The sequence below is a fragment of the Lagopus leucura genome, unplaced genomic scaffold (genome assembly GCF_019238085.1).
Source record: "Lagopus leucura isolate 7727_CA_CO unplaced genomic scaffold, USGS_WTPT01 Super-Scaffold_100002, whole genome shotgun sequence".
NCBI lineage: Eukaryota > Metazoa > Chordata > Aves > Galliformes > Phasianidae > Lagopus > Lagopus leucura.
In genome coordinates, this window is record NW_024962263.1 from 11,183,498 (window position 1) to 11,254,410 (window position 70,913).

The window sequence follows — 70,913 nt, forward strand, 5'->3', positions numbered from 1 at the left end:
GGCTGAAACCTGCCTGGAAGCAGCTTGACATTCAGCTGTCACAAGCTTTGCCCCTCCTGTAGTGCTGCCATCAAACATGTTACCTTCCCTTAAAACTAAGCATCTGTGGTGATGACATGGCTGTGCGAAGGCAAGATTCTAGATCTCCAGGCAGGTGTCCCAGTTTACTAAATGATGGCTAAACTAAAGTGTGTCACTGCTGGAACAGTGGAACAGCACCAGCTTTTGAAGATGCAATTGAATGACAAGCCAGTGCTGGTTCCACTGTCCTACATCTCTGAGATAGGTCTCCACTGGTCAGAGAAGTGCTGGGGGCTGCTTCAGAGGCACTCATGTTGCTGAGGGTAGCATGGAGGATGTGTGGCCGTCAGCTCGGAAATCGATTAGATGCAGCTGGAGACTGTAACACCATTCCCTGAGAGCACTGGCAACCTCTGCCCCTATGTTTGTGTTCCCATCACTTTCTGTCCCTCATTCCAGAGCTCATCCATCAGTTACAGGCATTGGTGCCTCTTAGCACCACCATTCTTCATCCTTCCACCATCTGGCCTCGAGGAAGCATGCCCTGCAGACAGGTGGTATTATGGCATCGGAGAGCATCTCTGAGGAACAGGTAACAGGAGGAGAGATCCAGGGAGACCATACTGCTGTCTTCCAGTACCTGAAAGTAGCTTATAAGCAGGAAGGAGGGTGTGTTTTACATGCTCTGTAAGTGACAGGACAAAGGGGGATGGCTTTAAACTAAAAGAGGGGAGATTGAGGAAGAAATCTTTTCCTCAGAGAGTGGTGAGGTGCTGGAACAGGTTCCCCAGAGAGGTGGTGGACACCCCATCAATGGAGGTGGTCAAGGCCAGGTTGGACGGGGCTCTGGGCAGCCTGAGCCTTCCAACCCGAGTCATTCTGTGATTCTGTGATCCACGTAGTTCTGCTACTGCACATATTTTGTTTTAGTATAATACTTATGTAAGAACAACGGTTGCAAGTAACAGTGCAAATGCCTACAGTGCGACGTTTTAAACATTCACATAAAACATTACCCACATGTCACACCGATGCTTGCAGAAACGCACAGCACAGCAGCGCGCTTCCTCTCACAACCGCGCACCTGTGCCACCCAGCTTTTCACAGCCACGGCCGTACCGCTCACCCACGCCCGCAGCGGCGTGGCGCAGCCGCCGGGCGCTACAGGTGGGGCGGCGCTGCGGGGAAGGCCGGGAGCTGTAGTTCTGGCGGCGAGGCGGCCCGACTACAAGCCCCAAGGCGGCCCGCGCGCCGCGGCTGTACCGCACGTGGGGAGGGGGGGCTTGGCGGCGGCGGCGGCGTCGGGAGGCAGTTCCCGGCGGCCCGGCCCCGCGGCTCGCCGCTCCCGGGGGCGGCCGAGCGGAAGCCCGCCCGGCGGGGCGGGGGTGATGCGCCGCGCCTCGCCCCGCCGCCCTCCTCGTTAACAGTCCGCTCGTGCCCGGCCGCCGCCGGCCGGCCCTGCCCTATGCGCTCCGCCCCGCCGCCCGCCGCTCGCTAACCGGCAGCCGCCGAGGGTCCCGCGCGCCGCTGGCGGGCGGCTGGGGTAGCCATGGGGAATGGCATGAACAAGGTAAAGCCGCTCGTCGGCCTCGGACCCGCGGGGCGAGTGCGTGTGCGCGGGGGCGGCCGCCTCCCCGCCTTTGTCTGCTGGCGGCACCTGGCCGCGGAACAAAGGCGGCGGGCGGGAGGGCTTCCCCTCGGCTCTCGGGGTTTTCTCGGTTTCCTTCTCGTTGTTTTTCCCTCCCCTGCGGGGCGGGGGGAAGGGACGCGGTCGCGCGTCTCCCGGGCGCGCTTCCTGCGCGGCCGCGGCCCCGGCGGGGCGGTGGTGGGGGAGGGAGGGCCGGTTTCGGCCGTGCCCGCCCGGGGGTTCCCCGCACGGTGCCCCGCGAGCGGCCCGCGTGGCCCCGAGTCCCGGCTGTCACCCGCCCGCGGGGCAGGACAGCCTCGTGGAGCTCACGGTGAGGCAGGAGGGTGGATCTGCGCCGCTCGGGGTGTTGGCCTCTGGGCTACAGGGGCTCGTTGTCAGCGCTCGCCCCACTAGCGCCTTGTGCGGTTGTCGAAGGGCAGCTGTGATTCCTGTCAGCATCTCCGCCTCTGTTTTGAGGCAGGTTTGGAGGTGCGGTAACCGGTCCGCTACAAGGAAGAGAAGTTGAGTCATCTCCTCTGTCGAACATCCTGCTCCGAGCGCTTTGGGAGTAGCCTCGCGCTGAGCGTGGCCTCGCCAGTAGCAGAGCTGGAGATGGGCACCTGAGCGGCTGTGGCGGCTCCATCCTGCCGTCGGTCAGGCTGGTGAACATCCCGGTGCTTGATGCTCCTCTTGCCTGGGGTGCCCCTCATCCTGTGGGCAGACACCTTGGGATAAGAGAATCTAGGCGGGGAGAAGGCCTGGCTGGTTAATCCAACTGACTGATAGGAGTAACGCCTCCCCTGGTCCTTCTCTTCAACTCTTGGTTTTAAAGTGTGGGGGTAGAATCATAGAATCGTTTGAGTTGGAAGGAGTACTTAAAGGCTATCTAGTCCAACTCCCCCACAACGAACAGGGATACCTATAGTGAGATCAGGTTGCTCAGAGCCCTGTCCAGCCTGACCTTGAGTGTCCCCAGGGATGGGGTATCCACCACCTCTCTGTAGCTGCCCTCTACAAGTGACCAGTGAGCAGTAAATACAGCTGGTACGTTGGGAGTATTTTTCCAGGAATGTTTGAAGTTATCCTGCCACTCTCAGTGTTTTGATGTGGGATGCTACCGTTGCAATCCAGGGGAAGAAAGAGGATTCTCAGCCCCTTCAACCTGAGCATTCTTTGCTCAGCACTCCGTGAGCAGACAGTCCATGACTCAGGGAAATTTGGTCACTCTGCATCTGTTATGTGTTGTCCTGGTATGTTGCAACCAGAGTGCTCAGATCAAGCAGAGCACCACGTTAGTTTTTCTCTTCTCTCTTTCCTCTGTAATCATGAGGATGAAACTTCCATTGATCTGGAGGAGCTGACTCCTTTAAGGAGGCCACGGTCATGCTGGGTACAGGTTTATTTTTGCAGGGGTCCAGTGTGCAGGTCTGGTACAGGCCACCTTCAGAATGTACGCCTAGATCATCTGTTCCTTTTGATCTTGTGAGTCAGCGAAAGCCGGAGAGGTGAAGAGAGGTGTGGACTCATCAGCTGTTGGGTTTGCTCCGCTTGGAGTAATCTGTCAACACAAATTACCTTAGTTTCCAGCTAAAGTGGTTTTTTGTGTGTATGTGGCAGTTGTATTTTGCAATAAAAGGAAACAAGCAGTTTATCCAATGCTGGATTATTTCATTTAGAGAATTTCTGTACTGAAGCCAAGGAAAGAGGATTAATGGTGATACCAGTAATGGGGTATGGAAAGGAAAACTCTGCAGACTGCTACAGCTGCTGTTGCTGCTCTTGGATGCTGAGCCTTTCTCAGTGGCATGGTCCCCTCCTCTTTTTCTGTCACACGATACTGATGTATATAATACCAAGTGATAATTGCAGCTGACTTTATGTGGCCATTAGTGTTGATTGGAAGGCTTGAGGCCTGGCATTTTTATTTATTAATTTATCTTTAATTATTACTTTCCTCTGTAAAATTATCCATGTTTATTTTTGCATAAGCCTGTCCAAATGTTCTTATTTTTCCCAAGCTAAACCTAAAGCATTGGTTTTTAATGCTATTCTTACTCTGTTTAGAGAAAAGCCGTGGTTTACTGACTGCACTGACTTTAAACTCATCTCCTGGCTGCTATTACTTTTCATATACGTATATATATGTATTTTTTTGTTTTTTTAAGTACAGAATGAGTAATGAGATTGGACTTAGGAAAGGTGGCCTTATTTGTCTTTGCAATTAATGCCTAACTTTGACACGTATTCAAAGGTCAACTGAAGTCTGCGGTTGAAAATGACAAAGATGTTTTCCAGGAGCTGAAGTCTAGTGACTGAAACAGTGGTAGAGGTCATGGTACTTAGATTTGGCCGTCTGTGAGCACGGCATACTTAGTGGAGAGTTTTTCCTGGGTTGGTCCTTTGTCCTGTTACAGTTAAACGCCCGCTATTCACACAGACCCTGCTGAAGGGGCGAGTTGAGTGTTAGTGCTACAAAAAGAGCAGGTAAGCTGCGTTCGTTGTAGGAGCTGATTCATGAGAAATGCAAATCAGTGTGGACAGTTGCACCTCGTTCTGTGGAAGTCAGCTGAGCTGTGCCACTTAATGTCAGCAGCAGCAAATCCCGCTCCCTTGCTGGCTGATAAGGTAGGCTGACCCCGTTCCCCCCCTGCAGCCTTTTGCAGCCTGATGAAACTTCTCCAGAGCACCCATTTTTACCAACGCATTTAGAAGTAGCGTTGGGCAAGGAATTGGATGGCTCTATCCTGGGTGCCTGTCCGAGCAGAAGACAGTGGCAAAATAACACTTCAAGCCATTTTTTAGAGAAGGGTATTTTTCCAAGAGGACTCATAAGAAGTCTTAGCAATCCGTGGTAGGGCTCTGTGGTCATGCACGGTGAAGAACATGAGCCATTCTCATGGGAGATACGACCAAAGGCAGGCGTTGCTCTCCTTGTTGGTTATGCAGTCTTCTGTTATTTAGTCCATGGTCATTTTGTCGATGTTTCGGATGATAGAAAGAGGCTACTGTTTTTATTCAGAAAGCAGTGGTTGAAAAGTTCACAAAAACAACCACCTTATGTTTTTCTCCTGTGACTCCCACCCCTTCTCTCGCACGTTCCTGGCAGCCATCGGCCTTCGTTGTGCACAGCCTGGAGTTGCAGTTGCTGAAGGCAGTGTGAGATGACACAGCTGAAAGTTCCCAGCCATAGTCTAGTGCTGAAGTATTAGTCAGCACAGTATGAAGATTCACTTCTTTCCAGGTAGCTTTCACCCATAGTCATGTTTCTTGCTTCTAGAATGACTAGGACAACAGGGGCAACATCTGTCCTTGGTTGCAAAGTGTCCTAATTTTCTACCTTGCATACAGCATTGCTTCATAATGCACCAGTGCAAATGCAAACTTCTGGATTTTTCTGCTTTTGCTGGCAACAATCTAAAAAGCCTCCATTTTAAATCACTCTGGTGTTTCTTGATATCTCTTTAATTTGCAATGTCTAGCCTTAATGGTTGGAGTTTAAGCTTTCATGTTCTCTTGAGAGCACACTTTTGATGCAGAAATAATGTCCTGAAGCCTAAAATGCTGTAGTGTACTGTAGCAGGGATGTGATTTGAGACTTGTGCTGCAGATAGCCTAAGATAGCAAGGCTATTTAGAATAGAAAGGTGATTTTGTTTATTCATATTTTAAACATCAGCTAAGAGGGTTGGCTGGGGTGGCCTGGTTGGTGAAATTGGTTCCTAACTAGACTCACTTTTGCTGTAGAGCATGCAAGGACCCCAGAGCAACCATCTTTTAATGGTGATTGCAGACTTGAGCTCCCTGCTTTAGAGCTAGTGTGCCATGCTGTGATCACCCAGTGGAGCACGGAGGGAAGAATGCTTGCACAAAGCTACAAGGGAGCATGCACATCACTGGAGCTTTGCTGGTTTTTGTGAGGCTAGGTAATAATAGTGAACACAACGCTTTTATATCTGGGGAAAGCCACGGCTTTAGGATGTACTTGAAGGTATTTCACGGGTCCTGCTGGCCTAGGTGTGGTGCACTGGGTTGCCTTTCAGCAGGCAGGCTGCTGCAAGGGGAAGGCTTGAGTGATAATCCTCCATGAGAACCTGCCATGGCTTTTGGAACTTGGCGACTGCTGGACGAAGCAAAACGGGTGGAGTTTTACCTTTAAATAGCTGCACTCAAGAAGCTGTTGCTGCTGTTGTGATGACACATGGGTGTTGCTAAGGCTTTCAGAAGCCAGTGCTGACATATCTGTATTGGTGGTATGCTTTGCATGCACCGAAGAAAAGTGGATCATGTGCTGTCACTGCCACAGTTCTGCTCCCTTCAAAGGATGCGGGTGTGGGTCAGATTTTTCAGGTGTCAGAAAAAGAAATTTTTGGCCAGAAAGCATGTGCTTGGTCTGCTTGTTTTATTTTTATGCCCTTGGTGCCGTTCCCAAGCTGGGAGGGGTAGCACTGCGGTGTTTACCCGTGTGTATGCACAGGGCCAGCCCTCGGCTTGACCTTGGTGCTCATGAGTTAATGAAAATCCTCTAACTCAGACCTGTGCAGGCTGCTAGGTGCAGTGGTGTGAGTGGGCAGATCTGGGAGAGGAAAATGCAACTCGCAGACTTTAATTGATTCTCACTCTGTAAATGCGCAACTAGCTGGGTGCAGTGATTTCCTCCAGCTAAGAGCCTGGCAGTGCTGTATCCCCCACTTGCATGGCTTTGCGCTTCGAAGGTCCCTCAGGATTTTGTGTTGCAGTGCTTTATCCAGCTCGCTTAGCAACTTTAGGCAAATTGCCTTCTCTTTTTGAAGTTTCGTCATTACTTAACTGAGTGTGCTCTTATCGTGCCTTGGGGGGACGTGTTGTGAGGCCCGCTCCATGTTTGTACAGGGCTTCTGATACCCTTGGAGAGCGCCCATTATGTGAGAGTCCACATGATTAACAGCCCTGGCTGTCAGTGAGAGCTTTTGGAGAGCTGTGCATCGAGAGTAATGCAGCTTGAGAAGGTTGCAAAGAGGCACAAAATGCTGCCAGCAGTCTGTAGATTGCATTTGACAATGGTCTGCTGAAGTAGTATGTTCCATCCTGTATGCAAATTGAACTTTGTCAAATTGTGTTACCACAAGATATCTATATTTGATACTATATTTCTTTCTCACAGATTCTGCCTGGCTTGTTCATTGGCAACTTTAAAGGTAAGATTAGTTTTATCATTTCTTCTAGGATTGCTTAACAGGGGTCTTTAGCTGTTGTTTCGCAGGCCGGAGGAGTTCTCTGATGTCTGTGCAGCTGCTTTAACCTCATGTTGCTTCATTCTTGGATTCACCTGACAGCATTTAAAGAAGAACCTCTTTGCCCTCTCATCCATGTGCTGCACTGCAAGTACTTTTATGAAAAGAAAAATGAATGCCATCTCCTCAGTTCATGTTTCAGCTGGAATTCCTAAACATTGGCCTGCCTTAAATGATTCCTGTGCTAGGCGGACAAGCATGTGACCCAGGCAGATTCTTTGTAAGGCTTATAGCAAGCCCTCCTTATAAGTAAAGCTTAGAGTGCCTCCTGCACATTGCTTTCTTTATTTTGGTTATTTGTAACAGCTGTCAAAGAGTTCTGTTATCACTGCATGCGAGACTGGTAGGTCTGCAGATTGCTGTCTGACCACCGATACTTGCACTGCCTGTGCTGCAGATGTACAATCCTCTGATTGTTTACCCTTTTGCATGAGGTTTACCTTTTGTTCACAGAACCATATTTAGAAAAAATAGGAGACTTTATGTAGGCATCCAAATAAATGACCTGTTCTCAAAGTCCCCTGTTAGCAGCAGTTGCAGCTGACCGTCCTTACTCTGAAATAAAGGAGTTGTGTCTGTACAGTCTTTTTGAGGTTGAGGTGCTATACTTGCTGTGTTTCATTCTGCTAACAAGGCAGGACTCTGCAGTATCATACCCTTCTCAATCCGTCCGATATTGTAGCTGACCTGCTAAGATTGGACAAAATTTGCACTGGATTTAGATACTGCTATATGTCTTCTCTGTTCCCCTCTTCCTTGCCTCCCCTGCACTAAAACCTGCAACTTCACTATTTTCTGTCTGAACTGCTATCTCATTTACCTGACTCTGAACCTGAATGCTCTAGAAGGGAGCCTTGCTGCCCAGGTCCAGTGCTTGCTGCTGCTGTGTAGCAGAGCTGAATGCCCTGAGAAGTAGCCCAGGGAACATGTGAATCTGAGAGCTGTCTTTCGCCACGCTGGGATGCCAACACAAGTACAATGGCTGCTTGTGTGTGAGAGTCATGCCACAGTAAGGGAAGTGAGAGGACGAAGACCAGTTGATAGTGATCTAAGAGGGTAATAAAAGGAGGAGAAACAGAAAAGAAGGGGAAAAGAGGGAATATAAGAGAGAAAGGCTAGGTTTGAAGACCAACTGCTGCATGAGCTAGTGACAGAACTAAATCAGAGCTGTGTTCTTTCCTTTTCTTTGTCCAGTAATGTGGGAAAGGGGCAGGATGCGGGATGGAAGGTGGGCAATAGAGTCACTGGCTTTAAAGTTTCTGGCAGGGTGGGCAAGATAGGCCTGGGGATGGCTCTCTGTCACTCTTGCTGCTGCAGCCCTGCTGGTAAATCCTTGACAGTACGCCCAAGGGAGTGAAACTCAGCCGGAGCATCTTTTTCTCTTTGCAGTTTTGTTTTCAGCCAGTGAACAATATCACCAGCTGAGGGGAGTTGACTAGGGTTGCAGAGTGTCAGCACTGCCTGTGCTGGGGTTGTGATCCTTGTGCTTGCTCTGCTTTGCTGGTTCAGCCATGCTTGCCATTGATGCTACGTCAGTCACTTCTGCACAGGGAGCAGAGGTGTGCATGGGGATGGGTAGTATTCCTGGAAGCATCTCTTGGAAAAAAACGGAGACTGGAATGCTTCATTTACCCACATAAGAGGAAAAGGATGGGCTTGAATATCAATATCTGCGTTTTGGAGTCTGTTTCTAAATTGATTAAAAACCCAAGAAAAGTGTTCACTTATTTATTGTTATGACTCTTGGTCATGTTGCATATAATTCTTAACCCTCATGAGTGTATCTCTCTATAGGTATACACAAACAGGAAGAGAGAATATTGATGTTGTGGTACTTCATTAACACAAAAGTGAAGTTTTATTGTATTAGCATCTTCGGCACCTCTTGCCCCCCTCCCTCCCCCTTCCCAACTGCTTCAGAACAATTGCAATTGCTTTCCATGCAGTGAAGTCATCCCATTTAGGAACAGGCATTGAGTTTATTATCACCAGTGTACTTTTCCGGAGGAGTTCGATTACCATGTTCCCAAGGCATGCTCTGATTTGTGGCACTCTTTCAAAAAGTGACTAATGAATTTTGAGACTGCCATAAAGGGGATTGTTGCTGAGAAATGCTCAGCAGCATGCACTTGGGCTTGGTTAGAATGTCCCAATTTGGGCGGCTGGAACATCTAGCTACTTCTACAGACAGGGGTTTTAGCAAATTATTTGCTGTAATGCTTCTCTCCCTGAGTAGCCAGGCTGCTCAGAATTGAATGAAGTTCCATCTGGTCAGCCAGAATAGCACCAAATCCTTGGCACTGTGTATCTCAACTGGAGGCAGAGTCGAGGTGCTCTGGCGCGTTCTGTGTCTGTGTGCAGGGGGGTGAGAAGTTGGCAGAAATCTCTGAAGTGCTCTGATCCGCCCTCTGGAGGATAGTCTGTCCTTTCTCCAGTGACTAAACAGGGAGTCCAGGGAGGCAGAGTTTCCATAGCTGGTTCCTAAAATCACCATCCTCCTCAAGTTTGTCTCCCCGCTGTATGAGAAACCTCTGGGGAAGCTGGCAGTCTGAGGGCAGAGGGAGAATGTTTTGCAGTTCCTGCTAAATGAAAGCAGGATGTGAAAGGATGTTAAATGCTGTAGTCGTGGAGGTGCATTGTCTGCAGAAGGCATTCAGCAGTTGTTCCCTGGAATTACTATTCAATATACAGCAATATTTCTGCTTTATGTATTGTTGTTTCTCCTGTCTTTTTAGGCGTAATTAACACAGAACCAGTCTATGTCTGAGAAAGTGCGAGCTCTCCCACCTTTAACTGGGAAATAAACTAAGACCAAAGAGAAACCTGTAGTCTACATCTGGCAGAAATGGAAGTAGAGCTTTCCCATTGTGGTTTGAGTGCTGCTGCTGTGCAAGCTTCTAGCTGCATCAGAATGAGAGAGGTTTCTGCAACCACCTTAGGGTGTGAAGGATAGAGGGCATGTAATCCTGACTATGGAAAGCACTGAAATAAATATGTGCTGAAATCCCACCAAGCCCATAGCACTTGAGTATGTCTCTCCTTGTTATCTTTGAAGATCTGTGGGTGTTACTGTGCTCACCAGAAGAAAATAGAAATTGTAGCGTACTTTTTTGTGTGTGTGTATTTGAGATTGCACAGCTAGAGGGCAGAAAAATTCAAGAAGAACCACAGGTGTCCATACAGTACAGTTTAGACTGAGTTTGGTCTGAAAGCCCAGGGGGAATTGGAACTCCTGGGCTTCTTCAGTGAAAATTAATGAGGAGTTATAAATTGAAATAAAGGGGAGGGGCACAATTAGGAAAGGGAAAGTAGTGGTAAACTCTTCTACCTGGCTCTAGTTTTGGGGGAAATTTAGTTTGTTGCAGTTGCTCCTTTGCTCGTTTCAGATGAAATTCAATTCTGCAACTCTCCAAAGACAAATAATTTATTGCATGCCTTTGTATCTTCTGCACTGGGAATTTGATTTCCCCTGAAAGTCACCTGAGTGGCTGACAGAAAAAAGATGCTTTGTTTCTTCACAGACTGATAGGGCAGGGAGCTTTTTCTGCACAAATAGAACAAATTATTTTTTCCAAGATGGGATTCCAAGTGTATGCTTGATTGCTTCCAAACTGAAAGCTGTAGCAGTAGTGAGCCCCAGACATTCATGAGTGTTTCTACCTTGAATATTTGAAGAGCTTTTGTCCTTCCTTGCTTGTACTCAGTTGGAAGACTCAAGTTTTTTCCAATGGAATATTTGGGGGCTTTTTGATTCGAAGGGGAAAGCCGCAATATGAGGTTTAATTCCCCCAAAGAGTCCGGTTTTGCTGTGAGTGAGCTGGAGAGTCTAGGGAAAGTTTATATCCTTCCCATTGCTGAGTGCAAAAAGGTGGTATCCACCAAGTGGTTCTGCTGTGTTTCTAGATCCATTCTGTTATCAGCTTTGTAGTTCTTTTGAGAAAAGGTTGGTTTTTTTTTTTTTTTTTTTTTTCTGAGGCTTTATTTCAGATAGTGAAAGCAGGAGAGGATACTGTTCCCTATTTTTAGGGAAGGAAGATCTTTTTTCAAGGGTCGTCAAGATGATTAAGCCTTTTTTCCTCAGCTTCCTCATGCACTGGAAAAGTCCTCCTGAAGAGGCTGAGACAAATCACTTAATAGAATGTAATCTGATGTGGCAACAGGAGATGGGGAATTTTTGTTCATATGTTTAGTTTTTGTGCCTGTAACTATGGGTCACTGGAGTTTGCTTTGACATCAGGAGAACTTTGTTCTGTGCATTCTCAGTAACAGTTCTTAGTGTCCTGAGCCACTGGAGGGTAAGTTCTCCAAAGAGTAGTAGAATCATTTCATTTACAGAGAGATCATTTACAGACAGAGTGGTGAGGTGCTGGAACAGGCTGCCCAGAGAGGTTGTGGATGCCCCGTCCCTGGAGGTGTTCAAGGCCAGATTGGATGGGGCCCTGGGCAGCCTGGTCTAGTATTGAATGGGGAGGTTGGTGGCCCTGCATGAGGCAGGGGGGTTGGAGATTCGTGATCCTTGAGGTCCCTTCCAACCCTGGCCATTCTGTGATTTCAGTTGGGAAACACCTGCAACATCATCAAGTCCAACCATCACCTAGCACTACCAGATCCTCCACTAAACTGTGTCACACAGGGCTGTGTCTGCATGTCCCTTAAATACTGTCAGGGATAGGAAACATCACCACTTCCCTGAGCAGACCCTTCATTTGCTTAACCACCCTCCATGAAGAAGCTCTTGTAGTATCCTATCTCAACCTCCCTATAGCTCTGTCTGGTTCTATCCAAAGTAGAAGAAGAGGTGTTTGTTTTAAAACAAACAGGAAATTAACCCAAGCCCCAGTAATGATTAAAACAATGACAAAATCCACCATTGCCCCCAAATCAGAAAACACTAGTGATGATGAAACTGTCTGTAATCTCTATACATCTGCAGGTTGAGACCTGACAGTGTTGTACTTTGGGGCCTCACTTGCCTTGTTTTTGCATACATAAATTTTGATTCTGAAAACTTAATTGCAACTAGCTTACTGCATTATGAGAGTGCATGTTTCTTTTCACACTAACAACAAAGCTAGCTGTGGGCTTCTAAGGAGGAAGGAAGGATGCCTTTTGTAAAGGATAGCTAGAGAAGAAAGGTGACGAAATACAAAGGAACATGTCATTGTGTGGAGCCGTTTAACAGGTGAGTTGCAGTTAAATGTTGTGGATCCAGACGTATTTCACAGAATACTTTTTTTTTTTTCCTGGCACAATTGGTAATTTTATACTTTGTTGTTTGCAGTAGAGATGGGAAAGGCTCTACACCTTAAATGGAGGAAAGGGAAGCTAACCATGGGCACAGGATGGGGAGAAGAAGAGTTCTACAACATGAACTGCACCGTACACAAGAAGAGAGCTTTCTGAAGGCTTTACTCAGAAGTCTCCATTAGTTTAGAGATGTTTCACTGTCTGCTGTAAGGAGTCCTGCATTTGAGAGACCATTCAGGGATGCACAGGATGGACTCTGATAGGTTTCTTCCAGAAGTGGGGTGATTTTTGATGTGGTTTCAAAATATGAGCCTGTGTGTGGTTGTACAACACTATGCTACAGTAAAAAAAGCTAGAATTACTGTGCTGTGTAGGTGATTCTTCTGTCTTTTAATGGTCCCTTACATAATCCCTTTAATTTTTGTAAGTTTATGGTACAAGACCACGAATATCTCATTGTACTATTGTTTAAGTCAGCTTTGTCTGTAGTATCTGTAGACTTACGGCAGGGGCTGCAAGGGGAATTATCCTTTTATAATCTGTGCCAGGTTTAGATCCAGATCATACAGTCACTGGCTGAGAATTTTTCTCCTCTATTTTATAGAGGTGACTTTTTGGGTGACTATTTCCTAGTACACCAAGGACTTGACATCACGCTGGGATGCAGCTCTAAGATAAAGCCATTTCCAGCTCACTTCTAGCAATATCATTTATTGCATGATTTTAATTTGTTTCGGTGAACTTACTTAGCTGAAGAACTAATATCTTTCAGTCCTTTTGAGTTACAGTGTCCATTAGGCTTTTCAATCTGCCTTGAAGCAGTCAGTGTTCACTGTGGGTCATGTTTGCCTTATGTGGCAAACCACTTCTTAGCTTGTGGGTCATACTTACCTTAGGGAATGGAGTCTAACTGTGCCCTTTTGCATTCACACCAGGAATTGGAGCCTGCAGGCTCTGAAGTCTGTCTCTAGCCTTTTGGGAACTGAAAGCACTTTCTTTTAGGAATGTTTAGCCTGTCATCTAGGGCGTTCAGAACCTTAGATGTTCTCTGAGAAATCAGGACTGTTCTATATACTTCTAATAAACCCAAAGCATTAGAAGACCTCTCCTGGCAAACATTAGTGTTTCTTCTTTGAAATGCCTACTGTGGGACTCTTAGGAAATTCCAGTTGTTCTATAAAGCTGGACCTTAATTCTGTTCCAGATAGAATTTGGGTTAATTCTCTCCTGAAGGGATAAGTAACTGTGTTGGTCATACAAGCTCAAACAGCAATTATTGGAAATTGACTCAGTTCTGACTTTTCATTGTATTAGCCCTGAATAAGCTTTCACAATAGGATTAACTTTAAATATTCTTGCCTGTTGCTGTGTTCATGTGGATTTGTCTGCAGGGAAGTATAATTAAATGCCCAGTTCCACTTTGAGATGTAGAAAAGGCATTGAAACTTTATAGTAGAGTGGAGAAAGATGAAGCAAGAGGTGCTGATAGAGCTCTTGCACATACATAAAAAAAAAAAAAGTGTACAGGTGATGCTATTGTTATTTTTGTACCTAGAGAGAGCCGGTTTGAAACCTTTGTGGTCAATGCTCTCTTTTTGTGTGCAGCCAGGCTAATGTGAACAGATTGTATGGGCTAATTTGGAAGGCAGGTGTTCTCATCATAAAACCACTGGTGTAATAGGCGTGATGTGTCATGTCATGCTCATGGGAAAAGGTCAAGAGCAATTGGACACAAACTGACTTTTACCTGTATTTGTGATTCTTCAAGGTCATTTTCTGACATGCAGGTCATTCAGTGGAGGGAAAGTTGCTCACTGATGACTAATGATCTATTTTACCTTCTTTCTCATAGAAACAAAACTATATTTTCACAATATCTAGCATCAGAATCTCTTGCCCCAGTTTGCTTTCCAGTTTTGAATGTTTGAAACACCTCAGTTATAGGTCTAGGAATCACTTTTTCACAGTTGTGCTTCCTCATTACAGCGTTTTTCTTCATGCATTCAGAATCTTCTCAGTCTCTCCTTGTATTTAAAATAATGCTGTGTATTGGGTAAATGCACCATTTTCTCTACTGGTCCTCAGAAAATAAGAATCTAGTTCTGGTGTTGACTGGCCCATTATTACCTTAATTTGAGTCATTCAAGCCGTGGTTTGCTTCACTACTCAGCCTGGGTATGGCAAGGTCGGTACCTCAAGTTAAATTATATCTCTTGAAGTGGGATTTGTGGGTGAGAAGATTTCTTGTACAGCTCTGACTGCTTGTTCAGATGGCCATCACCTGCACATAGACTGCACAGATTTACATTTCAGATGCAAAATATGTGAAACTTTTGACTTAAGAACACATTCCTGAGTCACTTAAGTTTGTTCTTTATATAGTATTTAATTTGTTTTGGAGTTAAAGTTCTTTTCCCCATCCCCCTCTGATGATGGTGTTCTAGAACAGATGCATTTGAGGTTTTGCTGTACTTCTTGAAGCTTCAAAAAGTATTGTAGCAATGGCAGTGTTTTTTAACATGCACAAGGGAAAAAGGAATGGGGTGTTGTTTCAAGAGATTAAAAAATGTCTTCCTTCTATTCCCTTTACTGCAGATGCCCGAGATGTAGAGCAGTTGAGCAAGAATAACATTACGCACATTCTTTCAATTCATGACAGTGCCCGTCCTATGCTGGAGGTAAGAGGGATACTCCATAATAAACTTACTTTGACACCGAGAGTCACAGCTACCTTGGGTTTTATGTCGTGTTCTGTATGACAGGTGTTTTGTAATGGAATTTGGAAATGTTTGACAGCTGTAGTCTTGGGATTCAGTCACAAATTTTGCTGTTGCTGCTGTTATAACAACAAGTAATCTAGCTGACAAAGAAAGAAACAATTATAGTGTCAGTCAGTATAACACAACAATGGGATTGTTATCAATCTAGTAGTAAAGGCAGATTTTCTTGTGTGTGGAGTTCATGCATCACATCAACATTCCTTCTCCCTTTTTCGCACTGCCAACTCTCCTCTGTGCTGGGCCACTTTCTTGAATCTTTAAATCGAATTGTTGTCTGACTAGTTTGCAGTCCTCCTTAAGTCTTGGGGCCTCGGAGAAACAAGAGCTCTCTTGTGTAATGTATCTAAGACAACGGAGTGTCTGTAGGTCTCCAACTCTTTAACACAAAATATTATTCCTTGTTTTATGAAAGGGGAACTTATCTCAAGAGTTGAAATGACTTGACTTGCTGTGTTGTCCTAAAGCAGTGAAAGAGTTGGAACCGATCTGTTACTCTGACTGTGCTTTCTTCTTTATGCCATGTTGCCTTAAAGGGAGAGAAGTGTGTCAAGGCTTTGCTACACCCTAGAATCCTGCTGTTGATTTATATTGAACTATTTGTCCTCTTAAATTCACTAGCTCATTCCGTGCATTTCATTTTTTGTGAAATATGGCAAAGTGGAAGGTAAGACAGTTGGTGGTTTCACCTCTGGGATCTCTCCTTTTCACTCTTGTCACATGAAGTCTCTAGTGGATTCAGTCCTAAAACTGAAAACTACAAACTTACTACAAAACTTCCACTTCTCCCAGGCAAATCAGTAGTCAAGCTGAACAAAAGATATCCCTAATATGTTGCGATTAAAACAAAAATGAAGTTCATGGGGAATTCAAGGTTTTCTTTTAGCTCAGAAGTGGATTTAAGCAGAGTTTACGTAAGCTGTTAACTTTGAAGTGTCCATCTGACTTACGTTGAGCCTGATGCCGGTTAGTTCTGAATCACTGAACTTCAAACTGCTCTTAGTTGAGGAGAGATGAAGTTGCTTCCTCTGGGGTGCTGCTCTCTAAAATGAGTAGAGGTTTGATTTGTTTTATTATCATTATTAGAAAGGTAGGAATGCTAATTATGGCACGTTCCAGCTGCAACCTCAGGTCAATGTTTCTTGTGGTGGTGGTGGTAGTTCTGACAGCCCACACGCCTTCCTGACATGGCGTTGCATCTGTTTGTGGGTCTGTGTGGTGAACAGATCTGGGAGCTTGTGTGAACCAAATATAATCAAGTCACCATTTCTTCCTCTAGCTACTTCCACAAAAGACACTGAGTATTAAATTTACCCAGCTCAGTTCCCAATCTGGTTCATGATGCAGTCTTAAAACTTACAGTGGTTGAGGAGCAGTGGCTGGTCAGTGGCTGGTTCTTTGTTCACCCTTGCCTCTGAAATAAATGTTTCTCTAACTGTGCCTTCTGTTTTTGCAATGTGCAATGTATTCTTCTCCTTGCAGGTGCTGTGGAAAGCAACAGTTAAACTTCTGTAAATAGAGCAAGGATTTCAAGGTCCATTTGTTCGGGAGCTGAACTGATTATTATTGCTTTATCATTCATAGTCTTACTGTGAGCTTACTTTATCTGCATCTGAATGTTTCTCTTTTGGAACAAAGACCTAGAAAACATTGTGTTACTTCCTTTATTATTTGCATCTTCCCATGTCTGTAGGTAGGTTTGTTTATAGCTGATGTATCCATGTAGTGATTGAGGCTTGTTCTCAAGTCCACTGAAGTCAAACGGGAATGTTTTTCTGATGCATTTCCCTTCCTTTTATGCTAGACATCACTGTTTGCAAGTGAGAGCCTTCGTTGGTATTCAGAAATCCATTTAATTTTATTTGGATCTTTGAACATGGAATTGCTGTGAATTGAGAAGCTTTTTTTCCTGAGGCTCCCTGTTTTGTGTGTGTGGGCATTGATCGTTTCTAAAATGCTGCATTGTCATGAGCAGCAGTAGATGCATTTGTCTCTTGCTAACAAAATTTCAAGGATTTCCTAATTATCCTATAGGGAATGTTACAAATATTCCATAAAGCAAAGTTTTCTCTGCAAGCCATGAAAGGGTAAGTGTTTTTAGGAACAGAAAACTCACTGTTGTTGTCAAAGAGGATTTGGTCCTCTTTAGCTGTCTATAGAACAAACAAATATGGGTGCATACTCTCAGAGAGGTGCCAGATTACTCACATATTGCTTGTCATGTTTTGAAATTATGGTAGTGACTGTTATGATGCAAAAGTTCTTCTGATAAAGCACCTGAAGCAGCAAACCTTGGGTAGAGGATGAAAATGAGCACTCTGGTTTCAATGTCCGCGCTGGGTTGGAAGAATACTCAAGAGAAAAAAGTAAATGTCCAGTACATGTGGAGAGCACTGACTTGTTGGATTATAAAATTACTTTCCCTTTTAGAAGCTTAGGACATTGCCACTCTCCTGACAGATTGTTCTCACCTAATTGTGTTTGAAGTATTCACAGTAGCTTATAAAATGTGTGCTTCTTTCTGTGTTTTATATGTACTGCAGTATTTGGAAGTATTTTCTAGTAGCTTACCAGCTTGCTAGAAAATGACTGAAGAGTTTCAGAAAAAACATTTGTTATATTGGTTTAGGTTTCGTAGTGTTTTTCTGTTGAAGAGATGATTAAAAGGAAGCTTTTCTCACTGAGATTTGGTTTCAGAAGTTATTTTGATGATTATTTACAAATCCTCATGGACTTCTAAGTTGTGTGCGGCTCATAATTGAAGTTCAGCCTTGGAAAGCTGCGGTGTGCTTTCAAGTTGGAATAATGAGAAAAAGTAGGTTGGTAAATCAGCTGGAATATAACATTTTTCATACATTCAGATATGGTCAGCCTACATTAAGTACAAGACATAAAATTGTTTTGTAAGGCTTTCAGATGTTTTAGACTGAAAGGAATCTGCCAAAATCTGGACTAAGCTATCTTGCAGTATTGCCCCTTGCTTCTTGTTAATTAAATTATTTCAAGAAAATATAAAACCAAGCCTAAAATTAATTCATATTTAAAAAGCATCCTGAGGCTGCTGTTCCGATGAAGCACACCGCTGCTAAATGGGATCTTAACCTGTTAAGTAAACATTTTATATTTTAAAGATGCATGTTTATAACTCCATCAGAAAAACTGTAGGTAACTGGTGGCATGTCCCAGTGAAAGGGCTGTGTGCCACACACAGCAAGGTTGTTACTTCAGCTGCGCAGAAGGAGCCCTCTGAATTAGAATGATGTCCAACAGTGCTGCATGTTCCCACACAGACATGGAAGCAGGTTGGCTCCTCCAGAGCACTCTGGACAGCTGCTGTTGGAACACTCACAGAGGTTTTATATCCACACAAAAGCCATATGCAGAGAAGAACAATTAGGTTTCTTACCACCTGCTTTCTGATCTCTTTCCGAGCTAGTTCAGATTTGAAAACCTCTGGTCAGAATGTAAGAGAGAGTGAAAGGCAGATGGGAAATCAGATACCTGTGTGCTTTAAGTGGTTGTGTAGCTTGCAATGACCTGTTGTATCTCTTAGTTGAACTCCTTTTTTGTTTTAAGGCCAAGACAAATAGCTGTTGGGCTTCAGAGACCAAAATGCTTAAAGATCTGACTGCTGTGATATCTAGGCATCCTAACCAAGCAGTCAGTCAGAATATAAAGAGAAAATGGACACTTAATTCCTCCTAGGCACTTGTTCCCTTTCTTTACAGACAAGCTGTTGCTTCAGAGAAATCTAACAGCCAATTAGAGCCCTTGCTTTTGGCAAGCAGTGTTCTTTTGGGATGCTCTGGGAAATGGCCCCCAGGAGACATTCCTATCAAGCTCAAATGCTACTTTACTTACTAGAGCTTTTCAGTATGTTAGAGGATACAAAACCTAACACGTTACAGCCTACTTTGCTACTACTATTGAGAAAGGCATGCAGCAAAGTCATGTTGGTGATGTTTACCTTTACTCTACTCCTTTAAATCCAGGCGTTTGACCCTGTTTGGAGGGATGGCACTTGGAGGTGGATGCTGGCCCAAACTAAGTAGGATGCTGGTGTAGACTATGCAGCTGTTTCAACAGAGCTGTGTCCCACTGTGGGAAGTGTGTACTGTTGTGTGTAGTCATCTGTCAGCAGCTGAATTTGCAGCATCCTTAACAGTTACGCTTGCCCTTTCCCTGTCCTTCACATTGCACACACACACACACACATTTAAATAATGGTGAAAACAAAAATGTTTCCCCTCTGCATCGTGCAGTAGTTGTTGTGTGTAATGTGGGAAGGCCTGTGGCATGACTCCTAGAAGCAGAAGGGGTGCTAGGAATTATTCTGTTTTTGTGGCTGTTCAAGCTCAGTCCCAGAGACTGATAACCACAGAAGAAGGCAGGAAATTACCTGATTACAGTCTTCAGGTCCCCATGCAGAGAAACCATATTGGTATAAGAAATGAAGGTACATGTGTTCAGGTTGAAAGTAAGCAAGGTTTTTAATCAGGAGGATAAGTAATTGCTGAAAAATACTGCCAAGGCAGTGGTGAATTTTCTTGTGCTCCACTTTTGTGTGAAGTCGATTCATGTAAAATGTAAAGGTCTTTGAACTTTGTACTTCCATGTTGAGCGCTTCTCAGTCCTTGGTCTGTCCGAGATGCTTTGAGGTGCCAGCTGTGGAGACTGCTGAGTATATTGCAGGCACCTGCCCATCAATCCAGAAATGGACTGAAACTACCAGCTTCTTTCACATGGTACACCACACATTTGTCAGTTATTAATAATTTTGTTTTTTTTCTCTTAACTAACACCAGAAGTTTGACTTAGTAAATGTTTAACATGTATTACTGGTTGCCTGTGTTTGTAGAGTCCTTCAGGATTAATTTGTTTACAGCGTTCTCATTGTCAGATGACCTGTGCTGCACTGCAGGCAGCTAAATGCTGCACTCATCTTGGAGGCATCGCAGTAACAACGTAGATCTTAACAAGAGTTTACCTGGGCATCCCTGTGCTGTCCTCAGTCACAAAAGCTTTCCATGTTTACAGCAGCTCTGTTTGCAACATACTGCATTAGGAGTAGGCTTTTGCATGTGTGCTGCTTCTATATGCCCGTGAGTTTTTTGTTCTGTCTTTTTGGTTGCTAGAGAACTTGTTTTGCTTTTATTTTTATTTTTAGTGTCCTTTTTTGGATGGAGTGTATCAGTACATGAGTGTAGTCATTTGATTGAAGTGTAAGTAAAATCCTGACAGAATATGCCTGATTTTCTGGAAGTTCGGAATGTTATTTTTCTTTGCCCAGTACCAAAAGTTCTTGTAAGTTTTAGACATTCCTATTTCATGTAAATAACCAGCCCGTATCCTGGTGATAATCAGGTACTCAGATGCTGTTGTTTCAAGTCTTGTGGCTTGCTAGATTTATTCTCTAAATGAGTGATCTTAAGGCACTTCATTTTTGAATGCTGCAATGTCTTCTTTCTCAATTTCTTGCTAAGAAAATATTTTAATACCCATGAGACATCTACTCTTTTTTCCTCTTACTCAATATAGTATCTTACAGATTGTTTTAATCCTCACTCTGCAGTTAACCAAAGCACCATCAGGTTAGAGTCATTTAATTTTCTTTCCTTGAGCATTCTGATGTCATTAACAGTATCATCTTTATCTGGTATGTGCTGTCTCCAGAGCTGCAGCTTTTCTCCTTGTTTTCCTGACCTGATGACTGGGAAAGGTTGCAGGGGGAGTTAGGCAAGAGCAAATTGCTAAGCATCTTGCTCGTTCTGCTTGCTCATGCAGCCAGCACAACAGAGCTGTATATTTGAGAATAAACGGGATGGTCCAGTAGAAATAGGATGGAAAATATTCTATCCTTGAGAAACTTAGTCAAAAGAGAGAAGCACAGTTAAAACTCTGTGCTGTTATTTAAGAACAATCTTTCTTGCTCCTTGAGTAAACAGCAAATAGATAAAATCATAGAATCATAGAAGTATCTTCTGAGATCATTAAGTCAAACCGTCAGCCAGTCACCACTGTGCCCACTGGACCATGTCTCTAAGTGCCACATCTGCACGTTTCTTGAATAGTCATAGCCTGCAGGCCTAGTATAGATAATGCATTTATATTAGGCTGCATCAAGATCTGGGTCTCATTTCATTTTTCAAAGCCTGGTTGGATGTTGTAAATCTTAATGCATTTCCAATTGGACGTGACAGTCGTGCAAATGTGTGAAGATCATCTTTAAAAAACCCACATAAATATAATTAAGAAAAACAAAGTAAATTGTTCTGCCACAATTCAAATAATCTGCCTCAATATAGAAGTTTTTTTGTTGGATTTTTTTTTTTTTTTTAATGTATGTGTATGTGTTGGGGACTTTGTGCTGAAACAAGGGGAATAAAGATCCTGTCATGCCTCTTGACAGCTCTGGAAGTGCTGAAAGCCACTTCAGTTCTTTCTTCTCTGTCTCTGTAATGCGAAGGAATATCCCCACACAGCATTTGTCTGGGCTCAGGAGCATACCAGTTCACAAAGTGAAATAACTGAAAAAGGGAAAAATAGGAAAACTAAGCAGCTGACATCTGCTAGTTCTGGACAGATGTGGTTTAATGAGGAATACTAGTTTATTAAAACTGCATTATAGTGTTGGATGACATACAGAAGCCTTGAATTGGAAGAACCTTTTCATATACGAAAATTGCATGTCAGTGGCACGAGGAAAGAAATCCCCGCTTCATATGACTGGCAGCACGTTGTGTGCATAGACTCTGCTGTCCAGAGACTTAGGGGAACTATTAAAGGGTGAAACGGAAAAGAAGTCTTCAAAATCAGAGTTGCTAATATATCGCAAGGTCGTTGCTGTTTTATAAAGATTAGCTCAGCAAATTATTTAGTCAAGTCAAGCTATTGCTTCTGTCTACAGCAATAAGCTCTCATATGACCAGCGTTGCCACCAGTGGAAGCGATCAATTTTCAGCCTTTATGAACATCAAGGGGAAGTATAGAAACTGCCTCTTCTAATAAAAATACTTAACTTTCTTTTATGGTATTTCAGTGCTTTTGGGGTAAGGTTTTCCCCTTACGTGTCAAAAGACCATGCTGAGCAAAATAGGTACCATCTTTCTCTCAGGTGTAGTGGCACCAGAAGATTTTCTCCTGTTTAAAGTAATGCCTTTTCTGGCTTTGGCTCTGTTTGTGAAGTTAGTAGCTCTGACTAATTTTTCAGAAATAACTTTGATGTCCCACTAAGAAGCCTCTAAGTAACTTCTACAGAGCAACGTTTAAAGTTTGTTAGGCTGGGATCATCAGGATTTACCCTTGGTAGAGGCTGCTGTAATGGCGATGCAGTCAAATCAGTTCATTGTTTGAATTGCTCAATAGCCACTGGCTGTGTCAGGGGAAGCGTGTTCCTTAGTGGCAAATGGTAGGGAAGAAAGGATGAAGAATGTTTGAAGCTTGCAGTCGTTTTTACAAGGGCTTTTTTTGGCCAGCAGATGCCAAGGCTGATTGGGTACTGAGTTGACTGGAGCAGACCAAATGCTCTGTCTTACGCTGTGCCAAAGAGGTTGTGTTGGGGGACGTAATCCAGATGTGTAAATGTGAATGTGCTCCTGAGGTGCAGTAATTGTGTTCCAGAGTTCCCTGAGACAAAGACCGAGGTGGGACATATTGCTTTAATGTAGTACTTGGAGCTCCCTTAGGGATCAGGGACGAGCGTGATGGATGCGTGTGCGGCGCTGAGTAAGCCATGCCTTAACAAGGTCCTTACTCTCAGCTGAAGTATGCAGTCCTGAAGGAGGTGAGAAGTGTAAAGTCATTGGTGTTTTCTCCTTCTAATTCTTTCAAGATAAGCCAGATCCAAGATAGAATTAGAAATGATATACAAAGCTCTTTGTAAGCCAAGTCAAAGCCATAACTTTTCAGTGTTTCAGCATTATGTTAGCAAGGTGGATTGAGTTGAGATTAGGTTTGACTGGACTTAATGATAGGGACTTTTCAAAAAGTGTTACTAAGAAAACAAACTTTGCAAAAACAAACACAAAAAGAAACACCCCAAAACCGACACCTCCTCTCAAAAAAAAAAAAAAGAAAAAAAGAAAAAACAGCAACAAACCATGACTTACTTATAGTAAAATAGTTCTTTACACGACAGCCCATACTAAGTGTGTAAATTCTATTGCAGGAGCTTTCTGTGGTTCATATTGTTCATCTAATTTCTATGTCATTTATAGTTTTTCAAAATCAAACCTGAGTGTGTTGTTCACTAAAGTCAATTAGCAATTGTGGGTTTTTTGTTTTTTTTTTTTTGGTTTTTTTGTTTTTGGTTTTTTTTTTTTTTTTTTTTTTTTTTTTTTTTTTTTTTTTTGCTGAAGCACAAATGTATTTTCTATGAGTCATTAATCGGCACCAATGGTGATCGCTACAGAAAGCAACTGAAAGGACAAGCAAACGGTTGAATGGTTTTCAGTTCAGCATGTTCGGTTTGGTGTATTACTGAACAAAACTCTTCGTCAGCTCTTGTTGGTTTGGCTTGAGGAAGCTTTGTGCTGGCTGTTTCCCACTTTAGCTTTTTTGCTGAAATGCCCCTAAACAAAAATAAGTCCTGTCCTCATCTGTTGATGTGACGACTCAAATTAACACATGGTTTTTGACTAACCTGAAAGAACTTGCCAGGTGCTAGAGGTTTCCTATTTGCATCTGGCTTTACAAATTTAAGTTCAGGGTTTTAGGTTTAAAAAAAAATTCTTGGAAGTCGTTGATGGCATCTTTACATAAATTTAAATATAGAGTGATCTATTGCCAAAAATACAGCCTTGCCTTTTTTAACCCTTTTTTTTTTTTTTTAATAAAACCTCTTCCCCCACCCCTCCTGGGGGAGCAGAAATTTTGTAATTGATGTTATTTTTTTCTTTTTTCACCCCTGTCTTTTAACATCCTAAATTGTAGATTCAGATTTCCAGTGCTAATCACAACGTGAAAAATAAAAAGGTTGTGCATGCAATAAGAGAAGGGGCAGCGTTCTGAAGAGCATCTGCTAAACGTGCTGAGTTTTGTGTAAAAATCCCTGGAGTGTTTTATTTCTCAGATAGGTTAGTATGATTTCGTTGAACTGTGCCTCATTCTACATCACCTCATAGTGTGTTTTCTCATATAGAAAACAAAACGTCCATGGAGGTGCTGCGCTTCTCTCACAGTACTGCTTTTTGCAGCTTCTCCTGTTTGGATGTGAAGTTTTTCTTGGTATTGAGGCTAAATTCGTGTGTTCTTTAGAGATCTTATTTTCAGTCACTGACCAATTATCAGACACGTAGTACTTGTGGATGTGTCATTTTGCTACTGCAAAATTCTACACGTTCTTCTACGAAAACCTGAATGCCAGTTTGTACAACGTTAAAATGAAGCAGGAGTACTTTTTAAGCTAAAAAGTAGGTAAATAGGTTACAAATTGAGTACTCATTAAGCAATTGGGCTGTTTTCTTTCCTGAGCAGTCTGTGGAGTGCTGGATTTAACAACAAAGATGTAATGTTTTTTTTTTTTTTTGCAGCTAAAGAATTAGAAAGTTCTTATTTTAGTCTTACTGACTTCTGAGTGTGCAATTCCTATTCCATTTCTAGTCTTAGTTGACTGACCTCGAAAATAAGCACAAATTTGGAAATGCCTGCAGTTCCAGTAGTATCTTCAGTGCAAAATCTCTGTGCATGCTCACATATACATGTGTGCCTAAACCTTTTTACTCTTAATACCTCAGTGCTCATTGTCACAGAGCTGCTTTGGTTCTAGAATCACTGAAATTGTGCCAGTGTTGTTGTTGCTCAAATACCAGTGAATTTTAGAAATTTTACTTAACTCTCGCTTGTTTCAGCTTTGACAATCTGGAAATCAGAATACTTGCTCTAGTTTTGTTAGCTCTCACTGTATCGGTTTAACTGTAGCCTTTAGTTTCAGGGCCTAAGAGACAGAAATCTAGTTTTGGTGGTTACTCTGTCTGCTGGAACAGAAAGCAGAAAAGTAAATAATGTTTTATTAATTTCTTTTTTTGTAATCTTAGCACTTTAAAAGAGATGTTTTTAATGGTTTAGGGCATCAGTTAGGATCATCACATGAATGATAGTGAAAAGATTTAGAAAAACGTGTGTGTGTTGGAAGGTTTGTTGTCAGATGTGATTGCTCACTTTCTTTTCTCCATCGGTGATTTAAAAGCAACAACTGGAGAGCAGTAGTGAATGAAGAGATGGGCAGAAGAAAGCTGTGTTCAGCGACTCATTGATCTGGAAGCTTAGATGTGAACTGACAAGTATTCACTGGAGAGCATGGTTTTCTTTTGTGTTGGCATACGGATGGAATATCTTGTCTGAAAACATTCATGTCTTCAGTTTAGTGAAAAAATTGGGTTGATTTTCTGATAATCTGAGAAACTTCAGAGATAAGACACAGTTGACAGAAATGTTTGAATAATTACGTATTAGCACCAGTACTCAATGAAGTCATTCAGTTGCTTCATGTACAACTTAAAATAATATTACTGTTCACCAGTTCTTGCAACAGCAAGCTTTTCTCTGTGGTTTGAAAAATGCCATAATTTTGCAGCAAGTAGTTGTGTTGTGACACCTGGTTTATTGTGTGTAGTTGGTGTGATACAATACCTGTTCTGAGGTGTTCTGCCCTTCCTTCACCAAACAGTTTTAGGGAACTGTCACTACTAAAGAGCAAGGTGATTCATTTAAAATTAATAAATAAAACCAGGACTTGAAGACAGTGTGACATTTAACTTGTGCTGTGTCTTAATTAACGTGGGATTTGGGACCAGCTCTGGTTACTGCATATACAACCAGATTAAAGCTTCTTGAATGAAATTGCTGACAAGATGATGGTCTGGAGGTTGTTGAAATTTTCACTTGGAGCTGGTCTGCTTGACTGTTAACTATCTTTTGATTTTAGTTTGCTCTGTTTTAGTTGCTGTGTTTCACTAATTGTTGCCTGCCTACATCTTACACTTCGTGGTTTCAGAATGGCGAGTGAACTCTGCTAGGTAACAAGCAGTGTCTGTATCTTTCTTGTGTGCTAATACCCTTTCTAAAATTTGTTCCTATTTACTTGTTCCCTTGACATAAGCTGTTCTGCTGTGAGGGTTCCCTTTCAGACAGTTTGTAGATGTTATCTATCTAAGGATAGCAATGTCTTGGGGCACAAAAACCTAGGATCATGATAGTAGTTGTGTAGATTGTTGGTTTTTTTTTTTGTTTTTTAAACAACAGCAACAAGCAGTTCAGTAATTAAGCATTCTTTCTACTGCCAGTGTGTTTTTTTATGTGTATCCAGAATGTAAAGCAAAGCTAATCCCTGAAGTCAAACTACAGCTGTCTACACGAAAGCCCTTGGGGCTCATCTGTCAATACCTGCCCCCATACAATCTTTTATAGTTGCAGAATTTCAGGTATACCATTAGGATGAATGATATTTTATTCTATTATTGTTTAAACAGTGAGAACCAAAACTTGATGGTAGGGTAGGACCCAACTGCTTGGGTCAAAGTCAGAGTTTAATGCTTTTTTTTTCCCCCTTTTGGTGAGAGTTGGGTTAAGTAACTGTACAGTACTTCTGAAATGCCACCTCTATTTCTGAGTTGAGTGCGATCATTTGCTCACAGAGAGGAGTCCATCACCACAGCCTTCCAAAAGCCACCATATATGTGAAGTATATTGGTCAAAATACCAAATTCTGGTAACTTTAAACATCTCCTCTTTGAGAAGCTATGTTACTCAGACTTGCTGGCTGATGCTGAGCGTTGGTGAGCACAGTAATGAAATGCGTGCCGGTGCTACTTCACTGGAAGCTGTGCTGAAGACCTCCAAGAAGAGGCTCTGGATGAGCCATTCAGTACCATATGTGGTCTGTCATAGGCTAGTTTCATGCCTGCTTGTGGTAGTGGGAACTAGCCAGCCATGACAAATAAAAAAAAAAAAGAACATTGTGGCTCTTCAACTTGTGCTGGTACTACTTCTGTTATTAAAGTGAACACGATCTGAAAGCCCCTCTGCACTCAATGTGTGAACAGTGCTCAGCGTGTGCCATAGCTTCTAAATCAGCCTGTGCTATCTACGGGAGCAAACCTATACCAGAGGTGTGTGATGTGTGCCAGTGTTAACCTATCTCCTACCTTTAGTTTCCTCCTGTTTTTTGCTCTGAGTGGTAAAGAATTAAAGGCATGAAGTTGCACAGAGATGTGGTGGAAAGAACAACATGTAAACTTACTTTCAGGTCACAGGCCCCGATTTACTGCAATGACTCACTTAAAGATGTCTGAGATGAACCTCTCAGATGTATCGTTCAAGATGATTGTCCGAATTTCCTGTCAAAATATAATTGTTAGCCTTAGCTCAGCAGCCTATTGATGGATACATTACTACTGCTACTACATGTTTCTGAGTGAATGTGTCTATGCAAACTGTTGTGCGTTGCCTCACGATTGTGAAGCCATCCTGGTGTCCCACAGCAGGCATCCCTCATCCTGATGTGGAGCAGTATAAACTGTCACTTGTTGATGCAGTTCCCTTTGGCAGTGAGCTACTTTGGGTTGTGAACTGCCTTCCTTTCCAGTCTCTCTCCCTTCAACTGTCTTCTGCCATGCAGCTATCCCACAAAGTGCCACATACTGTCACTGTATTGGCACTGTCATTATGGTTCCTTCTCCCTCATCCAGCAGTGCCACATCTCTGTGCTCAGCACCTGTCAGCAAATTCTTCCCTGCTCTGACTCTCTTTCCCAAACCAGAAAGCCTGGACAGAAATGGCCTCACTCTGGCTTGCGGCATGCACCTGGTGGACAGTGAAGGCAGGGATATCTGGTAAAGTATGGAAATGAAAGGTCAGGCTCTCAAAACATTGTGGCTGTGAAGCTAGCTGAAGAAGTTCTGGTACCTGAGAAAATAGCTGGTGCTTTATGGAAGTGATGGTGAAGAGGTGGAGGTGAGGAATCACCACATCATATCAGACGTGATGGTGGAGTTCATGCATCTTGTACAGGATTAGCAGAATGGTGTGTCATGGTGCCAGAGGTCAGGACCACTTTAAAAAGTGATTGTGCTTTTATATGAGATGGCAGGAGAAGCTTTATCAGAGCAGGATTCGGAGTCAGCTGAGTAAAGGTGGCATTAGAGAAGATGCTGCCTCAGGTAGCCATCGCATTTGAGCAGCAAGCTTTTCACACACTGCCCTCCATGTAGGAAATGAAGTGCCTGATAGATGTATTATGTTCTACCTTGTTGGCAAGTGTTACTAGAAGGATCTCTTGTAAATAAGTATTTGATTTTTTTTTTTTCTGTTTTTTTTAATGATTGAGAGTACAAGATTATTAAAGGGTTTTGCACTGTTACAGAAGGATAAACAAAGGTGCATTTTCTGGTGGACTCTTGTTGTGAGTCCTTGTCTTTACAAGTACGTCTGAATAATTCTCACAACCCTACTTATCTCGGATACTGAAAGACTTGCAGTGAATGGGCTGAAATCTGTGTTCTTGGAAGTTTTGAAACCGTATTTAGCTGACTTCTTAATTGGAAGTGTTCTTTTTCTTAACGGTCATAGGGGCAAAATGAGCTTTGAAAATAGAATGAGTTAAAATGAACGTTGACAATGCAAAGCAGTAGTGTATGATTATAGTATTGTTTTAAGTATACCCTGTAACACATAGAATGCATCAGAAGTGCTTGCCTAACTTTCCTAGTTGATCTTGTAACTTACTAACATACCTGACTAAGAGAGGCTAATTTTGTGGAAGAAAAGTATACATTTTATGAGTGTCCTTCTTGAAATTTCCAAAATAATACAAAATAAATAAAAATGCCCCACAAACATTTTCTTCTTTCAAACGCATTACATTTTGCTTTGTTTGCCAGGTAGGAAAAGAAAAACAATTGTGTGGAATCAAAAGAAATTTCCTATCAGAATTTTAGATTGTAGGCTTTGTTCAGAGAGAGGGAAGGGTGGCCACTTAGTTTTACTAGAAATATATGAAAAATGACATTTTTTGAAGAAAAAAAAGTGTATGCCTTTTTAGAAAAAATGCTTCTATTTGAAATGTCTTGCTACTGGACCTTGGAATAAGCCTGGCTAAGTTATGCGCTGGTGTCTTGGCAACAAGGCAGTTTTAAAACCTGGGTGCATAGAGATGGTCTCTGCTTGTCTAAGCAATGATAAACCTTTTCCGAAAGTCAGCAAGACTGTACCAGCCTACATCATGACTTCAGTAGTGGTAAATGAGTGTATTTAACTTGGATGGTTTTGTCTCATTTCTTCTTGCTTCTTTACACAGGGAGTGAAGTACCTCTGCATTCCTGCTGCTGACTCACCCTCACAGAACTTGTAAGTTTTCTTTAAAAATAAAACACAAAGCCCCAGAAGTCCTTCTGTGCTGTGCTGCCTGTTTTACAGTGATTTAGGAGATCTAATTCTGCTCTCTCCCAAATATTACACTAATGTGTTTTTAAACTGCTAAGAAAATACAGTAATGTTTTCTTGCAGCCACTTTGGTTCTGACCCTGCTTTTTGTGTGTAAGGGTTGATAGGAGAGTCAGTATATAAATAAGTATATAACACTCTTTATTAATTTTGGTGTTTCTGAGTGAGTCTGTTCCTAATACATTCCCAGTTTATTCCAGCCACTGTTTTTGTAAACCTTTTTTCCTTGCCTCTTCTTTCTTACTAAAGCGGTATGTCTAGCCGTTGAAGAAAGGGAACCTATTTGAAAGAGCTGTGAAGTTTGGTGCTTCAGGGGTTTAATTGAATTCCTCACACAGTGCCTTAGAGATGAAGTATCAATATGCAAACTGCTCCTGTGACTGTGTGCTCTGGATGACTCGCACTGCCTCTGAAGGCCCCACTGCTCTTATTAGCAGACCGGCGTGGCAGGGAATTTGTCTGCACTGGGGTGATTCTTGCCTTGGAGATATGTGTACAGAAACTATTGTGTGCCAGCCTCAGTTTTTTTTACCACTGCTCACATTCATGCAGTGCTGGTTAACTTGACCTTGGTTTTAATGTTTTCAACCATTGAATTGAAGATGCCTAGCAAATCTCGATTCCAAAGAGAAATCAAAACAGATTTTTCTAAGAGAACTTGGATGGTGACCAACTTTTTCCTCTAGAGCTCAGTGTTTATGTTGGGGAGACATGAGGGGGGTTTCAGCCACATCCTGCCAGAAAGTTTGGTAGAGAAATAAGTACTTGAAAGAGGCCTGGTACGTACGGAAGGAAATGCAGCACTGCTTTTCTCTCATGTCACAGCAGTATTCCGGCTGATGCTTTCGGTGAATATTTTTAGAGTGTATGTTTCTCATACCCTAGAAAGATTCCAGTGTGACACTTGGTATCTATTGGTTTGCCTTCTCATTCTGATGTGTTTCTGTCGAAATTGTAAATAAATAAAATTCCTGTTCCAGAACTCTAATTTTCAACACAGGTCTGTAATGAGCAGTCAGATAGTTAATTGCCTTTGTCGAGCAGCCACGTTTGTGGCCTTGATATTTCAACATAAATTTTAAAATTCAATCCTTTTGTATAGGAGAAAAAATGAGATTAGAGAAGAATAGTCACATCTCATATTGTTTGTTGGTATTCTGAGATTTGTCGCATTTCAGAAAATATTTTCCAGGTCTGTTTCATTTGTAGAGATCAAGATCATTTCAGGAATGGAAGTAAAGGGACCAGCATTTCTGATGATGTTGATCATTGTCCTGCTTAGTCCTTCCCTCACTGTTGAGTATCAAGGAGTTGCATTGAAAAACCACCCCCAGCACTTCAACTGTCTGGCATGGTGCCAAAGCTGTTAAAGCTTCAGTAAGAAGATACAATATTTGCATGAGTATTGTTTCTGTTGTGCTGAAGGCATCTGCAATTCTTGCTTTGGTGTCAGGTGGTTGCAGGCAAACGTCATTACTTCTAATACTGAGACATTTTATCACTTAAAATAAAACTTGATGAGTAACTGATTTTTCTTTTTTCGCTTTATAGAGTGCAGAAATTGAAGTAAAGTCAAATCATGATGCCCACAAGCAGTATTTTTGCTTGCTGTGCACAGGGAGTCCTCTGAAAGCAAGAGGAAATGGTTTTTCTTCAGACTTAGAGGCTATGACAGTCTTATCTAGGAGAGAGTAGCTGCACTATGTGCACCCTCTGTTTAGAGAATGCAGCTGAGGAACAGGAAAGGGAGTATGTCTCTCTGCAACATCCTTACATATTTACTTAGTTCTCTGGAAAGACACTATGGAGGTCTCAGGAAAAAAATACAGCACCATTTTGTGTTGCAGGTGCTTGTGTTTTCTTAACAATTAGAGTAGTGCAACTGCCTGGATGCGTGCTTCTGTCTAACCTGTCTGGCCCAATGACAGGTTTGTTAGAAGTTTCTGAAACTTGGTTGCTATTTTCCAGTTGCTGGCAGATTGAAAGTGTCCACCTGAAGGCCGTTACTCATTACTCATGAGCGTGTCCAGAGAAGGGCAACGAAACTGGTGAGGGGTCTGGAGCACAAGTCTTATGAGGAGCAGCTGAGGGAGCTGGGATTGTTCAGTCTGGAGAAGAGGAGGCTCAGGGAAGACATCACTGCACTCTACAACTTCCTGAAGGGAGGCTGGGTGAAGAGGGGTTTGGCCTCTTCTTCCAGGCCCTGGAAGAAGACCCAGGACCTGGGGAAATGGCCGCAAGTTGCATCAGAGGAGGTTTAGGTTAGACGTGAGGAAAAACTCTTTCTCTCAGCGAGTGGTCAGGCACTGCAATGGCTGCCCAGGGAGGTGGTGGAGTCGCCGTCCCTGGCAGCGTTCAGGAGGCATCTGGATGAGGAGCTGTGAGATATGGGTTAGTGCTTGTGGTAGCTGTGGTAATGGGAGGAGGGTTGGACTAGATGATCTTGTAGGTTCTTTCCACCCTTGTGATTCTATGATTCATTGAATTTTGGATCTGTAAGCTCCCAGTTCACTTCAGCTGAGTTTTTGTGAGGTGAACTTTGGTTTCTTGTGTGTAATACACATTTACTTGTTGTAAGCTTGTTTAGTGGATATCTTCCTTAAAGGGATGAATTGCCAGTGAAATACAATAGGGGTTCCCCTGTTAATGTGCTAATGCTCACCAGAGCTGCTCAAAAGCTTCTCTCTGCTCCTGTGTTTTTCCCCTACCTAGTATAGGAATGAAGCAGTTGCTTTTGAGATCTGAGGTGCTTCCTCAGAGTCAAATGCATATTTTCCTGGACAATGAGAATTTTGTCTTGGGCCACTGACTTCCTCAGAAATGTCATGTCCTACAGAACCTGTTACTAAAAATGTATTCTCTAGAAATCTAATCTTCTGTTTCTGAGTTGTTCTAGCTAATTGTCTTAGGCTATGTGTTTCTAAGGAGCTAACATCCAACTGTCAGGCCATTAATGGTGACAATACAGAAGCCTCTTAAGAAAACAAATTTAGGTGGATCTTTGCATTTAAGCTGCCAAAGGAAAGAGACATCAAGATACTTCTTTTTATCTGTTTTTGCATGCATTCCATGCATCTTTATAGTTATTTGCAGAAGGCTGACTAGCAATTGTGATATTTAGAGCTGGTATCATAACTCAGCCCTCTGGCAAGTTTTGGATTATCTGGTTAGCCAGTGCGTAAGCTTAGACAACTTTCACATCCTGTTGGTGGGGGCACTGTGCTCGTTCTTCTCCCTGTGGTGTTTTTCATCCCGAAGATGATGTAGTTCATTACCCAGGTTTAAGCTTACCCAGGCATAAGCTTGGAGATGTAAAAGTCGAGATATCACCTAATGAATTGTCTTGAAGTAGCTGATTATTCTAACAAACAGGTTAACATTCAATGCATGTGTCAAGTGCTTTCCTGTTACAGATGATAATCAGTGATTTTGCAATTAATGTAAGATTTGCCAAATTTCTGTTTGAGGCACTTTCCACTTGTTCCTTATCTTGTTTTCTGTATTAAAAAAAAAAAAAAAGTTTATCATAACTTTGATATCAAACCGTGTTTACTGGAACCAGCAAAGACCATGTACTGCTGGAAAAGTACATTTTTCCTTTTCTGTGACTCCAGGTGAGGAGGGATTGTCATCCTACAGAGCAGCTCTAGCTCTAAGCTTGGTTATTTCTCTTCTCATTTTCATAAATGCCTGTTGATAGTTAACAGTGAATCAGCAGACTGAGTGTCAGCAATAAGGAAGGACAAATTAAACTGAGTACATGGACCTCACAGATAGCTATATTTAGTACCTTATAAAGATGCTGTGCTCATTCACAGATACTTTTCAAACCAAAGCATTGAAGTATTTAACCAAAACTTGTGCCTAGACCATTGAAGTGAATTCAGTGATGCTTGGAGCTTCTGTTAGCCCTGTTCTCTAGAGAAGACGGAAGATGGCTGTATGAGGTAGGGATGTTGTCAGTCCAGCCCTAACCAAGTTTTGTCTGATCAAAACCAATTACTCTTGGACATGCACTCCTTCACTATATAGTAGCAGTGCCTCTTGCACACACAGTGCAAACTCTCATTTGTCCTCTTGAGTTGCCTATGTGAAGCTGCCTGTGCTCCACAGGCAGGCCTGAATGTCGTGATGTGTTGCAGCTCAGCCAGTGGAAATGTCTTGGAACAGCGGTCTGAGCATAGAATGGCTTCCTCACTCTTCTTCATTCATCTCGCGTTCTTGATCAGTTTATTGAGAAATAAAGAATCCCAAGTTTACATGCTGCCCTAAAACTTAAGGCTACGTCATGCCTTCAAGTTTTTAAGTCACTCAGGTTTCTTCTGGCAGTCTTCCACTGTGTATCCAGTGAAACAAGACTTGCCTTGAAGAAAGAGTCACGGGCTTTATGATTCCTCTTTTTGGGTATGTCAGTTTAGACTTCATCACCTCTGTAATTTCCACAGGCACCCTTGCATACTGTTGCCCTCCTCCAGCTCTTAGTGTCTGTAATATCTGCAGCTGCTCTGTTGGGCAGGAAGGGAAGTTTCCTCTTATGTGGGCATTCCTGATTTTTTTGTGGCTGCTGGTGCTGGGTTGAGGTTTTTTCTACTCACCCTTGTGGTATAATATATGTGTAGAGTGGGGAAACATCTTGAGTATAGGACGTTGTGTTTCACGGGTGTTAAGTGCAGTGTTCATCTTTGCCAGTAAGCCTGGTATTAAGTACCTCTTAAGAAGCAGTCTCTGTGCTGCGCACACTGCTGCTGCTTGCAAGCCTAAAGTGCAGGAGCACTCAGAGGCTACAGAAAAATCTAGCTGAGTTGAGCCAAGAGGTGCTGCTGGCTTCTGTGGTAGGTTGTAGGCAACCCATGAGCTTTGCAGCCTGAAAGGCAGAGGCAGGGTGAGCACCCTGGGGCTGAGATGCAAAGAGGTGCAGTTGCAGGCTTGCTGTGAGATGACTGCGGTCGGCTGCTCAGCTGTTGGAAGCTGTCAGTTCCTTTCCTTCAGGCTTGCATCACTTAAGATGAGGGGGCACAGAGAATTTTTTCTTACCAGGGCTAAAAGGGGAGGATTTCACGTTGCAAAGACTTACAACGTTTATGTGTGTACTAGTGAATGGTTTGGTGTAGGATGATGTAAAGTCAAAGTTAAGCTGCAGTTTGGGTAGCAGGATGATGCTTTGTGAGGGGCTGTGTACTTCGAGTATTGCTCATATAGCTGCAGTCTGTTTCACCTAACATGTAAGTCACTCAAGGAGATGTGAGGCCAAGTTACCAGAGGAATAAAACACAAACTGAAACACAGACTCACTGTTCATCAGAATGAAGTGTTTGCCAATGTTTATCACACCGTAGTGCCTAAGATACCTGTTCCTCCTTCGGGTAGCACGGTGAATAACTATGCCAAGTGAATTTTGGGTTTCACTGGTAGATGCTAAGTTTTACACTGCAAGTCCTCTGTTCTCTTTGAAACTCTAGAAACAGGATTAAGTGAGCTTTCAGATGCATTTCTTTCTAAGTAGCGATTTTACTAAACACAGCACTTTCTTCACTCTCTTTCTGCTTCTGTTTTCAGGGCAAGGCATTTCAGAGAGAGCATCAAATTTATTCATGAGTGCCGACTTACAGGTGAAGGCTGCCTAGTTCATTGGTATGTATAACACTGGCTAAAGAAACTAATTAAGGGTTTCTATGCCATCTTCACTCAAGTTAGGCAGTACAGGGTTGGACAAGAAAACCACATTGCTTTATTAAAATGATGTTTCTATCTGTTATGCTGATAGCATGCTACTGGCTTTCTTTTTCTGATCTGCATGGCCAGAAAAACAGTATTTTGGGCTAAGTGGGAGTCATCTTTTCTGGAGATATTCAGGGCTCACATGGAGGCTTTCCTGCTCTGTGAGGAATCTGCTTTAGCAAGGTGTTGGACTCCATGATCTCCAGAGATCCATTCCAGCCCCTACAACTCTGTGATTCATCAGCTTTATGATAAGTTAGCACTTGTCTCATTTGCTGCAAAATCCACCTGAACTGAAGTATTGTCATCATTTGAAGAGTCTCAGAAGACACACAAATGTTACTAAAGCCTGATGTAGCTAAGGCTTTCGAGCTGCTTGGCTGGGCAGCTGCCTGGAGGAGGAGCTCCTCAAGGAGCTTGAGAAATTCTTGGCCTTCTCTCCAAATCAAGCCTTTTTACAGGTCTTTCCTAACAAAATAATAATAAAATCTTTGACTAGAGCTTTTATTTATTTGTGGTTGTTAATCATTGTTTTTCTAAAGATTTCCATAATCCTAATAATCAATTTCTATAAACAGCTATTTTGATGACTTCAGTGATTTGTTATTAAAAAAATAAAAAGCCCTCTGAAAATAAATTGATATATTTATTTATTTTGACTGCTGAAGCATTCAAAAGTTGCATTTCTTAATAGCGAGTCTCTGATTGGAGAGATGCTGCTGGGACTATAAAGAGTAAAAAAAGGATTTTCCACCCTGGGTTTTTTCTTGCTCCCTGCTATTGGTTGTAGTCTGTGCTGCACGTTCAAGTGGCATATCTGAGTGTGTGTCTGGAATCTGTCATCTCATGATCTGAGCACTTATATATGGGGTCTGAGCATAAATCTTCAATTTGTTATTGACTCGTGGCAGGGTGTGGACGAGTCATTTGGTCAGTCTCTGTATGTAAAATGCATAATTTGTCTGGATCCTGGTGGTGATAAAAAGTGTGTATTTAAATTTGTGGCATCCTTCAAGAACATTGAGATGGTTTGGAAATGTCTGGTGAAAGAATTTGATATAAATGCAGCACTAGCTCATTATACATACTTGTGATTATACATACTTGTGATAAGAGTTAGGAGTTTTTCCAGAGCAGGGAAACCAGTACTAGGGAATGATTCTTACTTTATCCCAGTGTCTCAGGAAACTGGAGTCCTGAGAACCTAAGTTATGCAGTGCATGGAGAACAGAAAGAGGAAAAGAGCTCAAACAATCGAACCTGTGCATTTTAACAGTTCAGTTAATTGCAGAACCTGTAAAATGGAGCTTTTATTCATGATGAGGAGGAGGGAGCAGTCTTATTTTAGTGCTTTCATCTGTATAGGCAAAAGACTGGGTGACTTATTTAGCTCATTCAAAATCAAATTTAACTTAGAAGTGTACGCTCTCCTCCCCTTTTGTGAACACTTTATGTTTATTCCTTCCTTTCTAATCTCATATGAATTATCATTCAGAACCCGCTTTTTCAAACTTGTTACAGATTTGTTCTGATTCATTTGAAAAAGCAGTACCAAAACCCCCTTAGCTCCAATGCAGTAGTATTTATTGTGGCAGTTAACACAGCAAGCCTGCTGTGGCGTTGGTTGGGAAGTGGTGCTTTTAACTGTAATTGAAGCAGAGCAGTACTTCATCTATTTCTTGCACCTCGTTTTTCATGCAGCCTTGCAGGTGTCTCTAGGAGTGTAACGTTGGTGGTTGCGTACATCATGACCATCACAGACTTTGGCTGGGAAGATGCACTGTCTGTTGTCAGAGCAGCGAGATCCTGTGCCAATCCTAACATGGGCTTCCAGAGACAGCTACAGGACTTTGAAAAGCACGATGTTGATCAGGTATAACCTACAAACAAATGAAATGAGAAACAGAACTCTGAGTTGGTTGATGGGGCTACTTGTCACTGTTCTGAGGCCTGCCTGGTCTGCCTGACTCCTTGGGCTTGCTTTGTGGAAATGACTTCTTTGGTAAGCCTGCTACACTGGGGAGGTGCAGGTAGAACTGAAAGTATCAAGGAATATATGGGATGAGAGTGAAGATGAAGCATAACATCCATGTACACCTGCCCAGCCGTGCTCTCAATCCAGTGATCCTCATTGTACTGAAGACATAATACAACATTTAAACCTTTATAGAGAGAAGATACAAAGGTGAAGGGCTCAGAATACAGCAGCAAAACCAACTTTTAGTTGGTATAAAGTATAAAAATATTCTTTTCCCTTGCATTCATTTGAATTAGTAATTAGGGAAGAAATCATAATCAGAAATCTGCTACCTGTAAATGAATTTAGGTTATCATTATGATCTATGTCCTCTGCCAGCAATACCTTCTGTAACTGAGACTTAATAAACATTTAAATGTGGAGAACGGTCTCAAAATTTTTTCTTATTTCTAGCCTTTTAAGGCTTTGTAGGCTAGGATAATTAAGGAAACAATAGGACTGCAAAGTGATTATAGTGATTATCGTAAAATGAGTTTCTTACACCTAAAAACAACATTCTATGCAAAAGACCTGCTCCCCATCAGTGGCTTCCACTTACATTAACTTCCTACTCTGACTGTCCCTTCTGCTTACCATTGCTCAGCCTATTGCTCTTTGGGCTCTCTTGGATTACAGTTATTAAAAAATCAACAGCGGAGGCCAACCAAAATACATGAGATTAAAAAGAAATCCATTTATCATTACATACCCATCATTCTGCTGCAGAAGGTTCAGAGTTCAGAAATTACCATTTGTTTTGCATAATGCAGCTTGCAACTGTAAATATTTTGAGTTTTTTTTTAATATTTAACTGAATGTTTCCTGGGTCGTTTGGAACTGGTGTAAATGGTAGAGTTAACTGATTTTTTAAGAGGCAAAAGTCAGAGGGGGACTTTCCAGACTTGTCTCCTTCCTCCCTTACAGTCATTTCTGCTCTGGGCAAATTGGTCTGGGCAAACAGCAATGACAATTAAGGCTGTATGCAAATAGCCTGATAAAGACAGTAACGTCTTTTTTTCATCCATGATGGACAGGACATTCAGCCTATTTCACTGAGGGGGAGGCAGTAGCTTGCAGAAAGAAATATCCACCTGTAGGCACTGGCTGGGCTGAAGTTTCTTACTGTCTCTTAATAACAACCACATCCTTAGCAGGTGTCTGTTTGCACACCTGATTTCAGTGGAATATTGCCATCTGCAAAGGGTGTGAACCTTTTTTTTCTGATTTCAGCACCATTGGTGTTTTGCTAAGTCTATTCAGAGCGATATCCTGCGGGGTTTCTGGGATGGAGTCCCTTCTTGATCTTACATGAGGGGTTTAGTCTCTAAGGTAATCACGTAGTTTGCAGTAATTCCAGATTTCCAGGTGCAGGTCTGAGGCTTCAGATTTTCCTTAGTGTTATTATGACCTTTTAGGAATAGGAGGCAATAATTATATGCAGGTCTTGTCTCCCAGTGTTTAGGTAGATGGTCTTTAAAGCTAAAGTCTATAATCCTCAAACAGAATAAAGCTGTGGAAATTAAGGCTTTTAAAAATTCACAGGAGTATTATCTGCACTGGAACGAAGCAACTGTGGTCTGTATCTTTCTGCTGCTTTTGCGGTAAAGAGCGACAAAATTGTTCTGAATGACTTATGTAGATTCAAATCTTCAACTGCCAAAGAAATGACAGAAGAATCTGACAAAGGTCTATGGAACTAGCCTGGAATAGAGAAGGTGAACAGATATGATTTCCTTTCTTCCTTGCCGTGTGAGGTGGAGGTATCAACTGGCTGGTCTCAATCAGATAAAATCATACAACAGATACTTGTGGATAATGTTGGTGAAAATATATGGATTCAAAATTTTGATTTTTTTTTGTATCAAGCACAAAGATATTGCCTCAGTCTAAAAGTACCTGAGATAAAAATTGCAGGAAGCTGAGAAAATCATGGGGAAGATGTCCCAGCATCATTGCCCTTCCCCTACATTGTTCCCTCATCTTCAAATGATCCTGGTACTTTGGTCGTATACCAGTCAGTCATTCATGTCAGTAACATAGAGGATCATATACTACAGCTGCTAGATCTCCTGGTCTTTTTCTTCCTGCTAGTTACCTTTTCTAGTATCTACAGTGCAATTTCTACTTCAGGTGTTAGTCAGATGAGGATGAAAAAGCCATACCGGTGGTTCAGTTACTGGTCTTTTAACCTTTTGAAGTTCTTTAAGGTTGCTGTGACTTCCACACATACTTATCTCATTGCTTGTATGTGCTTGCACAAGTCCAGGATGTCCTTGCCCAGTGGATTTTCCTTATTCAGGATTATTCCAGTCAGCCAAGCTGTTAAGCAAGTATGTCATTTTAGGGAAGGTAAGGGATCTCAGTGGTTTCATGTGTGTTCCTCTGTCTGTGCATTCTGTGCTCCTTTTGTAGGATGCACAATATTTACGTGTTTTTTTAGATTGCTTGTATTCTGAAAGGCTCTGTAGGGCTGGAGGGAATATTACTTGTGCATAAGTCTCCTGATATTGCTTCATCATGTTTTATCTGTCTGTTTAATCTCTGCAGTTCAGGCAGTGGCTGAAAGAAGAATATGGCGAAAACTCTTTTCAGGATCTGCAAGAAGCCAAAAATCTTCTGAGCAAGTACAAGGAGCAGGCAGAATTGCAGCAGAGTACTGGGGGAAGACAGTGGAATAACAACTTCTCATCTGTGCCATCTCTCTCATACAACAACTACACAACAGAGACCTAGTCATAGAAGGCTGAGTTTTTCTCTCTACCTTTGAAGAATATTTTGCCATAATTCCTATCCCATCTTCAAGACTTGACAGTAATCATGCAAACAATTGATTTGTAGAAAGCTTCTTGATGAAAATTGTACATTATGTGTGTGTGGATGAATGTGTTTAACACAGTTTTATAATTCCGGCAGGATCTAGCTCTCTGTACACTCAGAGACAAGATCCAATTACTGTGGCTGAGCCAGTCTGCCAGCCACAGCTGTTGTCCCTACATGGCCTGGCATTTGCTGTGAGGTTAGCTCAACTTGTTTTGTTGTAGGCTAGCAAAGGGCTCTGAGAGATGAACTCTAGTGATTCAAGCTTTGGCACTTTGACATCTCTGCACTTTTACTGTGGCAAATGTATTATTGCACCTGAAGAAGGGAACTCAAATCTACAGTTCACAGTCCATTGGCAAGTAACACCCTGGAGATGGACTTGTGCTCGAATGCTAGGCTGTAAACTGGGGCAGGTTAGATATGTACACGCACCTTTCTACCAACAGTAACAGCTAGGGGAGAAGTGGGGCAGACAGCTCTGAGTAATAACATCTTCAACTGCCACAGTTGTACTTGCTTCAGTGCACGTGAGACAGAGCTGTCAGCAGAACTCCCGCAGACCGAGAACACAAACTGCCACCACAGTTCAGCTGATACGCAGTGATTTAAGCCATGGTCCTCGGTTGTGCTTAGGGTCTCCCATCATGAGCTTCTCTGGAGCATAGTCAGTCAGGTCTCCATGCCACTGATCTTCATTCCCTGTGGAACACATGCCTCTTCAACACACGCCCCTGCGCACGTGATAACGTGTCTCCAAAGAGTGGGCTTGGTGTGAGTGCGAGCACCTGTTTCTTTGCTTGTGCTGTGGTTTGCTCTTTGACTTCAGCTACCTCAAAAATGCTGTACTTGTCATTGTGGTTGTAAATGCAACCTTGAAAATGGCCTTGTGTAATCTTAATCTGGCACTGAATAATGTGCGTGAGTGTGTGAGGATGTGCGTGCTTCACAAATACCTGTATCTGAGAAGTTTGTTTTCTTTTAAAAATGCCCGTGTTTCACACTAGAGTTGTTTGAATTTGACTTTCTGCCATTTACAAAGCACCCTGTATTTTGCTGTGATCAAGTCAGTAGGAATGCATTTGTAAATTGTTTTCAGGTAGGTTAAAACAAGAGGCCATACACTGCCCGTGGTAACACAGTGTGTTTCTAGAGTGGAGTGGCTGCCTGACTCAGGTGCATTCTGAGAGTGTAGCTTCAAATATGTCACCACAGATGCAGGGCGGTGTATTGGGTTATGATGGTGTAATGGGGAGGGCCATTGATGCTGAGCTAACGGCTCCTTGTCTTTGGCTCAAAGGATGAAAGGCTTATTTTTCTTGAAGATTGAAAAAAAAATAAATCTGAATAGTCAGGGTATTGAAAAACAAAAACAAAACTCATTTGTTTCAACTTGTGATGTATATCATGTTAAAAGCTGGGCATTGGGCTAGAGGCAGTCAGCATGCTAAATACAGTTGTCATCTCTGTCAGTTGCTTTTGGTACTCTGACCCTCCCATCCTGTCTCAAAATTCCTCTTTATGTGATTTCCTGCTTGCTTTGGGTGGCAGTGAATTCTTTGGATGGGAGCAATGCTTTTGGGGTCAAGTGAACTCTGGCCTTGTTAAATATCTTCATAACATGTGTGTTACATTTTCTGAAATACAGATCTTGTGTGTCAATAATAGTCGAAAAGAGAAAGGAGTGGGGTGGAACTGGCCTAACCATTTCATCCACATCCAAGCCTAAATCAGAGAGCTCTCATTGCACAAGAGGTTTAAGTGTACTGAACACAGCAGGAGCAGGAAAATCATACTGATGTTAACAGTAAGCTGTCGGGCATGAGAAAGGTGCTGGAGTTTTTGTTTTCAAGCTTGTAGTTATGAAAACCACTACCTGCTTGGGATATCCAGCAACCTATGGTCTGTGTTGGCATGCTAACAGAAGTATTTGGTGTTTCTCAAAGAGGTTGGTCTGCAAGTAAGTAGCTTTCAGGAATTCCAGCACAGCAGCGCCCGGGTTGGCAGTAGCCCCTGTGCTCTGAGAGTGAACATGTTAATTGGAGAACGCTTTCTGTGATAACAAGGTGAAATACACCTTCAGGATGGTGCTCCATTTGCTCAGCCCTCTCACGATAAATTAGTAGCATAATATCCGCTTGTCCCCGGAGGATAGCTGCCAGAAGCATTGTGCTCATGCTCTTGCAGGATCCAGTCAGTCCATCTCGTAGGGGACTCCGACAGTGTGCACCCTGTAGCAGTTTTTATGCTTGTCCTTGCAGTAGTAATGGTGTGAGTGTTGGTAAGTTGGCAGGTTTTCTGTTCTGGCAAACACAAGGCAGGATGGGAGACGTGCTACTGTCTATATGTCCGAGGTTATTCTGTATTGGTTTTTTAAAGTAGTTTCATTATCCCCAAAGAGTCAGTCCCAGAAACGGGACTTTTTTAAAAACGGAATTTGTATTTAGGGCCATATAGCCATATCAGTGTGCATTATGCTGCAACTGGAAAGCAGATACAGGGTAAAGCAGGAAGAGAGAGGGAATGCCATATTGTTGTTAAGCAGATGTGCTTCTTTCTTTTTAAAAGACAGGAGGTATTTTCTGCAGGCTCTTGCTCCTGCATCTTTAGTGGACTCTTTGTATTGCATACCTCATTTCAGGGTGACAGAAGAGGAATGGTGGTCTGAGTGAACTTTAATCTGTTTCCTCTGTGTAGGGAGCAGAAGGGCTGTTTACTCTTTTATTTCCATAAAGTGCAGAAGCGAGAGTAACTACAATTCCCACCTCTGGCTTTTTAGGAAGGGAAAGGAGCAAACACTGAATACTTGACAGGATTTGTCTTCCAGCCAGCCTTTCAGTGGCAGTTTGCAGGATATCCAACTATCTGGAACGTGTCTAGACCCCTGTCCACATCTTAATAGTTGGCCTTTCTGGTGTAGATGATGCATTCAGTTATTTTGTTTCTGTACTTCAAAACATTCTTCTCATTGTGATGTTCACTGGAAAATGTATAAAGTTTATAACACTTTATTGGATATCCAGATTTGAAATGTATGATTTTTTTTTTTTTTTTTTTAAACTTGATATCTGTGTGTGATTATAAGCAAATGCTTACTGTTATACAATGTAGGTAATGGGTAAATGCATTAATTTTTATTACCCTGATTTTTAACCTGGAAAGAGTTGCTTCCTTGCATCTTCTGGTTGACTGGGAAGATATGGCAAATCATGTTTGTTTTTTTTTTAAAAGGACAATAACAACATTGGTTGCTATAATGGGCACCTTCTATAAGGAAGTCAGTGAAAAATTATAGTAATCCAGCTACTTTGAAAGCTCTAAACCTGGTAAGCTTCTCGATTCCGTCTTCCTGTTCCCGGGCATCTTAGCAAAGCCTTGAGTGCATTTTCCAAATGTTTGTATTTAATACGTTCTACAATTTTTTTACAAATAAAAGTAAATGTTAACACCTGATCTGCTTGTGTATTTCTTGAAATAAGTAGCAGTCTCTGATAGGCTTCCAGTCACCGTTTGTATCCCTGCAGGTACAGTAAGCATAACACTGACCGGTTGGGGTATTCAGATGACTTTCCTCCTGCACACAGACTGACTGACACTTCTCATCTCCTCACCAGCTTCATCCAGGTCAGTTCAAGAATCTGCAGAACAATCATCTCTTTGATACTAGTCCCAAAAGACTTGTTGCTATCTTGGTGGTGGTCCATCATCGCAACAGAATATGTAGGAAATCTGTTTATTTCTTTGTAATTCTGAAATACTTTATTCTGTACAAGACACTGCTTTGGGGCTTCATTAGCCGCAAAATCTGGCTTACATGCAGCCAAGGCTCAAGGCTGTCTGAGGAAGATGATACAAGTGGTAGAAGATGATGCTAGAGCGAAAATAAAAAGCTAGTGTAAGTGGGAAAAAGCCCCATTTAAATTCTCACAAATAACACTGCATTTCTGGTTTGCCAGAATTACCCTCTTAGCAGAGGTAGTGTCATTCAAACCATCAAAAAAAAACCCAAGCCCCAACATGAAAATGGAGTCAGCCTCAGAAGCCAAATGTGATGGCTGCTTTACTCATTGCTGAAGGCTGAGCTGTGATCGTGCAGGGGATGCCCTCACCACGAAGGCACTGTGTCCAAGCACAGTGAGGTTTGGGGCTCTTCTTCCCGTCCTCTCTTCCCCCTGGCAGCTCTTGCTTGCTTCTGGGCTGCTGGGTACGTGTGGATATTTCCTCTGGGATTTCTGAGATCCAATTAATAATATTCTCAGCTGAAGCTCTCATACCTCCGTAGATAGCTTTGAATGTGTTAGATGCCCTTTTTTCAAGATGTTTCGTTTCAGGTTCTTCAGTGTAAGTGCTATGGCTTTTAAGTTCACCAGGGTATTTCAATCCCCCTTTAATTTCTCTGTAAGACTTCAAATTCTGCTATGGAAGACTTGTATTAATAATTTCCTCATTTCTCCGATGCTGTGTCAGAAATACGTACTCTAGCAGCAGTGAGCCAGAGAATGTCTTTAAAATGTGATTGCTGTCAATTACAAAGCTCTCTTCTGAGTTTTAGGGGAGGCTTCCTTCCATCCCCAAGGAAGAACAATTTCCAAATGAAAAATGCACTGTCACTCGGCTTCTTTCTGACCCCTCAGCACCTCTCTGTGGCAGTTTTTATCCAAATCAAATGTAAAAATTAATTATGCTGCAACCCTGATGCCATACTATTGATCCCAAGTGCACATTTTGTCGTCTTATAGTGTTACATATAACTGTTGTGAGTTCTGATTTGATTCATGTAAAATTGTCCCTCCACACACCGAACTGAGGGAAGCAGAGGGCAAAGCCACGTGTCCTTAGATGTGCTCATCACCCGATGAAGAGCTTGGACTTCATCAGCAAGTCAGAAAGAGTCCTTAACACCATCTCAAGATGATACTGGAGGAGGAAAATGGTGATTGTCTCTGGAAAATGTTAGACAGCGTGAGAAAGGTGATCTTGCACCTTGGAGTGTTTCTGTAGAAACCCCTGGAGACATCATATGGGACAGAAACAGCTTTTTTCACACTGAGTTCTCAGTAGAACTTTAAATACAGCTCTAATTTGCCGTGTGACCCAACTCCTGTACGTTTAACCGTTTCACTGCTACGTTTAGAAGTGGTGTTCTGTCCTCACTCAGGGAACAGATTTTATGTCTACTTTTTAATGTATGAGGGCTGCTTCATACATATTGCCTCCTGTTTTATGACCTCAGAGGCAGATTTTGGTAGTATGGCAGTAGAGGTTGAACTTTCCTGCCAATATTCCATTGCATTTTGTTGCTGTGGGACAGATGGCAGCAGAGGGACAGTCTAACAATACAGCATCTGACATGGAAGTGTGCATGAAGCAAAGGTGTGTCACTGAATTCCTCCATGTGGAAAAAATGACACCCATTCATCAGTGCTTGCTAGGTGTTTCTGGAGGCCAACCAGTGGATGTGAGTGCAGTGAGGTGGTGGATTGTGCCTTCCAGCAATGATGGCAAGCTACGTTTCTGGCGGAATGTGCCCAGCTGTCAAACCACAAAATGAAGAGCATCTCAGTCAGCTCATCCACGTAAATCAGCACCAATTAGGGAACCATGTGGAACTGAATGTTGGCTTCAATGCAATGGAAACAACGGTGGCAATGTTGGAATACTGCAAAGTTTGTGCCAAGCGTGTTCCACAGGTGCTCACATAAGAACAAAAGAACGAAGTATGCATGTTTGTCAGGACCTACTGAACCACTGGGAAGCTGAAGGTGACAAATTCCTGGGACACACCATTACCAGTGAAGAGATGTGGTGTCATCACAAGAGCCAGAATCAAAATGGCAGTCACATTTTGCTCAGATGTGAACCAAACACACAGGCAGTAAGCTGGGAATGAAATTCATTTGCAAGCAGCTTCAGAGAAGATGGGATTTTCAGGCAGATTTGCACCCGTTTTCCATTTTACTTGAGGCGTTTTTGAATGTGTGGGTTTGTACCCTTCGTTATTCACTGAATGGAGAGATTGGATCCAAAACATTCAAGCTACTTAAAATGCAATGTGTTTTCAAAATTGTTTGCTCACTTGGTCATCTCTTCATGCAGACGTTAACAAAGCATGACTTTTGATCTGGGCTGATGCATTTACAAGTAGGCCCTCTGAAAGTCTCCTCTGCCTCTTCTCTTAAAGCTAGTGTGTTTTTATTTAATTTGTCAGATACAAAGGTGGAGTTTTTGCTACAATTTCTTGAAGAATCAGTAAGACTTTAACTGAACTTGATGAAGATTGGTTGTTTATCAAGAAGGTGTGTTGAAAGAGTGCCATCATTGTCCAAAATACACAAAATGCACGACTGAGAAGCATTTGGGATTCCATTCCCAAACCTCCTACAACATCTGTGTGACTAGGCAAGTCACTTCACCTCCCCAGTAAAATAGGAAAGAAAGAAATGTCACGACTCTTCTGTGATACAGCTTCGTGAAGCCACGAATGAGAAGCATGCATCAGTGTTGGTTGTGCATGGTTAAATCGGGTATCTGCTCCAGTTTTATGAGATGTTAAAATACCTTTGTGAACGATTCTGAAGCAGGACGTGGAATTGTGGTGGTTTCTTGCTAATTCTTGGCACCTCAGATCTCCACTTCAGTCCACCTGCATAAGAGTGCTGTGCAGCCAAGTGTTGGGAGTTGACGGGAATAGGGAAAATCCCCCAGGTGTTGTTCCTTTGGTGCTCTATTGCAACTTGAATGACAAAGTGCAGATGTTATTTCTACCTGGAAAAAGGAGTGGAAAGGAACAGTTGCAGAGCAATTCTGATTATGATGATCCTAGACAAAATTCATTCCATAGGTGCATCTGTTGAACATAAAATCTCAGATAATAAAATTGAAGGAATACGCCACGTGGCCATGATGTGATAGGGGCAAGGGGAGGAGAAGTAACCCGCAGAAAATATAAAAGCATTGGAATAGCTGAAGATAATACAGGAAGGACCAGTGATATATGTGCTGAGATGTTCCATGCACTGCAGGAAGGAGTCTGCAGGTGAAAAAAAAAAATAAAAATTGAAAGAGAGTCTCTGCTATTTCATATGCTTTAGATACATGATTAATATGCTAGAAAGAGTGATGTCCTGATTTTCCCCTAGGTTTTTTGTGGAAAGAAAGTGCATATGGAGAACACATCTAATAAAAGCTCTTCTGGCAGATGAGAGCTGAAGGAGGAACAAAAATAGTGCCTGCTTGGCCAGGCAGCAGCTGCTGCTTTTGGACTGTTTCATGGAAGACGTGAATTTGATTCATTTCCAAAGACAATTTGGAAACTCCAGGCAGCAGAGAAAGGGACTCCCCCTTGACTTGGCTGTTTTTCTCTGAATTGCACTTGTGTGAAATGCAGTTAGCTGTGCTTCTCGAGTCATTTCTGGGGGATTGCAGTGTGTAGGGATTGACCCTCTGTTCCTCAGTTCAAGAGATTTGGGAGCCTCGGTGCCTGGAGTCAAACATACTGGATTTCAAAAGGCTGGGGAACTTGCAGCTTCTGCTGCGGCCACCTCAGTGGAAAAGTTCTCATTAACTTCAAACCAAAGCAGATCTCAACTGCACATTGAAGTTTCTCTACTGGTGGCCAGTGCCTCCTTGATCTCTCTGGTTACTAAGTGCTGGTTAGGGCTGTCTTAGTCCCTCTGGACCTCCCTCTCTTCCAGACTGAACTCTGTGCTGTTCTTCCATTTGACAAGACCAAGTCTTATCCAACTTAAACATGAAGCACATCTACTAGGGTACTGAGGAACTAAGCAACTTACCTAGCTGAAAACAACCCATGTGCGGGCTGGGCTGTGGAAATGGCTGAGGTAAGTGTAGGAGAGCACTGTTTGGTGATTGCTCCGACAGTAATTTGCCTGCTCTGATGGGAAACAATAATGGGGAGGAAGAGACAGTAAACAGTGAATCAATCCACACACTTGTTTAAAAATACCTCCTTTTTGTGGCTTTGGTTACAAGAACACTTTGTGGGTCACAGAAGAAAGGCATTAGCAGTAGTTTAGGCCATATTCTAATTTTTACTTTCATGAAGTCCCATGAATCTCTAAGCAACAGAATTTCCACCAGTGCTCATACTGGAGGGGAAAGGGGAGCAGAGGGGCAGTGGATATTTTAAGCAAATCATTGCAGTTAAAGCAAGCAGGAACTTCTGTAACTAGCGCTAGATTGCAGTGAAGGAGTGCATTTGTTTGAGGAGGGGCAGCATGAGACACTAGAAACCCCAATTTTGATTTTTAGATACTCTCCAAAGGGGGATGATGATAAGTATTCTTGGTCTGCCTCATGTTGCTGCAGATTTAGGAAATGGGGGCTACATGGTTCAGGGATGATTCTTACCAACCCCTGCAGATGCAAAGAAGAGAAGATGCGGTGCTCAGAGAAAGCATGCCCTGTGCTATGGCATACCTCCTCCTCCACCTGTTGGTGATGATTGGTGTGGGAAGATTTTATAAAGATTGCATCCTAGAGAGACAGTGTTTATTTTAATGAACATAGTGATGAAGTACAGCTAAATCTTAAGGTTTCAAAAGAACTTCCAACAACTTGGTGTGTTTGAAATCCTCCAGGCACTGGGTGGCTTGAGCAGCAAACAGAACACTTGTCAGACTTAAGCAGATTCATGATGGAAACATCTTTAAAAGTAACACACAAAATGTAGTAGAAAAGATCTCAGTTGTCTGACTTTGGGTTGTTGTTAGATTTAGCTTTTTTCCTATGATCTTCTACAGTTCACGCCAATTATTCTCAGTTTTTCTCACTGTGTCTTGACACTCACAGTGCATGACTGTTAAGAGTGATGGTTAATAGTTGTACCAGATAATATGATCAGAGTGAGGTTTATTGGCCTGGCTCAGTGAAGGTAAAAGAAACATGTAATGAAGTTTTTAGAGAGAAGCCAAGCAGGACTTTAATTTTGGTCTCTTGGTTTCCTTCAGCTTTGTTTCAGGGGAAAGCAGTATAAGCAAATAGCAGCACCTGTGGGAATGGAATAGAAAATTTGGAGGAGCTCTCAGGAGCAGCATAAAGCAGTGAAGTATAGTTTCGTTCTGGATTTTCTGAGGTGTCAGGAAAAAAAGGCAAATATTACACATAAACGAGAGGAAAAAAGAAAGGAAAATGGGCTCTTAAATAAACAAATATATATGCATACATTGACTGTTTGTTGTGGTTTAATCTGTCAAATGACTGAGCACCACATGGTCGTTCATTCACTCCCCTCCTTCCCAGAGGGATGGGGGAGAGAACTGCAAAAAAAACCAACAAAGTAGAACTTGTGGGTTGACATAAAATTGCTTACTAAAATAGATAAAAGGATAATAATTAGAATTATATATATATATATATGAATATATATTCATATATATATGAATGTATATAACAAGTGATGCACAGGAAATTGCTCACCACCCCTGACCAGTGCCAAGCTAGCCCCCCGAGCAGAGGAAGAGAGCCAGATGAACTCCCACCCCATTCAAATCTCCTTCCTCATGATGCCATATGGAACAGAACATCTCTTTGGCCATTTTGAGTCACCTGTCTTAATTCTGTTCCGTCCCAGCTCCTTAGGCCCTTGCTGCAAACAGTCTTGGCTCTGTACAACACTGCTTAGCAGCAGCTATAAATGTCGGTGTGTTATCAACATTGTTTTTCAAGAACCAAAACATAGCATCATACCAGGTACTCTGAAGAAAACAATTCTGTCCCAGCTGAAACTATGATGCTATTCTATCTCAATGTGCTTAAGGAAAACAATAATGAAAATAAGCTGATTAGCCAAAATCTATACTACACATTTAGTCCAGAGCCTATAGACTCACTGGCTGCTATTGAACTGTACATGGTAGTGCAGTGTTGACAGCACCTTTTACAGTATATCCAACCAGCAAAGGTATTGGTTGAGAAAATGTAGGACATGCAGACTTAGGCTCCATGACCCACATCCACACTTATTGTTCTCCTGAAAAGAGAAAAAGCAGCCCCAGCTCTCCACTCTTGGTATTGATATTTTGTGCTTTATAAGTCTGCCTGCACAGATGGATGCAAGGAAGCCAAAAATGCAGCTGAAAGATGGTGGTGCACATGAACAGCTCTGCTCCAGTAAGCTCTGAAGGGCCTGATGTACGTGTGCACCAAGTTTAAATATGGAGTCTGCATGTATAACACCAGTCCCTTTCTGCTGTTTAGCGGTACCAACGTTTATCCTCATCCCAAGGTGCCTTATTGGAGACACCTACATAAGCTGTTGATCCTGTACCCTGTAGCTGCTTTGTGCATTGGTAAACCAAGGTAGGAGGTGACTCTCCATAGTACCTCTCCATGCTAGGACAACTTGGTTCTGCCTTATGGACCTATCTTACATGGTCTCTGTCAGTTAGTATTTAAAGTGTAACACTAAATTGGGAATTCCCTGAAGGATCCTTTCAATCTCTCTTGTCAAAGTTATGGGAACTTAGTACACAGGGACCTTTTAGGGAAGATTAAAGAAGCGGTCCGTATCAGAACTGGAGCAGCCCTTGTCATACAGGTTCCCAAATGAGCCTTGGGCAGCAATAATGATATTGCTGAGTTCTCTGCCTATTTTGACTTTTTTTTCCTAATGAAGTCAATCTGTGTTGCTGCTTCTCCAGCAGTAAGTTATGGTCCTCATTTGCCCCTATGCAAGTTAAGCACCCATTCTTGAAGGTCTCCTAGTCCCTGGGAATCCCTGACCATTGCCCTGGGCGGCCAGTTCCAGGGTCTGACCACCTCTGGTGAAGATTTTTTTCTCAACACCCACTTGACCAACCCCTGACCTCAGCATTTACCATTACCCGAGAACCACCATGCCAGTAAGCATGTCGTAGCTGTAGATGTCAGTCCATGCTCCTTCAAGCACTGCTGTCTTTCCCGAGTCTTTGCAAAAACAGACTTGTAGATGGGGAACATCATAGTTCACAGCTTCTTGGGCAGTACGGCAGCATGGTTGGACTTGTACACCAGCTTGATCACTGTCCAGATGCTTTGCCCTCATGAAGCTAGTGGAGAAGCTCCTCCTCCTGACATCAGTCTCAGCAGGATCTGTCTTTCAGTGCTTTGAGTAACGGTTTAAGGCCACCAAGTGGCCATTTTTTTCTTGCTTTTTTCTCTTCAAGACAACCACCAGCACCAGCCCGTCAGAAAGGCAGGCATAGTAATAAAGAGATGTAGCAGTGCTTTGCCTTCCATAAGACGAAATCACATCACCTCTCTACTTTTATCCTGTTGCACAGCCGCAAATAAATTCTCCTATCTGCAAGGTAAAGAGTTAAAGAAGCTTTGAAAATTCCTGCAGTTTTGATGATGTGCTCTTGCAGCAAACACTGGCAGCTATTTGCATGCTTTTCAAGGATGGAGAGCCAAGAAGCACTGCAGGCAGATTTTGGAGGCCTGAATACACAGAGGTGCTAAGGAGAGCACTGTCCTGTGACTGAGTGGAGATGTTGCAGGGAAGCAGTCCTTTACTGTGGCCAGTTCCTGCTCTGACCAACGGCCAATGGTGCCCTCCCACACAGCAACAGTTAGAGCAGCAATTACTATAAATAAGCACAATGGCAGTTGCGTACACTTTTCTTCTTTTTTATAGCAGGCGCTGTATTTTTTTGACCCAATCCACAGCAAAAAGGAAAAAAAAAGCCCAAAAAGAAAGAATTATGTAACAAAATGAGTAATGCTCAGTGGTGAGGGAATTTCTTGGTGTTTTCTATCACGCAGTGCCTCTGGTTGAAGTGTGCATAGCTAAATTTGCATCACTGGCAATGTGAAGAATTTTATTTTGCTTCAAAAGGAGAAGCACTCGCCCATGCTACCAAGTCACCTTCAGAGTACCTATCCTTCCTGTTCATGCTCACCAAGGGTAGCCATGCATGCAGAGGTCTCTCTTTTTTCACCATTAGAAGAGAGCAGCTTGGTGCTAAAGTCAATGCAATGGGCCATCCCACCTCCATCAGCTGCCAACAGCAGCTGCAGCTGTTACACTCATCAGAAGTCACCGTGGGCTGCTGTCAACTGTCAGACAATGTTCAGATTGTGTTCAGAATCTGTCTGAGAGAAATGGAAATGAAATGAGGTGGACAGCATGCTTGCAAAGGGGAGGTTTTTCGTGCCACCGAAAGGACAGAAGCACATCCTTTTGTCAGACAGTGTGAGGTGAGTTAAGACCAAACACTGACCACATGAAATCCTGTCTACATGAAGGCTTCCCAGTCCCTGGCAGCAGCTCTCATGTCATCTATGATGTTTTCTTCTATCTACATTCGACCAAGCCCTGGATGTCATTCTACTGACTAGATGATTGTGGATTGCCCCTCCTTATGTAATGACATCAAAAGGTGCTGCAATCCAGAATGGAGAAAGACATGAGGAGGAGACACACTGACATACTGTTACTGTAATTCAGTCTGAATGTTGGGTTATGTTAGTAATTAGGATGAGAGGTAATGCCCTTAAGTTGCACTAGGGGAGGTTCAGGTGAGAAATTAAGAAAAATTTCTTCTCAGAAGAAGTAATGAGGCAGTGGCACAGGCTGCACAGAGAGGTGGTGGAGTCACCGTCCCTGCAAGTGTTGAAGAACTGTGAGGATATGGCACTGAGGGATGTAGGTAGTGGGCATGGTGTGGATGGACTGGTGGTTAGAATAGATGATCTCGGTGGTCTTACTGATTCGATGATTCTAAAACAGCAAGGCCTCTTTTTTTTTTAAAGTGGTCACAGTTTTATGAAGCTTTCTGCAGACTTTTGATGGCATTTTGACTCCTGTGTGGTTTTGGTTTTTTTTTTTGGTCACAATTGGTAGTTTTGTCCCACACCATCAAGGTGTTTGTTTGCTCTTTGCTAATGAAGGTATGCTCTCAGCATCTTTGGATACAAGGCGCTGTGACCATTGGACTCTCCAGGGAAGGAGCACTTGTCATGGAGGGCTGTAAGCACCGATGTCATCGATGTCATTGCTGTCCGAGGCTCAGAGGAGAATGATCTCCCTCCTGCCTAGGGCAGCTGCCCTGCCTGAACAGTGTGCTCTGTCCTATCTGCTCACTGGGTTGAACCTGCTCACCTGGCTCTGTGTTGCACAGGAGGTTTAATTGCATTTTGTTTCTGAAAACTGCCAGAAGGCATTCACTGATCTATTTACTTGTAAGACTGATAATTGATAGCAGGACAAATTCTGACTGGAAGTACTTGCTACTTCCCATTCTTACTCTCCTTCAAAATCCTTGTTAACACAGACTTGTTTTTTTTTCTTTCTTTTTTTTTGGTTTTGTTTTGTTTTTGTTTTTTGCTTTTTGTTTTCCTTTAAATCATTCTTCTGCACACCTAATAGGGCTGACTTGCTTCTTTTCAAAGAGAAATGCCACTGCACCTTCATTTTGGTCTCACGTTCACTCTCTCTTGGAAATAGCCAAACTCCTGCATGGTGTCAATGTGAATGAAGAGTCAGGTCTCTACCCAACAACACAAGCAAGGTTTTTGTGTTGCTGCTTAAGGAAAAAACAATTAATAAGTGGGATTTTTCTTTAAACAAGTTCACTCCATATTTTTTCCTTTGGGACGGTGAGTTCCGCTTTATCAAAAAGAAGAAGGTAACTCAAACTGCTAGGCCATCACCACCACCACTTTTTCTCAACCATCTGCATTTCATCAGCATCTGCTCAGTACGTCCATGCTGAGAACTTCCCCCTCACTAATCAAGGTCGAATGAAACTAAACCATGTTTCACAGTGTGCAGGGCATGCTGTATCTACAGTCTCTGAAATATCTCTTTCCAAAGCACTGTATGTAACATGAGGGACTCCCATGCCAGAATGGTCACGGACAAGAGCCAACCCTTCCAGTGTCTTTAAAGCAGGGAAATGCCAGTGGCAGCTGCATTTGTGTTGTAAGTGAAACTTCACAAAGCTCCCTGCATTAAGACCTTTTCTCTGTCATTTAAATTCCTGCTTTGCATTGCTTTTCCCAAAGATGCTTCCATACAAAAGGACAGAAAACCCAGACTTTTATTTTTAATTGAAATTTGTAATAGGTAGTGGGAAAGGAATGGTCGATACTTAAATAATATAGATCTTGTGGGTTTTTCAGTGTTTTGTGTTTAGCTTTCAGCATTTTTTATTCCCCCACTGTACCCTCCCCAAGTCATTTTCTGATTTCATGGAACTACTTGCAGATCATCTTTGAAGTGGAACCTCAAACCCAAAATGTACAAAACCAAATCAATCATTTGAACCCAGGAAATGATCTGAATTTGAAGTTAGATACAAGCGAGCCCAAGCACAATACTTGCTGTGTGCTGATATGAAAGCAAGCAAAGGTCAATTAAAGCAAAAATACCTGAAGTGGTCACACAAGAGGCCTCCCATTCCCAGGACGTGGGAAACCCACAATGTGCTGGGAAGTCCACTTGCTGGGGCATCACCCAGCCACAGACCCGTGACAAGCTCAAAGCATGCAAAGAACACATCAACACGCCAGCCAATGCTCAGTGCTTCCAAATCCCTCAAAATTTGCTTCCACCTCTGTTCTCACCTGCTGGAGGAAAGGTCCCATTCCCCAGCCAATGCACCCAGCTGGCAGCCCGGGTCCCACCTTGTCACCAGCTGCATCTTTGTCCCACTCCTGCAACAGCCAGCCCTGCCTCATCTTGTGCTTCCCACAGTATGAAAATACAATCCAATAAGTATTTTGTTTTGTTTTTCCAAAGGAATCAACTCAGTCTTTACCTTGCTCTTCATTGTAATTAACAATATTTAAACGAGTACTGTCTCTGCCCCTCCACTCCTTTGGCATATCATGCCCAGCTTGATTAAACTGCACCTGTAACCAAGATGCAATGAGCGACTTTGTCAGTGTTAGTCATGTTCAGGATGTCTTCAGCTGTCCGTTACATTTCTAGGCAATGATCCGAAGAAACTCAGCCATGTGAGCTGGTAGTCTGAAATCCAGGTTACTGTTCACTTAGACTTTTTGAACAAGGAGCACTGAATACAGAAGAAGCTAAGGTCTTGCTGTGCCTTGGATTTCGACAATACTCTCAGCCCTCTCAGGACAAAGTTCAGCCTGATTTCCCAGGCAGGAGTGGGATGGATTGTTACTCCACGTAGATTTTAGAGAGCTGGACAAACACCTTGAGAAGTGACAGTGACCAATGCTTTCCTTATTTTTCATTTGAAGTCTACTTGCATTTTTTTTTTCCATTAATCAAATGATTAAATGAAGAAGTGATTGCTGATGAAAGTGGCTAGACCATCACAGTGTGCTCTGCTTTGAGGAGATGGGGAGAGGAAGGACAGTACTCCCTGCTCGTAAGTGAAAGAAGCTTACAAGCAGGAGGGGGAGTGACTTTTAGATGGGCTGATAGAGACAGGACAAGGGGGAATGGCTTTAAACTAAAAAAGTGCTAATTTAGGTTAGATGTTAGGAAGAAATGTTTTACTCAGAGAGTGGTGAGACACTGACACAGGCTGCCTAGAGAAGCTGTCTGCCCCATCCCTGGCACTCAAAGCCAAGTTGGATGGGGCCCCGAGCAGCCTGAGCTGGTGGGGGGCAGCCCTGCCCAGGGCACGGGGTGGGACTGAGTGGGCTCTAAGGTCCCTTCCAACCTAAACCTTTCTATGACAACAGTGTATTCAGAAACAGAGCCAACACAGAAAAAGAGAATGGGAAAAAGATGTTGCTCCAGATTAAATCACTGCACTATGAATCCAGCCTTGGAACACACTTTGTCCAATTTCTTGCTTCAGTCAGCAAAAAGCCCTCTTATTGCTTTCATTCATAATGATAGACGATGTGATTAGCCACACTGCTTATTCATGTTTTCATTTCCTCAGCTTGGAGGAATCATTTGATTCATGTATCCAATGCAGAGGTGACTGCAGGGTTGTCAGATATCTTCACCTTGTCTTGCTGTGATTGTTGGTGAATAGGTAGCAATATGTAGCTGCCTCATGGCCTCTCGGGCAGTGCAGAGTGACCTTTCGAGAAATACTTTTTAGTAAAACAGGTTTTGTTATTAGTATCCACAGGCACACGCATGTGCACACACACAGACATATGAGAAATACAAGCTTTTTGCTCCCTTATGAAAATACTGAAATTTAGAGCATCACAAGAGCAAATCCCACACCTCTGTCTAGTTTTGTGCTGGAAAAGTTCATGCTGTGTGACTCCAGATGACTACACCAGACAGTCTGAATGCTGAAGCAGTATGCAGTTCCTGTTCTTCATACTACTCTTCATTCCTTTGGTTTCCCAAAGGTAAATTTCTTTTTTTTTCATGTTGTTTTCTTGCACTCTCTCAGGACACTTGCCATGTGCCTCATGCACCCCGGAGGCCCAGTGGGAAGTCCAACAAAAGCTTTGCTGTGGGCTTTTTGGGGAGGCATCAACCCAAGGTTTCTGAGCTGTGTCCTTGTCCTGGTGACCCAAGTGTCCTGTGTCAGTGAGTGAGCATGCCAAGCTTCCCTCTGCATAGCAAAGTTGCTCCAGGTATTGTGATGCACGGTGCAAAGCTGTTTTAGTAGCAGACAGGAGCTGGGGCAGGGTGACATAAAGGCAGCCGTACAAAGGGCAGCACAAAGTATTCTTGTCTATGAGGCAGAGGGGAAGTACATAAAAAGGAAACAAAATGTACACCAAATTCACCAAAAATAATCACAAGTGGAACGTGAGACTTTTCTGTTGAAAACTACAAAGACATGGCTGGATGCTGATAGCCTAAAATGACTGTTTAATTACTAACATGGATGACACGTGATAGAGTAATACTGTTCCAGAAGTCACGTTTTAGATGGAGGAATTGCAAATATCCTCCCAAAATGAGAGGAGAATGCTCATGTCCTGGTTTTAGAAGGAATTGAGTTTTCTTCCTTGTAGCTGGTATGGTGCTGTGTTTTCAGTTTAGGATGAGAATAACATTGGTAACACACTGATGTTTCAGTTGCTGAAGAACAGTGCTTACAGCAAGTCACTGATGCTGCTTTGGGTCTGAACTGTACTCCTGCTTTGGGTAGTGGAGGGCATTGCCTCATGGACCAGAAATGGGAATTGGTGAGGACTTCTGAGGGTTAAGAAGGCACTCACTGGAAACCAGTGCCAACAACGAGGCATGAAGCCCTTCAAAACCCTGATCTCAGGAAAGGGATCTCGGAGCAGATAAAGATGTAAATTTAGCAGCTGTGGGCTTCTCAAAGCCACTTTTGGGGGCTTAAGTCACTTCTGAAAATGCTTTTGCCTACGTGGTTTGTCAAGTGCTTCAGCACCAGCACGGCTGGGTCCCTGAAGGTCCCTCCAGCTTGGTCTTCATGTTTGTACCCATTGGGACGGCTCAGTTGCTGGATGACTGCTTTCATGCCCAAGGAGGCTTGCACTGCTGGACCTGAGGCCATGCACAGCTGCAAGGCACAGCTGCCTGCTGTCTCCATCCAGGCCCAGAAGATGCCCTTCCCAGTGGCACAGCCTCCCCCGCTGCATGGTTGGCCCTTGCAGCATGCTGCCACCGGTGCTGGTGAGGTGCAACCAATGCAGCACTCTCAGTGAGCGGGAGCAAGGCGAGCCCTGCTTAGGTTCCTCTTCTTCATGGAGGGGATTTCACGGTCTCCAGAGTGGGGAGAACCCCTGAACAGTGGCAATCCTCAGAGGGCCCTGCTGCGTGATGTGCTGCCTTTGCCACATTCCCATCAGGCCCTGACATATGGACAGATGGGCAGATCACATGCCTCTATGGAGAGGCTGGCTGGCCTTGCCCCAGGGAAAGCAGCAGAGACAACCCCTCTGAAGGGTCACCCAAGTTTGAGGAGCACCAGGTTGCAAGAGCTTTGACATGTGCACCTCTGGGATCAGCGCTTCCTAAGGGCCCCAGCTCCAGGGCTGCTCTGAGCTCATCTCTGGCTGCTCTGTGCTGGGTGCAATTCCCACGTGAGTCGGCTGGAACTTCAGAGGGTTTTGGTGAAAGCAGAAGCCAGCTTTCTATGCACTGGGCATCGGTGAGTGGCTGTTGAGAAGAAACAGTCACTTTTCCTGGCATGCCTTTAGTCAGCGTGACCTTCAGAGTGTGAAACCAGGGGCCTGGTGGTGAGTGCAGTGGTTAAACAGCAGCAAGAGCGTTTCACAATAAGACTTCATTTGACACTGAGAAAACTTCCATGTAGACACTGAGACCTTAGGGCAGTTTGTAGGGTCAGGTGCTCAGGATGGTGGTGAAATCACTAGAAAAGGCAAAAAGGCCGTGAAGTGCTCTGAGTGTTCAGATCAGGAGCAAGACCAGTGAGGGAGTAACCATCCCAACATATGCAGAAAGGACATGGGACACAGACAGCCTCCTGCTGTGCTGCTGCAGCATCTGATGCAGATAACACAGTTGCGTTATTGATCAGAGCTTTCTACTTTGCAGCCTGAAATGATGGTCCTGGTTTTTTTTTTGACCATCTAAATGGCTGATGTCCAGAAACCCTCAGCAACGAAGTCAGCAAAACTAATGACATTATCACGTCTTACTCGTAGGAAGACTTATTTGTAAAGCCAAGTGTGCACTTGGGATTCTGGCTTCAGCATCTACTCTAAGATTTTAGCAACTGCACATGGTTTTCTAATACAGTTCTTTTTGCATAAAGACAGCAACCAACCACCCAGCCGTGTATATATAGCCATGTATATACACACATATATAATACATATATATAGTCTTTTTTTTTTTTTTTTTCTCCTTGAAAGGATTATGATTGGCTTTGTATTCTCTTACAGATTTCTGAGTGTATAACTCACCTAATTCTCTACCATGGTTTGCACTGGACATGTACAACTATTTTTTCAAGGCATTTTCCAGAAAGATGTTATTTTTTTCTGAAGGGTTTGATCTAATGCAGATAAATCTGCATGTTTCGCAGTGGTCAAAAATTTTCTGTCTTAAAAAACTGCAAAAAAAAAAAAGTTACAAGGAGCCTTCATTTTGTAGAGATATATTTCAGGATGGTTTTGTACTTAATGAAATTACAGCTGGTGGCCAGTTTTGCCTCCTGGAATCATACTGTGGATTTTTAGGAAGCCTTTCAGATGCTTTAGCATCATGGAATCATTAGGGTTGGAAAAGACCTCTAAAAGCACTTAGTCCAACTGCCAACCCAAGACCAATACTGCCCACTAAAATGTCCCTAAGTACTACCCTTTCCTTAAATGCTTCCTGGGATGGTGACTCCACCACCTCCCTGGGCAGCCTGTTTCAATGCCTCACCTCTCTTTTGGAGAAGAAATTCTTCCTAATATCCAACCTGACGATATCCAGCCTCCTTGTAAAGCCATGGCTGCTTGTCTTGCTTTACGGCGGCCGTCCCTTCCAATCTCAAAGAGATGTTCCACTGCTTTGAAGGTGCATTAACTCGTGACTGCAAAGATTTGGCGGGTGCTGCCAATTCTTTTTCTAGAGGATGATGTGCTATAAACCCAATATCTAAAAATGGCTGCGCTTCTCACTTCCCCCTCAAAACGTGGTGATAATTACATTTAAATTTCAGAAGATGGCGTTGAAGATTTGCAATTAATATCCTGAGCCCCACGCATGCCCCACTGCCAGCACAGGGCACAATGGCTGGGCTTTCATCTGATACGTTACAGCAGAAAGGATGTGGATGTGTTGGAAACGTTACAACAGAACAACAAGAAAGTGCCGTAGCACGAAACACTTGTCAGAAACCTGAATGAACCGAGAGACCTCCACGGCAGCCTGCACCTCGCACTTTTTGTCATCCAGCTCCTTTGGGCTGCTGGCAAGTGGGTCACCCACCTTCCTGGGCCCAATAAGGGCTCGAGAAAGGGACATAATGGGGTCAGGAAGGGGTCATGATGGGATCACCAAAGGGTCTTGTGAGGGAGAAGCAATATACTGGGGGGTCTCACGGCTCGGTCCCTGCTTCCACCCCGCGCTGTCTGAGCCGGGCACAGTCGGGGTGCGGGCAGCAGTGGGTGTGGGGGGGGTGGGAGCCGCCGGTCCCCGCGGCGCCGTCTGGGCCGTTTCTGGTGGGTGTCGCTGCCCGGCTCTGTTACAGTAAAGCCCGCCCGACGAGCGCAGGTAGGAGTTTCCCCGTGCTATTTATGTCTACGTGTGTGTCTGCATCGATTAAAAAAATACACGCGCGGACGCGCAGAGGGCGCCGGGCCGCTCCCCCCCGCCCCACAGCGTGTGTTTACCAGCAATGGGCATGTGTCACTGCCTCAGATGTTTTCCAGCTCGCGAAGTCCCCACTCCCCTCTGCCGGCTCCACCTCCGGGCGGGGGCACGCCTCCCCCCCCTCCCGGGCCCGGCGCCCTCCATCATATAAAGAAACTTCCCGGGGCCGCCGGCCCAGTCGCGCTGCACCCGACGGAGAGCAGCCGCTCCGGCGTCCGGCACAGGTAAGCGGCACCGGGAGCCGCGGAGCCGTGCCCCGACGGGGGCACCCGAGCTCGGTCTGCGCCGACGGGAGGGGCGCTTCTGGAGGCTTTGCCCGAGGCTCCCCGTGAGCACGAGCGGCGGAGCTGCCCGGGGAGGGATGCGAGGACCGGGTTTGGCGTGCGGGGCGTGAGAGATGCGGGGATGTGCGGCTCTCACTGCGGCGCGTTGACGGGGGATCCGAACGTCTGCATTTAGGGGAGCCGCCGAGCCGAGCTTTTGAGCAGAGAGGCACTCGGTGCGGTGTGCGGACAAACTTTGCAGAGCTCTGAGTGGTACTCTGGTGGGAGCAGCTGAGCGTGGATGTGTGTGGGACATCGCGTGCTCGGATGTGCTTTGCTTAAGGGAGGCTGTGAAAGCTCCTTTGCCATTACAGTGAAAAGCCGCATGAGTCGTAAACGTGTGTGAAGCCCTCCGATTTGTGTGGGTCTGCCCTTGCATAGCAAATATGCTTCGTGATTTTTAATTAATTTTATTTATTTATTTATTTATTTATTTTACTTTTTGGTTAAAAAGATCTAGTGGAACTCTGAGTGAGTCAGGAGGTTACATTTGAAGTCAGCCATGCTGAACATCCCAGCCACCTGTGTGTGCTCATGCATTACCGGGGCAGGGGGATCTCTGTCAAAGCCTGCAGTGTGGGGGGCTGCCTGGAGTGTGGGGCTGCTGGCACTCTGTTCTGTCTTTCTCAGGTGCTCTTAGCATCCTTTGACCCTTTGGTTTCCCTCTCCCTCTCGCAGCGCCCGCAGTGCTGGTGCTTAGCCTCGTGCGGTGCGGTGGGCTCAGCAACGCGCCCCCAACCCTGATCCCCCAACACGAGTGGCATGAACTTGGAGCCAGGCGAGTGCGGGATGAACTCGGTGAGCTGTGGCAACGGGAAGCTCCGCCAGTGGCTGATCGACCAGATAGACAGCGGCAAGTACCCAGGGCTGGTGTGGGAGAATGACGAGAAGAGCATCTTCCGCATCCCCTGGAAGCACGCTGGCAAGCAGGACTACAACCGCGAGGAGGATGCTGCCCTCTTCAAGGTACGGCGCCTGGGCTGCCCATCCTTTCCCTTTTCTTTATGCCTGCTGAGCTGTTTTCCTGCCTTGCCCTGCTGCTTTTTTCTCCTCCTAAACCTACAGAATCATTAAAGTTGGAAAAGACCACTAAGGTAATCTAGTCCAACTGACAACCCATCACCACCATGCCCACTAAACTGTGCTGTAGAGAGTAAATTCATGCACATGTAGACACACACATATACTGTGTCACAAGCATTGTGAACTTGTACCTTGTAGTTGATTTTTCTTTTTTTGTTTTTTTCCTCCTCTTCTTTTGATTACCTGAAATATTTCCAGGCTTGGGCTCTTTTTAAAGGGAAGTTCAGAGAGGGCATTGATAAACCAGATCCCCCTACCTGGAAGACCAGATTGAGGTGTGCTTTGAACAAGAGCAACGACTTTGAAGAGCTGGTGGAGAGAAGCCAGCTGGACATCTCAGATCCCTATAAAGTGTACAGAATAGTGCCAGAAGGAGCTAAAAAAGGTAAAACATCTCAAATCCCCTGTGTAACAGTGTGAATGTCTGTGTCATTGTAAGCATGCGAGGACCGAAGCATACTTTCCTGGAATGGCCATGCAGTCTTTGCAGGGGTGGGAGCCCAAGCACAGAGGTCAAATACATCTCATTCTGACTGACAGGCAAAAACACCCTGGAAAAAAAAAAAAAAAAAAAAAAAAGCTTTCTTGATGTAGGTTTTGAATACAGGGAGGGGCAAAAGTGCTCTGAGCTGTGCAACCACTGGGCTGGGGATGCCCAGTCTGTGACTGCTAGTTACCAGCATCTGCAGGCAGTCCCAGAGCAGGCAGGGCCCCCGAGACAGGGGCACAGCAATGTGCTAGAGGGCACTGATGCATGGCAGCACTTTGGGGTTTTTGGCCTGCCAGGGGGTGTGGGGTTTCCTCTTCCTGGCGGGACAGGGATGTGCTTGACATCATTTCTTTCCATCCCTCTGGTGAACATAGGTGCGAAACAGAACAGCATGGAGGAGCAGCCATTGATGAACCATCCCTTCCCAATCCCATCTCCTTACGCCTCTCTACCATCCCAGGTATGACATCAACTGTGCGTTTGGTGCTTGTGCACTGGGCACTAATGGCTCTGTACTGTGCAGTATGTCCTTCCTCACTGACATAGCTCTCTTGAGTTCTTTTTGGAAAGAGAAAAAAGCACTTTATTATGAAAACGGAAATTGGGAAGCAACTTTCCTAATGTCATCTGAGGCCACAGGGCAGTTGATTTCTTTTGGTGTTGTTTATCCCTGAGTAATTGCTGTCTTCTGTTTGGCAATAGATATTAGTGTACTGCCATCCTCTTGGAGCCAGAATGTAAGCACCCGATGAAGCACTGCTATTCCGAGCAGACATTTACCAGCAATGCTTTGACTGCCTTTTGTTATTCCACCCAGCTTGGTATTTACACCAGTGGTGAGAAGTTCATTTGAAAGTCCCATTGGTGGTAGTGGCGAAGTGCCATTCATGTAGGCTGGGCAGTGCTTAGACCTCCACGAGTTTTGTCAGGGCAGATAATGCCAGGAAGCTGAAAGCTGATGCAACGCGCAGCATCAGTTCTGACAACTACCAGGTAAAAGAATATCTCATTACATTGAATAGGTACCCAACTACATGGTGCCCCATGAGCGCAACTGGAGAGAATTTGCCCCGGAACAGCCGCATCCCGATATCCCCTACCAGTGTGCCAGCGTCCCCTTCCCAGCTCGCAGTCATCACTGGCAAGGGCCCAGCTGTGAGAATGGTAAGAGGGTCTGTCCCATCCGGGGCTGTGGCTGAGGCTGATCTAAGGAGAGGGCGTGTGGCCACCTGCAAGAACTGCAGGGTTCACCTTAGCTATTCATGGCTTTCACTGGTGGACCTCACTCGCCCCGCTCCTGACTGCGCAGACCTTAGAGCTCTGCTCACAAACCAACCCTCAGAAGTCCCAAGCTATCGTGAAAGCTCTGAGCAATAAGAAGGGAACCAACCTCCCAGCCCCAGAAGGGAATGTGTGTTCCTTCGTTTTGCTTTCTGATTTTGGGACTTCTGAGGCACATGTGAGCAAAATTTTTTTCCCTCCAGCCTTGTGGGTTAGAATGGTGTTATTCTCCCATGAGGGCAGCTGAAGTTATTACTTTTCCTATTAGACAGCTTGTCATAGGTCGAGCATCTCTTGGGGCTGGCACAGCAGAAATGGAATAAAGAGACATTCCTTTCCTCAGAGATCTTACAGTTTGAGCCCTTTTTCTAAGAGCTGCACGGAATCATAGAATGGCTTAGCTTTGAAGGGTCCTTAACAATCATCTCATTTCAGCCCCTCTGACATGGGCAAAATTGGCCACACTAATGTCTAAAAAACATAAGAGAAACATATGACACACACTGTGTGTCATAGGCACTTGCAGATCAGCTCACCTCAAGTAGATGGGCATTTGCTTCGCGAGGAGAAGGAGGTGGTGCAGTGGGGTGGGAAGCAAGGAGAGACAAGGATAGCAGATACTGAGTGTTCAGGGACGCTTCTCTGGGTGTTTCTGTGCAGAGAAATAGTTTTTATTCTCTGGGTCTGCTGAAGAGACAATGCTCGATGCAGAACAACTTTTGCTGCTAGTATACTGGAATTATTAAGGAGAATCGTTTGTTTTTAGCTGAGCTACTTGCCAATAAAAGTAGGCCTGTTGGCTGCATGAGCAGTGCCCCACAGTACATCCCATGCAGCTGTTGGGCACACACTGGGACACTTTGCTGATGTTTGTGACAGCTGTTGGTGGCTTGTCCTAGGTGTGCCACTGAGCTCTAGGACTTGTCAGGAGGTGTGGTGCTTTGCATATGCTTCACTCCAGCTCCTGGCCGTGGTGGGTCCTGCTGCTGGGAAGAGCACTTGCTTCCTCATAGAGGGACCTTTACTGACACTAAGAAACAGAGGAAAATATTGATTTCTTATGTGATAATTCGTGTACTGATAGGTATTTGTACGGCTAATAGTAGTCCTGGTAATACAGTTCCAATAATCTCCTGCTGCACAGTTTTCTCTGCTTGCTTCTAAGTCAGTGCTGATTCCAGCTTTATTATTACGCCTGTCTAAAGTAAAATTCCTTAGGCTGAATGGATTGTTTTTTGCAGGCAAGTTTTAAGAGCACTGTAGTCTGGTTAAAAATGTTATTGTAAGAGGGAGTATTTCACGCAGACCCAGATAAAAATACAGTCCAGATAACATCTTGAGTATTTGTAGTAAGCATATTTGAAAAATGGGAAACAAAACCATTTTATAAAGCAGAGAAGAGAGAGAGTTCATGGAGCCCAGAAAAACTCAATTTTGCTTACCTTTGACCTCTGGCCAAACTTTTCTCTTAGGATTTAGGTAGCTGTCACTGACTTTTGTTTGTGAAACAGGTTGTCAGGTGACAGGAACCTTTTATGCTTGTGCCCCTCCCGAGTCCCAGACTCCTGGCATCCCGATTGAGCCAAGCATAAGGTCTGGTGAAGCCCTCGCCCTGTCAGGTAAGGTCTGCAGCCCCTCAGGGCTTCTGGGGGATCCCTACAAGAGACTCCCACATCTGACTTGCCCTTGTGTTGTGTTTCTCCTTTCTGATGAAAAGGAAAAAAATGAAAAAAAGTAGTTATCCTTTTTAATGAATGAATCTGTTGCATGGGGCTTAAGCCTTGATTTGCTAGGATATTGAAACACTTGTAGCCTGAACTGCAGGGAACCTAGGGGCAGTGGTTTGAGTAGGTGGAAAGCTTTTCTGGCTCTTGGTTTTAATGCTGGGTAGTGTTGATGAACCACCAAGGGCATCTGGAGATACTGAGGGTCAGTGATGTTCAGCTCAGTTTCTATTTGGGAGGAGTTCTGTGGTACCTCGCTGTGCTCCTGCTAATGCCACCTGGCTTGGCTCTGTCTCATTATTTGTGGTAAATGAAGGCATTTGGGAAAGAAGAAGGGAATGATCTCAGTCAGCCAGCTCTGCAGACATCTAGCTGCCAGGGGAAGTCTCAATAACTCTGGGAAATGGTGCAGGAATGTGCTTGTCACAGCAATAGTGGATAAACCTACAGCAGGATGCCCAGCAGGTTTCTTGAGTCTTTTGAATCAGAGTCTGTATGTCTATATGTGCATATGTATGTATATATACACATATTCAGTGCCATGTGAGTGCCAAGCTGACCAAATTGTCATTTGAAAGGAAGATTTGGGAATTCAGGTGCAGCTGTGCACAGTTGGCACCAGCAGCAGCTTCTATTCAGGCAGCCAAGTGTGAGTTTGCAGGTCCCCTGTGCAGAAGCCTCTGCTATGCAAAATCTGGGGAGAAACACAGCTACTTCCTGATTATATCTGAGGAAGTCTACTGAGCCACTGTGTTTAATTGTGACATGAGCTTGGGAAATGAGACAAACAACTGTTTTTTATGCTGGCTTTCCCTGCTTAAACAGAAATGTGAGGTTTGCTGGGCATTGGTTCCTACCAAATTCTCACATGAGTAGCCCTCTTAATAAAATTAGAGACCATTAATGTTACTGTATCCCATGCTCTTTTTATGACTTTTGCTAATGTCTTTTGGGTGGTGATGACTGCCCGTGGCAGGGAGGCTCAGAAATCTCATGCATTTATGTCTCTTGGCCTTAACGCGAATTTAAAACATAAAATGTTTGTGGAAATATACCATAGTCATCCTTCTTATTTTAATTCTTGTAGATTGCCGGCTCCACATCTGCTTATATTACCGTGAGATACTGGTAAAGGAGGTGACAACTTCTAGTCCTGAAGGCTGTAGGATATCCCAGGGCCAAAGTTACGAGGTCAGCAGCCTGGAACAAGTCATCTTCCCTTATCCAGAGGATAACGGCCAGAGGAAGAACATAGAAAAGCTGCTGAGCCACTTGGAGCGAGGAGTAATACTGTGGATGGCACCCGATGGCCTCTATGCTAAGAGACTTTGCCAAAGTAGAATCTACTGGGATGGGCCTCTGGCTCTCTGCAGTGACCGACCCAACAAGCTGGAGCGGGATCAGACATGCAAGCTCTTTGATACTCAGCAGTTTTTAGCAGGTAATTCCCTCTGTGGCTTCGGTATAATTTCTGAAGAGGTAACCTGGTCACTCTCCGTGCTTTATGGGAATGCTCTTTTTATGATAGTAGTTGCCCCTCACTGCTTCTTTCAAAGAAATGCAGCCAGGGAGCATTGCCTTTTGAGAAATCTTGTCTAGTTCTGCCCTGTGCACAGTCTGTCTCTGCACAAATGGGTGGGAGTGACAGCCAAACCACACATGGCTTTATGAAGCATAGGGAGGAACCTAATAAAATAGTCTTCCCAAATGTTGGGTAGCAGAGGAAGGTGGATTCTGGACTTGGTTCTGCTTTGATAAGTCCAGGGCAGCACTGTGATCTGCAGTCATCCTGCTCTCAACCTGACCCAGAGTGAGCCTGGAATCTGTCCCAGAGCGTTCCAATATTGACATGGATTCCAGCAGAAGGCTTTCTTCTCTATCTGGGTCCAGCACCAATTGATGGAGCTGGGCTTTTTTCTTACAGCTTGCAGAATATGGCCCTGTATCACAGTACTTTTGAGCATGTAAAGGTGCTCACCCAGAGAAACTGGGAGCCAGGCCTTGCCTAGACATCTGGAGATAGCTTGGGCAGCAGGAGTGCATGCAACCCTTGATTTGAGGTGTATGGCATGGCAGCCAGGGAGTTCACACATTGCCCATCAGTGCAGCAGGAGTCTCTTAGAGGAATAATGTTTTGCAGTTTTTTTTTTTTTTTAAGCCCCCAAAACTTTAAACCAGCAGTTTTAGCACACGTTCCAAGGTTGCTGCATCATCCTAGCTAAATGGCCAAGCAAAAAAGGCATCTAATGAAAGAAATCTCATGGATATGAAAATTGACAGTTAGAAAGGGGAATTTGAGGTTAGGGCATTGGCTTGAGCTTCAATCAAATGCTAATTTTAAGACTCAATTCTGCCTGTGCTGATGGTTTTGGAAATCCCTTTCCCTTTTCTCAGAAGGTTTTTTAGATGTACTCTGGGTTTGTCCAAACGGTTGACAGTACCTCTCTTTTTAGAAGTCTAACCCCAAAGAGAAGCTTGAACAATAGTTACTTTTTCCCCCTCCTAAATTACTTATGCACTACAGCCTGTGTGAGCCCGAGGATGTGGTTGTAGCCATAGTCTGCGGTGTGTACAAAATAAGCTTTTGCATGTGTTGATGCTCAGCTAGGTTTATTAGTGACTTGCCTTGGACACGCCAAATCTGCAAGTCAATTGACAATATCAAGCTCCCAGACTGCAGGCAAGCTTGAGCTTTCCCTTATTAGGAAATTCAGCTTTCTTTGGGAAGAGATACAAGAGACCTCTGCCAGGAGAGGAAGTACTGGACAGCAGAGGAAGGGGCAGAAGTAGAACTGTGGACTGCAGTGGTTAGGATTCTGTTGAGGAGCTGGATCCTGCAGTGCAAACTGTTACCTGCCTTGGAGTCCTACAATAGCAGTAACACAGAAAATGGGTGGATGGCCTTGGGGAGCACTGCATAACAAATGCAGTAAACTGGGGTAGGCAGAAAGTAGAAGGATCCAAAAAGGGAACTGGGAGCTTGGCAGATGGCAGCTGCAGGAGGACTGACTTGGCAGAAGGATGGGAAGCTGGAGGAAGAGTAAAAGGATGAGAAGTGGTCTGAGGAGGAGTGTGGGGGCACTGCAGTGCAGGGAGGAACGTGGGCATGGGAAGAATGTGTGGAGGGCTTTGGAGAAAGGCAAGGCTGGCCTCCATCATCCTGCTGGTAGCAAAGAAAGGACTTCTCTGGGTCCATGCCAAGGACTGCTGGGTAGCACCGCCACAGATAATCAGGATTTGGAGAATTGCTGAGGCTGAGTAAAATGAGAGGAAGAGAAAGATGGAAGAAATTCTCCATGAGCAGCATTGTGTTGGTTGGGCCGTGGGTGGACTGTCCTACCCTCTCCTGAGGAAAGCAGGATTGCAGGGATCTCTGTTCTCTCTCTGCATAATGCCAGAGGGCTCACAGCACTTTCAGAGTTTTTGCTCTGTTTTAAGTGAACTTTCCATTGTATTACTCCTATAGCTGATCCTCCCAGTAAGACCAGTATGTCCAAATGGGGAACTGTTGTGGCAGCTGCTGAACTCGGTTTGGTCTGAAAAGCTTGCAATTAGAGTAGAAGCAGCAGGTATATATTATAATAAAAGATGCATTATGTCAAGTTCAAAGACTCTTATTCCCCTGTATAGCAGGGAGCACTTTGTCATAAGACATGGATTTTTAACTTTAATTGCCTTTGCAACTTTTCTTTAGAAAGCGTAAGGAAAGCTTTAAATTAAATGAACTCTTTATCAATCAATTATGTAGTGATGCTTCACATTATGAAGACTAAGAAAAATTTTGTATTAGATGCAATTTTCTGTACTGTGGAAGGAAATACAGTCTCTAAAACACAAGGCAGTGATTTTGGTCTCTCTTATAAAAGCCTCCCTGCCTATCTTTTACTGGGAACACTTTGGTGTAATGACGTAGTTTGACTTTTTCCTTAGTGCAAAATATGGATTAGTAAAGAGAGTATAGGCACACAGAAGACAATCTTTTTTGCCAGTTTGGTGCAGGGCTTAAATAAAGTCCTTCATCTTCCCATACCTTCCTTTCCCCCTCTAGAGACAGTGGTGGCAGTAACTCCATGATAGTGTCTAGCTGAGTCTGAATACAGTACTTCGTAGTACTTTGGCTCTACAAAGCCACTGGTTTCAGTGATATTTTTGGGTGTACTTTTCAGTGGGTCAGGGCTACTGCTGGCATTTGCTCCACAAGGTTCTGATGACAAGGCCAAATAAAAATATTTATTGGAAGTCATCCAGGTTTGTGCATCTGAAATGATTTATGAGGCACGGCAAACAGAAAAATGGCAATGTTATCATGAGCTTCCCCAGAAGAAAAGCAGAAAAGTCTCCAAACATGGTTTCTTCTCAGTTTCTTCTCCTTACCTCTGGTCTTTCTCCTGACTTCTCTCATCCTCTCCTTAGATTTACTTTACCTTCTCTCACTGTGCTCCAGGGTCCTCCATTTGGAGCTCAGCCATCCACAAAGACTTTCTTAACAGCCCTTTCTCTCTTCCCAGAGCTTCAAGCCTTTGCTCATCATGGACGTCCACTCCCAAGGTACCAGGTTGCTCTGTGCTTTGGGGAGGAATTTCCAGATCCACAGAGGCAGCGAAAACTAATTACGGCCCATGTAAGTAGGACTTGTTTGCTAAATGAAACATATTCCTTGGAGGATATCAATCTGCCAGTCAGACTTCTACCTTGCACAGGATGTGAAGGAGGTGGCAATTTCATGATAATGCAGCACACTCGAGTCTGAGGTTGAGTTTCCAGATTTTCCAGGACTGGTGGCCCTCAGAAGATCAGAGAGCCCAGTTACCCAATCTGTAAAGCATTTGCCATCAGTGATCTCTTTTACAAAGACCATCAGGACTCGAAAGGTACCCTAGAAGAGCTGGACAGTGTTGTCATTAGTGGCCCCATGGCACAACACCTTGGGCTGCCAGGCCAGTGCAGGACACAGTGCTTTCACCTAAAGGTGCTCCAGAGGCCCAGCATACATCCCACAGACCTCAGCCTTTGGACTGATGCAGGGACTGCCTGTGCAGCTCCAGTGCTAAGGTAGCTGGCAGGCTCGCAAGCTGGCTGACCACAGTTCATGCACACTCAAAGCTAGTGTTTCAGGATGCTATCTGAGAGAGGGTGCTGACAGAGACTGAGACCAGGTACTTTCTAAATTGACTGTATTGGCCCGTGTAACCACAAGAGAGGTGATAATCCACATGCTAGTGTTAAGGTATAACTTATTGCTGCTTTGGGTGGAAAGCTGGTGTCAGTTTTAATTTTTCAAAAGCCCCTGGGTAGCACAGAACCTAAATCAACTTTGCTCAGGCCTTACTGGTTGCTCCTCAGCCTGAAAAGTTGAACAGGTTGTCCCAGCTTGTGGAACTGCTCTGTGGCAGGGTTCCCTGCTGGCTCTGTCCCTTTCTGCAGGTAGGACCTGCTGCAAGTGTATGCTTCCACCCAAATGGTGCCTCTGTCTTTAATGTGTAGGGGTTGCAGAGAAGAGCCCAGCTGCAATGAATAAGGAGAGCTTCAAGTTTTAGTGCTTAGTGTGCAACTTAAACATTTGTAGCCAGGGCCCAAAGACCTGGTGAGGAATAGTGATTTCTAAGCAGATACAAGTGAAAGCAGTGTTAAGTCATACATGTCTCTCTTGGTGGAGGGCAGCAGCTGAAAAGGTGCCTCAGCAGAGCTTAAAGGAAAAGAAGTTTAGAGTAACCTTGTAGTTAGGTTGAAGTCTAATTTAAAAGATAGTTATTTTGTGGCATACCTAAGCATATCTGAACATTTCAATTTAAGACCTCAAAGTTCTTGAGGACGAAGATAAGACTTGCAGAGCACTGGGTCTGCATTTAAACACATTGAGTGGTCACAGACATGTCATAT

The 70,913-nt window shown here is 43.7% G+C and overlaps 2 protein-coding genes across 2 annotated transcripts in view; both read left to right on the forward strand.

Moving 5' to 3' along the window:
• Positions 1-1,505: 1,505 nt before the first annotated feature.
• Positions 1,506-43,385, forward strand: DUSP22 (dual specificity phosphatase 22). Its single transcript, XM_042869018.1, has 7 exons — positions 1,506-1,591; positions 6,788-6,821; positions 14,760-14,842; positions 29,235-29,284; positions 34,937-35,011; positions 36,800-36,971; positions 39,663-43,385. The coding sequence occupies exons 1-7, from the start codon at positions 1,571-1,573 to the stop codon at positions 39,846-39,848; spliced, it is 621 nt and encodes a 206-aa protein (XP_042724952.1). The 5' UTR covers positions 1,506-1,570; the 3' UTR covers positions 39,849-43,385.
• Positions 43,386-60,322: 16,937 nt separating this feature from the next.
• IRF4 (interferon regulatory factor 4) overlaps positions 60,323-70,913 on the forward strand; it is a 12,692-nt gene continuing 2,101 nt past the window's right edge. The window contains exons 1-8 of the mRNA XM_042869593.1: positions 60,323-60,356; positions 61,134-61,421; positions 61,737-61,923; positions 62,403-62,488; positions 63,051-63,192; positions 64,821-64,928; positions 66,121-66,474; positions 69,542-69,654. Of these exons, the coding sequence (XP_042725527.1) occupies positions 61,218-61,421; positions 61,737-61,923; positions 62,403-62,488; positions 63,051-63,192; positions 64,821-64,928; positions 66,121-66,474; positions 69,542-69,654 (1,194 nt within the window). The 5' untranslated portion in view covers positions 60,323-60,356; positions 61,134-61,217. The remainder of the gene's footprint in view (positions 60,357-61,133; positions 61,422-61,736; positions 61,924-62,402; positions 62,489-63,050; positions 63,193-64,820; positions 64,929-66,120; positions 66,475-69,541; positions 69,655-70,913) is intronic.

Bases quoted from the DNA above. Each gene is read 5' to 3' on its own strand.
- DUSP22 (XM_042869018.1), top strand. From the start codon at position 1,571: ATGGGGAATGGCATGAACAAG. The intron at 35,012-36,799 runs GTATGTATAACA...TTTTTCATGCAG, and splicing joins GAAGGCTGCCTAGTTCATTG to CCTTGCAGGTGTCTCTAGGA. The intron at 36,972-39,662 runs GTATAACCTACA...TAATCTCTGCAG, and splicing joins AAAAGCACGATGTTGATCAG to TTCAGGCAGTGGCTGAAAGA.